The sequence below is a fragment of the Pteropus medius genome, unplaced genomic scaffold, assembly GCF_902729225.1.
Source record: "Pteropus medius unplaced genomic scaffold, Ma_sr-lr_union100, whole genome shotgun sequence".
NCBI lineage: Eukaryota > Metazoa > Chordata > Mammalia > Chiroptera > Pteropodidae > Pteropus > Pteropus medius.
Window position 1 is genome coordinate 9,967,483 of NW_024349796.1, and position 72,089 is coordinate 10,039,571.

At 32.6% G+C, this 72,089-nt stretch overlaps 1 pseudogene; it reads right to left on the reverse strand.

Annotated features, from left to right (window-relative positions):
- Positions 1 to 19,174: 19,174 nt before the first annotated feature.
- On the reverse strand, positions 19,175 to 19,293 carry LOC120619428 (uncharacterized; annotated as a pseudogene).
- Positions 19,294 to 72,089: the final 52,796 nt, after the last annotated feature.

Sequence of the window (72,089 nt, forward strand, 5' to 3'; positions counted from 1 at the left end):
TCAACCCTAACCAAAAAAAAAAAAAAAAATTAAGAAATAAATTAAAAATGGTCCTGAGGCAGGGAGGGCAGCATGGTTGAACACATTAGTCTCTGGAGCTTGATTCCATTTTACTGTATGTCACGCCCATTGTAAGGCAGGTATCTGAAGGAACACTTAATCAGTGCCACAGAAAAGACCCCACACCAGAGTGCCAGAGAGCATAATTTTATAGCCAAAAAGTAAATAAGTCACTACATACTCCTTACCAAGGACTCTAATTTTCAATACCATTGTCCTTGACCTAGAGGAACCTGTGCTAAAAATGTGTGAAAAGCTTTGCTCTAAGGTGGACCAGAGCAGGATAATGCTTCTCAAGTAATTTCCAAGTGAAAAGAAGAGAGCAGTAAGCACAGTGGTTGGTAGATTAGAGACGGTGGGAGTATTTGCGCAAAGGAAAAGCCTTTTTACTCAAATGAAGAGAAATGAGAGGACAGCGCTGCAGACAGACACGCCCTGGTGTAGCCAGATCTGTTTGGACTCAGCTGATTTTCCCCATCACTGAGAAGGGGCAACTGTGCCATCAATCATAGTCAGATCATTTTTTCTCCATTAAGTGGACAACTTGTCAGGTGGGTAACTAAATGTATGTTATGCTCTAACGATGTCACTTAGGAACAGAGTCAACACTCTGAGTGTGCTTTCACAGCACAGTATTTCATCACGAAGACTGCGGCGCTTCCAAATAAAGCTCCGAGGGCCATTTCCCAACAGCCCCTTGGCGAAGTCAATGTCTGTTGAACTTGAGCAGAATGGAAAACACTACTTCACAAATAAGTCAGCCTGACTGAAATAATTTGCCTAGTAGCATATTTATTCACACAGAATACTTAAGAGAGGACACTCTGCATTGTTTAGAGGATCAGAATTACATCCATACTTTAAAAACGTACAGCTAAGCTATTAAACAAGAAAGTTATATCTTAAAAGCAAATGGATTTTCAAATTAGTATTGAGCACAAACTGTCACACTGGCAACACATTTCCAGGAAGAGCTGTGTGTTAAAATAAATTTCTCTGCCTAGAAATGTCTTCAGAAATGGCAATTCGATTTATAACCAAATTCGAAAGTAGAGCATTTACAACCTTTCTTGAATTAACAGATAGTATCCTATAATATTTGGGTATTTTTTGAAATCTTTCAATCTGTAAATATTTCAAAGACTTCTTGATTTCTGTGGGGAAAATGACATTTCATAATTGACTATATTACCCAGATATATTTGCTTTTGGGAAAGATATGTGCAACAAGGTTAAAATCTCTGACGGAAACTACGTGGTGTATTTGAGGCATTTATCAAAGTTTCAAAAATGATGGATTGAAAGACCTACTGTGCCAGTTAATTGAATAATAATAATGACCTAAGGCACTCAGTACCTAGGTGCTCCATCAACTGGCATGGCCAATTGAATCTGACAGTATTATTCAAAATTGTTATCTTAGCATCTAAGCAACAGATTTGATTTTGACTGATAAGATTGAGCATAACATAAGGGACATCTTTAGATCTCTTGATCTTGAAATCAAATCTCTCTCTCTCTCCTACTCTCTCCAGAGAGAGCAACAGAAAAAGCAGGATTTTTTTTTTTTTTTAAGACTGTAATTAGTACACATGCTCTACAAGTATTATAGTGTTTGTTTTGCCTCTTTATTCATCCCTCGGTAACTGCTAGGGTGATGTGAGATCCAGTGTCGCCCCAGTGGTGTGGAGGAGGACAGTGGTGTTGTGTGTTGTTCCTCGATTCTTCCCTGCCGACCAACGCAGCAAAGTACAGGTTGGTGGGATTTAGAAAAAGTAAGATTTCTTGAAAGTATGTTTTAGGAAACTGGCCACACTAAGGAAGGCTGCAGCCCTGTGCAATTTGGGAGGTGAGGAGATAAGGCAGAGTACACCCCAAGGGAGGAGCAGGTTTTCAGCAAGGGGAGCTATAACAACCCAGAAGTGGGAAGGTCTTTATATTTGGACGGTGATGGGAGGTCCTAGATGATCCCATCTGTATGTGAGATTGCCTTGACTGACAGCTGCTATATAACACTTAGCCTTGTGCACTTGTGCTTACCCAGAATTCAGTCTGTTACAATTAGATGCCTGAACTTCCAGGCATGACATAGTATAATGACAATATGAGCATTAGACTGTGGGCAGATTAGGGTAGTACCTTCTGAGCAGGCCTCTGTGACTGATTAAACAAGCTATGGATTATGACTCTCCTGTCTTTTGTCTCTGGAGATGCAGGAGGGATTCTCTAACTACCAATAGGGTGTTCTTTGGAGGTCTCTGGGCTGGACCTCTATGCCTTTGTTCCCCTGTCCCTCATGTTTGACTAGCTACATAACACTTCTATTTACATATTATGTATTTGTCTATTTAAAACCATCTGTTTCCTTTCTCCTATTGTTTAATTGGTAAATAATTTTTCCAATTTATATATCAATTAAAAATATCTATTGTACTATTTTGGTTTATACCTACTGTTCTCCTACTCTTTTTTTCTCAATGGTGATATATCTTCAATGATGAAATAGACATATTTTACTTTATATAGAATTGTATTCTTTAATTTTTGTGAATATTGACTTTTGTTAATCAGATCATATTCTGAGGTCAATAAAATAGTTCTTTAAAAATAAAACCTGTATAATTTTAGTAAAGAGGAAAATTTTAATTTATATAATCAATCCATACTTACAAAAAATTAGAATATTTAAATTTTTGTTTTTAATCTAGTGGACTACTCAATTAACAATTACCAAGAAAATTATATATTGAACTTCTGCTAAAAAATGTATTGGATACTTGAGGGAAGCAAAATAAATACAAGAATATAAGATATGGATATTATCCTCATGGTTATAATCTAGCTATAAAGAAAAAATACACAAATATTAGCAAAAATTAATATTAAACCTATTATTCATTCATTTTTCATAACCATCTAGACTCCAATTCTTCATGGAATGCCATCATACATTCTTACTGCTAAGAACAAAACTGGCTATTGTCTAAAATAATCTCTAAGCTACTTAGCATGGATACAAAGCCTTTCATATGTTTTGTTTTCCTTAACTGTCCCCCTGAGAGTACTTTCAATTCCTATTCTCCTTTTTAAAAAGATAACTAAAGCAATTTTAATTCCTGCAAAATACTAGGGCTTTAAAGTGCCTTCAACTCTACATATCCATTTATGTACTTTTCCCACTTATCTATGTTAATGTCTTCTCAGGGACAGGCGTTCCCTGATACCTGGGGGCAAACCCAGAGGCTTCCCTTTGTGGTCTGTGTGCCTCTCATACACACTTAGCTCACTATAACATTACAGTATCATTTGCATCTTTAGCCAGTAGACTGGAAGTTTCCTGTAGGCAGAGACAATGTATAACCTGTTCATTGGTCTTAACATACATCTCATACATAGTAGACATTTGCATGTATTTGTTATTGAATAAATCACTAAATAAAAACATTGCAGGTTAGTAAAATGCCAATTAAAGGAAGAAATTAGAGTATTTCTGTATTTCAGTGACATTTTATGGCAATAAATATGGTGCAAAGCAAGGTTAGGAATACAGAGAACTGATACTGTGAAAAAGTTCAACTGACCGTTTTTAAAGAGTTTGTGCAGGGGCGCGACCTCATTACACCATCCCTAAGGCTCCATATGATTAAGAACAAGCGAGGACTTGTTTTTCAGAAGGGCTCGCACTTTGTGCAGACTCAAAATACTGATATCTAAAATTCTCGTATCAATTTATTCCTTTGTCTTGAGAAGTACTGTTGTTCTACAGACCAGAACACTAAGCAGCATGATTAGCACATTTTATTAAAGCCAGAAACTGTAGGAAGTCAAATAATAAGCTGGATGGGCATGGGGCCATCATAACATTTGATTGTTGAATTGTTTCAAGCTAAAATGAGATTACAATTCCCAAGTGTTGGCTGAGGCCGCTCCGACCCAGTCGTTGCCTGGATGGCCAATGTGTACTTTTGTTTCGCCATCTTCTCTTCTGATTAATCTTTTTTTTAAATCAAGTTTTAATTAAGTATCATTTACCTGAGGTTCAGATGGTTGCTAGCATCAATACAATGTACCCCACTATTCTCAAGGCATGGCAAGTCACCAAACCTGCCTTCACTCTATGTCTTTCCAGCTGTAAATAGTAATTTTAATTTCTTAAGAAAGGAGTTTATAATAAAGTAATATAGAAAGCAAGAAAAGTAGCAAATGCTGTATTGTATAGATATACTAAATGCATACATTTAAAATGCCACATTATATGTAATGTGCTTTCTTCCACAGGAATACTAGGAATTTTATAGGGAGCATGCTCGTGTTTAATAGTATATGCTGCAGTACATTATTAGCACACATGTGCCATTAACTAAATTTTCTCCTACTTCATATTTTATTGAAGAACATAGTATCCAGCTACTACTTCATAAATGACCTCAGACTCTAATATGCAAGTGATTTGACAAACCAAAATAGATGATAACAGTGTGGTAAATGAATTGTTAGCAGACAGAAGGAAGGAGAAACAGATGTTTAATGAGGAGTGGAACATGTGGGAAGGAAGATTTTCTGTTCTTCAAAAGCACTGTGGCACTTCAAAACTACAGTAATGGAAGAATGCTTTTTAATTTAGTACTTGAGTTTTAAAGTACAAAACGAAAATCTGTCCCTTAGAATGATGTAAGTAACGGGAAGCATATAAAGTAAATATTAATATTCTTCACTTCCTCCAAGCCTAATCCCATTTCAGTAAGCAATATCAATAGTTTGGCTTGTATATTTCTGTTATCATATATGTATGGCTATATTATGCATATGTATCCATGAGAGACAAAATAGGAAATGAGAATGTATAATATATGATATGTGCCATATGAAATATAAATGGCATAAAGTGTATAACATACAAGATATGATATACTTATTATATAGCACAAATAATATTAACTTTATATTCATTTTTTATTTGTATATATGTATGTACGTATATGGAGATATATAGTCTTCACTTATGTAAAATATTTTTGAAATATTTTACATGTTAACATAACTTATAAAATCATCATATAGAATATAAATTTTTCTTCACTTGAAAATGACCCCACTTATGTTGACATCAGCAATGGCAATATACTATATTCTCGTTACATTTTTAGCATATTATCATACATAAGAACTTTCCAAATGTAGATTTGAACTGTTTTTTTTTTTTTAAACAACTAATGCGTGATGTTTTTGCCAATTGCATGAGTTTTTTCTCAATATTTAAGGTGCAGGATGATTTCCAAAAACACTATTAAAAGATCTTGTGTAATACAGCTGCACATCAGTTACCAAAAATATAAAATATATCTATAAATGGCAATATATGTCATCTAGTTCTGATTATCAAATCATTTTTCAGTGTTATATAAATTTGACCATTAGTAAATCACACACTGAGTTATTTATTTTTTTTCAATTTTGCTATCACTCAGTGGTTATGGTAAAGTTTTAAACTTAATTCCTTCTTTCTCTAGTATTTCTTGTGTCATCTGCAACCTTATAAAGACTAAACTATTTGAAGCCTATATCACACATGAATAATAATCATTCAGAATAAGGAAAAAGATGTCCTCAGAACAATGGCTAATTACTGATTACTTATAACAAAAATTAATTGCTATGACCTATGATGTGACCATAGGATCCTAACATGTACCTTTAAAACAAACTTAATTTTTATTGTAAGATTTAAAGTAGAATGAATATTTATATATATACACACACGCACACATATGTATGTATGTGTGCGTGTGTGTATATATATGAAGGAAGGAAAGTAAAGGTTTAAAGTAGAAAAAATATGAAGAAAGGAATGTATATATGAAGAAAAGTAAAAAATACATATATATGATATTATAAAAACAATATATATTTATATATTACAAAAACAATATATTAAATATGATACAGAGTTTTAAAAAGAGTTTTTAACTAGATTCGGTGAGAATCTTTCCTGACATTTATAAAAATGGAGAAGAGAGAGATTTTTAACGACGTATGTATGTATTTGATTTTCTAATATCTGTTCAGAACCATAGAATGTTATCTTTACTTAGTTGCTAAAATATTTAGTACTCAAGCCTACCATTGGGGAAAAATAGAAACCATCTTCTGAAAGAGACAGACTGTGCCAAATTTGTGTGTGTGTGGATGGATGTGTGTGTTTCTTTGAAGGACAAACCAGAAACTTGAGTTTATCTATTTAGTACCCATGTAACAAGGAGTGTCAGGTATAGGTGTGGTTTAGGGCGCTGCTGTGATGTCCACCAATGCCACACACACAAAATGGTAACTTTGGGATGAAGGGATGATGTTTCCTCTGTGTTAGATAAAGCAAGAATAAAAGCATTTTAAATTTAATTTAATGACATTGATCTTTGGCATGCATTGTGATTCAAACACAGCTTTGTGACAGTCTCATGGTCTTCTCATCTAATCAGAGTGACGACACTTACCTCTCTCTGAAGAGAATCCCATAGGTGCCTCTCATGAGCAACCTGTTTTAACGCCAACATGTGTTGTCTAAGAACAGTACTTATGTGAAAAAGCCTTATTGATGTTGTTTTCATGTGGCACATTTTTATGGCTACTAGTGCTAATTTTAAAGAACAAAAATAAAGGGACTCCACAGAAAGTCTTCAACTATGTAAAATATTTCATTCTCTCATGAATGTTTTAAAGTTAGACTTATGAAATACAAAGTAGAGATAAGTTTAGCTTATGGAAGTTGGCAAAGCTTGGTTCAGTTCTTAATTAGAAAGTGAGAAAATCTAGTAGCGATAATACAGATCATGGCCTTACGATGAGCATAGAGTGATATTAAACTTAATCGAAGTCCTCTGTCAATAATAACTGGTGTTGATATATAATGTAGTAAATGAGTGATCTGTCATCTTTTTCCATCAAGTAGGAATCACAAAGTAATATTCTAAAATAGTATTTGGAGTCAGTGTTGTGAATATCACCTGTTCACCAGAAACTCTTTAAATTATTATTGAGTTTATTACTCTAACAAAAAACAGATTCTAGTAGCAACATGCGCTTGTGAGTTAAAGTAGTCTAATTATTATTTTAAATTCTTACTATAAATATTTAATCTCATATTCTCTCTAAAACACTCAGAGTGTTTTCGTTTAAATGTGTATTGCTTTATCTTTGTGCTTTTAAATATTCTAAGTGCTTTTATTTTTACTTTGTTCAACAACTATATTTTATATCTTTCAATTTTAGGTGTGTGATTTCAAATAAAATTTGCTGATGTGTGTATACCATTTCACAACTTTAATTTTCTGTGTAAGCTTTTCTTGGTTAATAGCAGTAATTCAGTAGTATTAGCACAGGGACCCTGAACAATTGCTATGGTGCAAAATAAGATCACAGGCAACAACTTCAGTTAAGTGAATTATCTTTATATTTCAAGAACATGATATATGTTTAAAGCAGCCAAAGAAATTGCTACAAATTCCCTACAGATCGCTCAAAATTTGCTTGCAATATTCCATCCCAATGATACTACTGTAAATATCTTTCAGAAAAAAAATTATCTTTGTTTGATATAGTTATACTTGAAAGTATTAATGATTTATTTAAAAAAAATAATGATTTACCTAGTCATAGAATTTGGTTAGATTTATCATAATTAATTCAATATATCCCATTCTTTTATGTTTTATATCAATGTGATCTAATTTATTATATTTTCTCAATTTGTGTAACTTTATATTAAAATTAATAACACAAATCTTTAAATGACTCTTCTATTGGTACACAAAAAAGTGTAAACACACAGAAGCCTAAGTAACACTTTTCAAAACAAAGTTAGTAATTGTGACTTTCTTACCAAAGAACAAACATTTTTTAAATAATTTGTTCAAATTAGATACATAATTTTATATTTCAAAAATACCTAACTTTAACAGCACACAGTGAAAATACTTTAGAAATATTTTCAGTTTAATCAATACTACCAATTCTAATGGATTTTCTTGAACTAATAAAAATATATTCACATGTTAATGGCTTAAGGTCACCGTTTAATACATGTAGGCTTTCAAAAAAAAAAAAAAGTATGTCTAAACAATAAGCATCCCACCGAAGTAGAAATGAATGTTGTAGGCTAAAAAGACTGCTAACCTCTGTGAAACTAGAGAACACGTTCAGACACACACCTCTGGCTTTCTAATTGAGACATAATCACCAGAAAAGATGAGCATTCTGATATCACATCTGCATCTCGAATCCTGCAGTCACAGTTGCAAAACTTCCTTACCAAAGTGAACACTGCTACATGAAGGTCCCATGACTGTCATATTTTTCATTTTCCATTAATTTTAAATTAGTCTTTCTCAAGAAATGAATGAGTTTATTAGACAATTTTTTATTTTAATGCAAAATTCTTACTTTTGTGTTAAGACTGGAGAAACCAATCTTCATGGAGCATTTGATTATTTTAAGCATTATTGTGCTAGAAAGGCTATCTTTCATCCAAGTTTTTGGTTTGGCTTTGCTTTATTTTGGTTAAGTGAATAAATGAGGTAGTCTAGACTGAGATCAGGTATGATGTGATATTGTCAGCTTCCACCTACAGCATGTTTCCTCAAGGACTTATGACCTCTGAGAACTTGTTAAGCATTTATTTCTCATTATGTTTTATTGAAGATTGTTGCTCATTTTTAATATTTTATTCAGCACTTGAGTGATTAGATGTCGTTTGTATGAGACATCAATCACAATGTTCTAATACTACTTTTAATGACTGGGATGGACAGAAATGTGCTCTATTCTTAGACTTTAACCTGGATCCTATTAGCTGCTATTATTTTAATAATAAGTTTATAGGTAAACTATATCAATTTAGAGAGAGTAGATTTATCGTCTGTCGAGAAAAGGAAACATGATATAAACAGAGAGAGTTGATTTCCTCTCACCTAAGCAACCCCTAGGAAGTGACTAGAAAGCTGCCTGAAAACTCTCTCCTAAAATGTAGATTTCCATATTTTGTACAAATACATCTGTGGTCAGAGATTTCCATTACACTTGCAGCGGCTGCATGATTCTGTAGAGCTCTGAGAGTGATCAGTCAATGGGAGAGAAAGGGTTTAACCTATTCATATATGATTTTTGGACATATTCAAAAATGTAATGAAATATCTTATGATCCGGTTATTTATGCATCATTTAAAAGGTCCAAATAGAAGCCGAATCAACATCTGAAGAGTTGGAAAGCATTTTTGGGTTTGTGGCAATTGGGCTAGTTACTGTGTACTGTACTCCTCCACCTCTAATACTGTAAAATGCTAGGATTATGCTGTAGTGCACTTAGTAAATTTAGTACATTTACTTTGTATTTTAAAACAGATAATTTCTCTAATGCAAATCGTGGGTTTTACAGGCAAGTAAATTGAGACATAAGAAGAGTTAAAGACTACAACTGACTGTCGACCCTGCTGAGAAGAAATTTACACTTACATCCCTTGATTGTTTATGAGGAGAAATAGTGACTGCTTACGTGCGAATTAACATATGTATGATTTTGCATAGAAAACAACTTTTTACGATGTTCAAATATCTCTTTTTCCATAGGAAATGACATGATTTTGAATGCTAAGTAATACTCTATTTTAGTAAGTAATGCAGTCTAGTTTTTAGAGATTGATAAAAATTTAACCTTGAGGACCAGGTTTTACAAGGTTCATGCTATCTGCATATGTGTAGTTCCTCAGAGCATTTTAGCATTCCACTGACAACATGCATATACAGAGATTATTTATCAGTATTTCATATCAGGGGGAAAAAAAGTTGTTCCCAAATGATCTTATAAACCACATAAATAAAAATCGACATTTGAGAAAGCATCAAGCTATCATTTACTAAATTCAGTGATTTTCTTTTCTCTCACAGCACCAAATTGTAAAGATTGTTTTTAGCAGTGACTTTGGTCTATGTGAATGTCCCTTCAGAATGTGCTGGTAATGGCCTGACAGTAGGACTTCTGCCACTGACTCATACTAATGTAAAGAATTCTAAAAAGTACGAATTTTCTGCGAGAGTCCTCTGTGGGAAGTAGGAGTAAACAAAGTGCCCACATGCAAATTTGCTTCATATTTTCACAAATGCAGCTGAACAGGGATTTCACTTTTCAAAGGAATCTTCTGTATTTACTACTCTACTTGTTAAAGGGCTCCCTGGGCCAAGATTTGTTAATGATCAGAATACTGTCACCACAGGGCTAATTCAGGCATGTCCCACCCTTTTACATTTGTACCTCTTTCAGCCTAATACTAAAACACTGTTTGGGAAATGGTATGGAAGAAACTATAAAATTCAGCTTTAAAATATTGCTAATGGCTTGCTATTATAAATAATAAGCAAACTCATTCTTAAGAAAGGTGCAAGCCCAGGATACATCCCCTCGCATGTCATCCTCTTCAACATCCACAGCTCAATTCTGTGTATTTGTAAAGATAAGTTAAAATAAATGTGGGAAGCAGTTTTCAATCTGAAAACAGTTTAAAAGGCAAATTCTTAATACTTCCAGCTAGTTCTCAGCTGCAGTGATGATTGGGGGCATAGATTGGTGCTACAATTAATAATAACCTGAGAGTTATTTCTTTTGAGCATCAGAAGCTGTAAATAATTTTATCTTCTGCTGGAACTATTCACCATATATTATGTTTATTAACTATACTTGATTAATGGATTTCTAAATATTTCTCAGAACCCCAAGGGTTTCATGGAATTATATCAGAAGCTTAAAGTGGATGAAAGAAAGGATTTTCTTCCCTTCCGACACAGTCCCCTTCTGTCACCAGAAGAAGGAATCTGCTTTGATCTAACTCTCAGTAGCTCCATATAAAAAGAATTATATAGTAAATATATATAAATATTATAAAGATTATGTGTATCTTTATATATGCATGCATATACCCACTACACACACACATACATACACACACTTCAATTATGTATGAGTTTGCCATTCATATACTAACTACAATATGTGCGTACCAGCCAATCATTTCGATATTGTATTTTAAACCTAGGAAGGTCTCTAATTATAGGGAGCAATGTATGTATATATTAATATTCATATTTGAGTGGCTATAAAGGTAGCGTAGGCATAGCTTTTTAATTATAGAGCTATAATTCCTTTTTTGTTGTAATGAATATGCTTCTGTTGCTTCCCATAGCTGGTGTCTGCTGCACATGATATGGGAAGCATTTTGAGAAGCAGACATAATCTGATACATGGTATAAAGGCCTCATTTTTGCCACTATTTTGTGGGAAAAAAATATATGTGTGTGTGTGTGTGTGTGTCAATAGTGGAAGGATGGAAAACCAGTGCCAAATTACTTTAGCAGTGCAGGCAGGAGATGACAATCTCGTAAAGAGTACAGCAGTATTGAGACTATGGACAGGAGATAGATTATGCATATATTTTGAAGGGAAAGTTGATTGGCTTCCCAAGAGGTCGAGTATGACATATGGGAGCTACGGAAATTGTGAGAGAGAAAATGGCATTGCCTGTATACCTGACATAGATCGACTAGCACTCGTAGGTCTGATAGGTGAGAAGCAAGAGAGTGAGTGCCAGTCAAGTCGTGGATGTCCCAGTGGATTACGACATTAACAGATATTGTGTAGACTGGGGAAATGTTTTAATGGAGAAGTTTGTCATTAAGTCTTTACCAAAAGTCTTAATTGATAAGTCTAACAAAGTTGCATCAGTTAGCTATTGTTGTTTAAAAAAAAAAAAAAGACATGTCCCCATGCATTTAAAATAACATTTAAAAAAATTACTATTGTAGTCTCTTAAGGTGGGAATCAAGTGCTTCTAGCTAGACACAGCTGATCTCAGCTGGGCGCAGTCTTCTATCTGTGGGTCATTGGGGGTACCTTTTGAAATTAGCTGCTCTCCTTGCCATTGTGGAATTGGTCCAAGGTAGAGAAACAGCAAATTTGACCAAGGAGATTACAATACGTAAAGAAAGAATAAAAGCTAGAGTGAGAATGTAAAACAGTATATGTTTTTTGCATATTTGCATATATGCCAGACTTAATTAAAATATGTGAGACTTTATTTTTAATAAAAATAGTATTACTTAAAGTTTATATACTTAACATTTAAGAGTAGCTCCCTTGTTTGAAGAGTAGCTTTTGGGAAATAAACTAACTACATAAAAATTATATTATTCGAAATCCCCATAAAACTGAGAAGATTTTGTCTAATTCCTTTTTCTATCCCATGGCCATATTTAATTAGAAAAAAATATCTTTCTTTAATAAGCTGTGCATTCTCAAAACACATACACACAGACATACACACACTTATAGTCTGAGGCCATCCCAAGATTTTCGGTCTTCTTACAGAGTTTATCAAAAAATACAACATATTATCAGAATTAAAAAATGGTAAAGATAAAGACTTTGAATTTATGTCCATTTCTTAAGGATACTTTTCACCATTTGTTAGAACAGTAAGGTACCCATGCTTTCCTCTTAAATACATCTTTTCTAATATCCTCCCCAAAACATAGTGACTTTGAACAAATATTTACTAAACTCATAATTTACAGATTTTTTTCCAGTTTTGTTGAGCAAGAATTGACATACAACATTATATCATCAATTGCTCTTTAAAATTAGATTTAAAATTAGGTGTTATAATGACTTTTCTATCCATTAACTGAAACATTATACTGAAATATATGAGAGGAATTTTCCGTGTTAAAGCGTGAGTCAGAAACTTTAAATTTCCTCATCTATTTCATGTTTTATTTTTATTTGAAATATTTATTTCTTGAAATATTCATATTTTCATTCAATCATTCTCATATATCTTTATTCAAGAATGCCATATACATAATAACAATCACTGATAGAATCCACTTACCAAATGTTTACCGAATGTTAAACACTGATGTAGGCAGCTAAATATAATCTGTCACCTTACTTGATATGGTTTATCCTTATTTTGCAAATCAAGAAACTGGTTACTTTAGTATCACAGCTGTGCCTCCAGTGAGACAAAAGACTAGACTAATATAATTCTAAATTAGTTTCTCTTTCCACTCTAGCATTATATACACTTGAGAATATAAACTGTGATTTATATATATATTAAATATGCTTTCTTTGGGATTTTTTTTTAGTAAGAGTTTACAATATTTAATAGGAGAAATAAAATCAAAGGGTATTAGGGAAATACATTATCCATAGAATTAATGTTATATTTACTAAAATCTTTTATCTCATCATTTATTGGTAGTGGTGAATAAAATATACACTGAGTAAATGAAGTGAGATTATGAGGGAATCTACTAACCTATTTATGAGATTTTTAAAATTAAGACTCTGGTTTATTTTTCTAGGGTACTTTATTAACATTCCGATAGACTGTGCATTGTTCTGTACAGTATGCTATGTGATTTTAAGTAAAATGGAAGTTTTATGGTTGTGGCTATTAGAATTAAACAAGAAAATATTTAATATTTATTTTCACATTAAAAGAAATCACAAAATCTAGAGTGCTGTGTTCTCATCAGAGATCCAGTCATCCTAGAATTCCACTCCACCGTCTGGGGTTTGACTTCATCCTGTGCTTCCTGGTGTCTGCCACTGCTCCTTTGAGCAAAGCCCTATCCCTGGTGGCTAGAGATGGAGAGAGCGAAGGGCCAACCCAGGGGGCTGTCTGAGTCTCTCTTCCCAAAGTCTTTCTCAGTGATGCTCTTGTTATATAGTGTTGGCCAAATCTATGTCACATAGTCATCTTCATCAGCGGGACAGGTAATCTAATTGTAAAATTTTGCCAGCACACATTGGAGTCCTAATAAAGTAAGAGTTCTGTTAAGAAAGAAGTGAATGTGGAGATAGGGTAGACAACTCAGAGCCTCTGCCCCAGATACTCTCTAGGGTTATGTCTTAGAATCATGGAAACACACAGCACCCAGTCATATATGATACATACCAAGTCTAAAGTCCATTCCAGAAAACTCAAGGTTAGAAGGTCAACAGCAGATGTATGAGAACACAGTCACTCATTCACTCTGAGGAAACACAAGGCGATCTATCCTGGTGAGATATTCAGCGCAGGAGTTTTAAGCTGCATGAATAAGGAATCAGTGGATAAGATATGATTATAACATAGGTGGCAAAACCATGGCTTCCAGGATCATTTTGTCCTCAATAATTCTTGTTGGGATTGCCTTTAGTCCTTCCTCTGGCATGATCGAGAGCTGGTGACTATGTGTCATGCATCAGACATAACAAGCTAATTGGAGGACTTTCCACACAGTATTTATGGTTGGAGAAGCACCAGACACATCCATGAATTATAGAGACCCTGGGATAGAGGACTTAAAGATGAAGAAGATTTATTATCTTAGGTATTGATCCATAGCAAGTTATCACTGAGCATTTCAGAAAGCTAGCCCCTTTTCTGGAACATTGAATGGCAAGAAATCAGTGTTAGACAAATTGATCATTATTTCTCAATCATGTGCCTGATTTCCAAGTGTGACCATTACGCATCTTCATGACATCTTCAGTGAACTGTACCATTTTGACCCACACAGAAGGTGAGGTCAGTCACTGTCATCATTATGGAAACACCACAGGATGGCTGAGATAGGGCACTAGATTCTTGTAATATCATCTGCAGAATAGCCTGGTGTTGATCCTTGGACTGTGAAGGGTATTCTAATGTCATTGAATGAGTTCTGGACATCCAGTCTAAATCACCAGATTACTCTGTGATTTCAGGGAAGTGTTCAACTGGCCACCTATACTGATAACCCTCTGTTATTCTGACCACATAAGCATAGGGTAAAATTTTGGAGTTTTTCTCCTCTTGCAGTTGACCTTTGGCACCTCCTGTGTTTTATTTTTTTATTTTTATTTATTTTTTTATTGTTACAATGTCAGAATGATGGGGCGAATCCTTCAGCTATGACAAGGGAGGGCACCCCACTCTCGGATTGATGAGACTATGACCTGCATGTTCAGAGAAGCACTAGCTCTTACCCTGGGTGCTAGCTTATCCTACTTGGCAGCTGATTAAAGGGTCTCCTTAAGTGTGACCATTGGGTGGGGGTAGAAGTTTTTCAATGGCAACTTTGCAGTATGGCTCACGACAGAAGTTTTTCATTCTGCAGTTCCTAGATACATCAGCTCTACCCCTCGGTGTCATCAGATGTTGGGGAGGTGATAGGAGCCACGCTTAGAAGTTGTCCAATCCTTGTTGCTGACCAGGAGTGAGCATTTGGAACTGTAGCCAATTCCCATTGAGCTTTAGAGAGTGTCAGTTCCTTTTCTAGGATGATAGGCATTTCTGAGTCTTAGAGATTCAACATTTACCTTGCATTAGGACTGTTATTTATGATCTTGGAAGACTGATTTTTCTCAGCTGCTTGTGATGATTACATACAGTAGGACACATAAAAAGGTCAGATAATATGCTTTACAATATGTTAGTGTATGTATTAATATATTACAATTATTATATTATATGTAAAATAATATGTACACATAGATTATTTTAAATAAACAAATGAGGAAAGTGCAGCTCCAAAAATATAAGTGAATTGAAAATTAATAATGACATAAATACTAAATCTCCAGTTTTCTAAATCTAAGATAGTTTTTTAACCCACATGCAAAATATATTTCGTATGTATGAAAAGTAACAGTTTTCAATATAAAGTGAACATATAGAATTTTTTATCTAATTGATGACCATTAAATTTCTTCAACATACGATGTATTTTTATAATAGTTTTGAGATTTTTTATAAAATATTTAAGTTTCTCAACAATTGGATTATGCTAAAATTTGGAAATAAATTCTTGAAAAATACAAGCTCAAGAAGAACAAGTTGATCAATGATGCTGAAAATACGATGTTTAATGCTATCATCTACATAAAGAAAAGGAACATTTCCTGCCTCAAGCAATGCTTGTTATTGTTCAGTTTTATTGGGTAATGAGCTAAATGTCACAGAAACCATAAATCATTATTTTTTACTATGTAGAAAAAAATATAGTAGTAGATGACATTGCTTACATATTTTTTAATAGGAATTATTATTATTTTTTATTTAATTGTGGGAAGTTGGGACTATAATAAATTCCAGGAAAAAAAGTCAACATTGTATCGTAATTAAATACACAGATTCTAGAGTTACATGGCTCAGGTAGAAATCCAGGCTCCAAAATGATGAAGAGTAGCATCTAGTAAATGTGTTTTTCATTATTTTACAAGCCTAATGTTTTTCATCTGTACAGCTGGAATGATAAGAACACATACTTCTAGGATCAGTGGTTTTTTATTTGAATAAAGCAATTCACATAAAGTTCTTAAAGAAAAATTTTGATATTATGTTCTTAAAATGTTAGCTGGCATAAAACTTGTTTTTCATGACAAAGATATCTAAATTATTTTTCAGTATTGCAAAATATGAATTCCCTTTTGTTTCACCACCAAAAACTGATAAAACTGAAGTGTTTTCAATTGCTTAATTTGATATTATATAACCTACTTTTTCCTTCCGTTAATTACTGACACTATTTTTAAATAAGAGTAAATATATACACATGTTTTATTTTTAGGTTGAATTTCAGATTCATAACCATTTCATGGCTATGGTGAAAGGAATTGGAGTAGGTATTTTAGAATTCTGCCTTGTGATTTCTGGATACAGTAAATTATACTATATTACTATAAGTTTACTCTCCACTTATGCTATTAGATAACTGATTATAAGAACTTTAAAAAACAATGACCATTATTCATTGACTTTGTAGATGAAAGTTTTGAAAACTTTATGCTGACTTATTTTTTGTATTATATTTATCAATGTTAAATAGGTATTATAATACAGTGAATATCAAAGTGAAACTTTTGAATAAAAATATATGTTCAATTATAGCATGTAACAATGTTTTAAAGTATACAAATTTTTATGGTTTAAAGAGTTGCCAAGAAGTTACTAAGCATATCATCATTACAACACCCAAGATAAAATTATAGATTATTCTTAACGACTTATATGTCATGCTTGCTCTCACAATTATTGAATCAAACATTTATCATAAATATGCTTAATCTTTTATCATATTTTATATAAATAAAAATACATTGGGTATTTTTATTAGAGTCTTCTCTTATTAGTATTTAGGAGATCCATTAATGATGTTTCAAATACAACCAAACATTCATTTTTTTTTTTTTTTTTGCTTTGTAGTTTCCCATTACATCAGTATTCCAAAGAATAATTATATTTTCTGTTGATGGACATTTGGGTTGTTCTAGTTCAAGGCTTTTAAGAATAATACTCTCAGAAAAATGTTTTACATGTATGTGTTTTGCACATACATATGGATTTATTTTAAGTGTAGAGCATAGACTGGAATATTTTGGTCTTAGGCTATACCTGTGTTCTGCTTTGATAGATTCAGCTACTCTGTTTTGCAAAAGGGTTTCAGCAATTCACACTGCCACTGATGGAGTGTAGATCTAATTTTTCCACATGTTCTCCAAGTCTTGGTATTTTCAGCTTTTAAACCTCATCACCATCATTGTCATTGCCATCATTATTGTTACTAGTGACTTAAAGCCAAATGAATCAAAGGCCACCAGGAAAAAGTCCCTTGCTGGCCAAGTCTGACTTATTGATGTGACACTGGAAGGAAGAGAAGTCCAAGGGGACCAGAAAATGCTGTCCCCAAGAGAGAAGAGGGAAACGTCCCTCCTAAGCTTCGGCTTCTCAGCAGTGATTTTTAGGAGAGTCTAAGGGAAGCAGAGGTCAGTTCTGGGTGGCTCCCACTCTCTGAGGTGGGTTTAGAAGCAGAGATTAACTAGAGTTTGGGTGACGTCATGAGACCAGGACAGTTAGTGACTAGGTATCACCAGTAACAGATGGGACTGCAAAGTGGCAGTAGGGTGTCTTTGGTAAGTAAGAAAGAGTCATTGAAAAAAAGAAGTCATTAGGGTATTTCACAGTTGCTGCATGACCTTGGGGAAAACGATGTTTCCAGTTAATTTTGCAGCTGGCTTTATCTGTGTCTGTTCTCTAGTGTGACGAATGGGGCAGGGCTGTTTTTTCTCTTTTTTACTCCAAGTTCATTTTCACTCTTTTAATCCCAGACAGGTTTTTATTATTTCATTATACATTCTGAATACAAGTCTTTGTTGTTTTATGCAGTGAGACTGTCATCTCCCATTCTCATGTTTTCCATTTTCTTCTCTTAATAATGTCTTCTGATGAACAGAGGTCTTTAATGTTAAGTGAAATTCATTAATTTTTACTTTGGGTTAGTGTTTGGTGTGTTCTTTTTAAGAAATACTTGCTTATGCAAAGTCATTAAGCTATTTTTCTATATAATCTTCTAGAAGTTTTGTTAAACTTGCACATCATCTACAATTCATCTGGAGTTGATTTCTGTGTACAGTGTAAGATAGGAATATAGATAATGAGATCTAGATTTTTTCCTCTTTGCATATAAATAGCCATATTTGCCAATAACTTTTATTGGAAAGATTATTATTCTTTGCTGTAATACCATGGCTTTTTCTTCACAAATCAGGTGGGTCTGTTTCTTTACTACATTCTTTTCTCTAGGTCTATTTAGCTATCATTCTACCAACATCATACCATTCTAATTACTGTAGCAATATAATTACTCTCAGGGTTGGCTAATGTAAGTCCTCTAATTTTGTTCTCATCTTAAATTTTATCTTCCATTTTCTTTGTTTGCTAGTTTGCAATAACACACACACACACACACACACACACATACATACATACATACATACATGTACATGCGTACACATTCACCACAAAAGATCTGATGGAGTGATGACTGGGAGTGCATTGAATATCTATGAAACTATATATATTTAAAGGATATTTGCCAATTTAAAAATATTCAGTCTTCTAAAGTTTGAACATGGTATATAGCTCTTTTTATTTGGGTTTATTTATTTTTTATTTTTTATTTTTTTTAGGTGAGGCAACCCTTGGTTGACCTCACAGGTTGCAAGGACCCTGTCAGCTTACAATCCCTTATTCTTTAGTTTTTACACCTACAGCACCTGGTCTTCCTAGGTGGTCTCCCATCCAAGTACTAACCAGGCTAGGCCCTGCTTAGCTTCCAAGATCAGATGGGATTGGGCTTGTTCAGGGTAGCATGGCTGTAGACTATTTGGGTTTATTTTTAATTTCTCTCAGTAGTACCTTGGAACTCTATGTAGAGATCTTACATATATTTTGTTATGTGGTAAATAATATAACATTTTCTAATTGTTGCTCTGACCAAAAATATATATATATATATATATCCTGTGTTCTGCCTATTTATCCTTCCCTCCCTCCTAGCCCCTGGCAACCACCGATCTTTTTATTGTCTCCATCATTTTGTCTTTCCCACAATATCATATTGGTAGAATCATACACAATATAGCCTTTTCAAATTGGCTCTTTCAATTACTAAAATACATTTAAGTTTCCTCCACATGTTTTCATGGCTTGACAGCTTATTTCTTTTTGGCATTGAGTAATATTCCATTGTCCAGGTGTACCACAGTTTATCCATTCACCTACTGAAGGACCTATCAGTCACTTCCAAGTTTTGGCAATTACAAATCTGCTAAAAATACCATGTGCAGGTTTTTGTGTGAAATTGTTTTCAAGTCCTTTGGTTAAATACCAAGGTGTGTGAGTACTAGATTGTATTGTAAACATATTTCATTTTGTAAGAACCTTCAAATTGTCTTCCAAAGTGGCTGTACCATTTTGCATTCCCACCAGCAGTGAATGACAGTTCCTCTTGCTCCACATCCCTGCCACCCTTTGGTGTTGTCAGTGTTCTGGATATTGGCCATTCTAGAAGGTGGTAGTAGTTTCCTCTTGTTTTAATTTGCATTTCCTTGATGACCTATGGTTGGAGAGTCTTCTCATATGCTTATTTTCCATCTGTATATCTTTTCTGGTGGGTTGTCCAATCTTGTGCCCACATTTTAATTGGATTTATTATTGAATATTAAATGTTCTTTGTATATTTTGGCTAACAGTCCTTAATTAGCTATGTTTCTGTAAATATTTTCTCCCAGTCTATGGCTTATCTTCTCCTTCTCTTGTCAGTGTTTCTTGAAGAGAAGTTTTTTCATTTTAATGAGCCCAGCTTATTAACTCTTTCTTTCATGTGTTGTATATAAAAAAATTATTGTTAAAACCAAAATCATCTAGGTTTTCTTCTATCTCTATAAGTTTTATAGTTATGCATTTTACATTTAGGTCTGTGATTGATTCTGAGTTAATTTTCTGTTAAGGATATAATAGGTCTGTGTTTAGACTTTTCTTTATTATTTTTTGGTGTGTATATGTCCACCTTCTTTGGCACCATGTATTGAAAAGACTGCTTTTGCTATACTGTGTTGCCTTTACTCCCTTTTCAAGGGTCAAACATTTATGTCGGTTTATTTCAGGGCTCTCTATTCTGTTTCACTGACTGTCCATTCTTTCACTAATGCCACACTGTCTTGATTATTGTTGTTTTACAGGAAGTCTCGAAGTCATAGTGTCAGCCCTTCAACTTTGATTTTTTTCCTTCAGTATTGTGTTAGCTATTCTGTATTTTTTTTTCTTCATATAAATTGTAGAATTGATTTGTCAGTATACACAAAATAACTTGCTGTATTTTTTATTGGTATTACATTGAATCTATAGGTCAGGTTAGGAAGAAATGACATCTTGACAATGTAGAGTCTTCCTATCCATGAACATGGGATTTGTCTTTGTTTATTTAGTTCTCCTTCACTTTCTTTTGATAATTTTATAGTTTTCTTCATATATATCTTATACATATTTTGTTAAATTTATACCTAAGTATTTTACATTAGAGAGTACTAATGTAATTGCATGACAAGGTTGGATGACAGTTTCTGTAACAATTCTTTTCTTTATTCGAACTTGTCATTCTCAGACCCTTAACTTGTCATTCTCAGACCCTTAACTTGTCATTCTTCTCAGACTCTTAACCTAGAATCATCAGTTTACATTACTTTTTTCTTTTGGTAATTTTATTTTAAGAGATTTGTTCCCTGCCTTTGAAAATGCCTGAGTGGAGACCATCTAGTTCTAATCCAACATTTAATCTCAGAACGCAGGATTTGGTATAATATATGTATATTTTTCCAGTCAAAATACCCTGGATTTTTCATGAAGATTAATCAGATCTCAGCCTTTAAATCTTTCCAAACTAGAGATTTCAGAGAGTAGCTATCTTTAGAGAGTCATATAAGAATTTACTTGCCATAGTTTCATTAGTATTTGCCTAAGCACTTTAAATTTGCCTAAAGGATTCATACAGGTCAGTTTCCTGTAATTAAAGTGAAGGAGAAACAAAAGCATGCAAGGAATTCAGACTATTTTTCTCTCCTATTATTTTTGGAACCTGTAATCCTGGATGTATGCTGCTCACTGGGCTTTCCAAAGTCATATACTACCATGTTGAATTCTCGAGTCTTAAATAAGAATAGACAGGAAGAGAATAAGCATTTCTGTTATTTTTCACACTGATTCATCTTTCTTTCCTGCCCTAAACCTCAGTCCAATGAATTCTGAACCAGAGTTTATTGCATCTCTGTCCTGTGGCTAGTGCTTCCTCTGGAACTAATTGCTGAATATTTCTCACCAATAAATTTAGCTGCAATTCCCAAAATGAAGATATGCATTCATAGTGCAATCATCATTTCTTAGTCAATTTTACCTTAACTGGGAATTAATAGGTGAAAAGGCTCAATTCTTTTCTTTTTAATTTTAATATGAAATTACATTATAGTTGAACCTAAACATTTTCTCATGCACCTTTATCATTTTTTTTATTAAAGCAATAACTATTTATTGAACATCTATTATTTTAGGATTTATCCTAGGTGCCAAAAATACAAAATCATATACGCTACTTCTGACAACTCATAGCTTTGTGAAAATAAATGTGTATTCAAATGGAGAATAAGTATACATTTGTATGAAAAAAATATTCTAAGCCTTTGTGCATTTATATATACCAGATTTTTATAATCTTTCATTAAAATAAATAGTAGTAACCACTAAGATTTAGGAACCATTCTGTAAATCAGGAATAATTTGCAATTAATAAGAAGTCTTGCAAAGAAAACTATTCACTTATTCTTTATGTTCTAATGGCTGAACATCTAATAACAAAATTATCATTAATTTTGGCCAAAAAAAATGAGTTAACATTAGTGCTTTAGAACCACTGACCTGGTTAATTCTACATAACCAAGTCAGTTAATTCATTAATTTACTATTATGTAAATAGAGTGTGAATTTTTAGAAGTATTTGTAGGCCTTTGTTCAAGTGTTATTTAATAATAAAGTCACAGAAAATTTATAAAAATAATTATTCAATCAGTTATGTTAATAAGATTCAAATGTATTTATCTAACCTATAAAAGGTAAAGCGAAGTTCATTCTGTATGTCATTTGTATGGCTCCGAAAATATTAGCCTATGGATTTATTTTAATTTGACTATGAACATGCTATATCTTTTTTATGTTAGAAAAAATAATAAATATATCACTTAAAAGTTTTTAATACTTGTTTTATAAATGTACTTTGAAACTTCTTTTCTCATTCTTTTAAAAGTGAAACACCAATAACACAGTTGTGTTAACATTTCAGGTCCACGGAGGCTCCTTTGCCTCTTTGCCGTAGAAAGCCAGTGGTGCTAGCAGGGTGACCCACACGTCCCGCTGCTGCTCTTGAGCCAATGGCAATTATTTTCATTCTAGGTTAATAGGGCACCAGCATCTCAGCATATATTTTGACAGCTGAAACTGCCATTTAAAGGTCAGACTCTCCTTTTCGAGAGGAAAACAGAGAAGCACTTCCATCTTATAAGACATTTTTTTAACTTCCCAAAATATGTGAGAATCTTATAAAATCATACAACCCTTCCATATAAGGTGTTATAATTTATTTGCTTGATTTTATTATGAATCTATAGTTAATCAGTGTCCATTGTGGATATATTTGAAAACTACTGCAATAATTTATTTATAGTCCTGACGAGACAGGTTGTACTCAGGATAATGTAGAGAAAAAGAGAAGAGCATAATCCAGAACCTCGCTTCGAACCCCTTTCAGCTGATGTTAGGCTTCCTCCTCGCCCTTTTCACCATGTTGACCCTTCGCCAAGCTTTCTCGGTCCCGAGAGGTTCCTGTTAATGTTTACTGCAGCTTTGGGTGCACGCAGTTCCTTCTCTTCTTGGTGGCGTTTCTTAAGTCTGAGTTTAGAAATGGCTGTCAGAGTTTCCTACTTATTAACTATCTTTTATGGAATCACACTTATTTTTCTATAAATACACAAAGGTAGTAGTATATAACAATTCCTTCTTTGTATTATAAATAAGAATTCATAAAGTGGATCTTCCCTGTTAGCTTTTCAACTTTTGATTTTTTAGATTTTCCTCTAATAGAGTAGATGTTCTTTGAGTATACATACCTTTATTAATAATATTGTCTTAGCATAAATATAGTAGATGTTCCAGCTGTGTTTCTTGAAAAATAGTTATATTTATGCAATGGCCAATTGGTTGTTTTCTAACCAAGGCTTAATAAATTATTTCTAATACATTGAGTAATTTAGAGCACCTAGAACTTTCCAAACCCAAAGCCTAGATCTTTTGCTGAAAACTTAAAGCAGTAAAAGATATTCATGACAAAGAGATGAATCTAGAAATATCAGGTGGTTATGATGTGTTCGAAGGATTTATTAATGCCTGTTCAACACTGTGAGTTTTTTTCTTTGAGGACTATCTTAGCTGCAAGGCATCGGTGTTAGTGATCATATTTGGAACATCATATGCATCTTTTCATTGTTCAACGATGTCTCAATAATGGGTGTTTCCAGATCACTTGTTTTACGTCTTAGTCTCCACTGTGATTAATTTTAGCATGTTCAATCTACAGCACAGTATTTCTTCAACTTATACAGTTGAAAGAAAATTCAAATGGGATTTTACGGTTTCATTTTGCGTTTAAAACAGGTTTCAATATTCAGTAAGAAGCATATTTAGTATTTTATTTCTCATATCTCATATCTTCAAGTTTTTGGTATTACATCCAAATTGTGACACCACTATGTAACCCAATTGCCAATTTGTCTGTTGCAAAGTTCATGAACTGAGTATTAGTAAAACATTTTTTTCTAGTACACACTCAAGAAGTCTCTAAGAAGTATTCCAAAAGTCTGCTTAGTAATAACATTTTATTGTCATTTTAATGCCAGTTCATGCACATTTTTTACTACAGTGCTAAATTATATATTCCAGTTCATTCAGAGGTTTAAACATTATATATTCCAGATTGTGATTCACACTGTGCTGCAAACAGCATTATGCCTAGTGCAGCTGTCATAATGGAAGTATTATAAAGTGTTGTACAGATATAAATATAAACTTGAACTCTGCAAAATTCACAGAAATTAAGGATGAGCAAGGAGAAAGTTAATATTAAAAGTTTTGCTATAAGACAGTCTTTCTACATATATACTAGATATACTAACATATATGTATAGAGATTTACATACATTCATCAGCCTGTTGCATGTTTCATTCATTCATGCATTGAATGCCAACTAGCAGTGGATAAAACAGATACCTCCCCACATGCTGCTTATATGCTACTGGAAGGAGATAGACCTTAAATAAATAAACATATAAACACATGAAATGTCAAATACTGATAAATACTAAGAAAGCTAGTAAAACAGCAAGGATGACAGAGATTTCTGGATATGGGATGGGAAGATTGTCTTATTTTGTACGATAGTAAGGAAGGGCTCTTATATAAGGACGTTTTTGGGCAGAGGCTTGATGAATTAATAGATATGAGTTAAGCAGATAGCTGTAGAGTATTCCATCTCAGCAAAGATATCAAAGGAATATATGTGTGTATATCGATCTGTATATATGAAAATAAATAGGCATATGTAACAACCTGTATCATGTTAAGCTAATTGTCTGATGTCTTCAACTATATCTGCCTCACGCATGTCTGCAACTCTCATCCATTAACAGAAGGATCATTCTAGCCTCCTGCCCTTGCTTTTATGTAAATTCCTTCCCCAATAGAGAGAAACCTGGTTCTTACCTAATTCACTATCCTTTTGCTTCATTTTTCGATTCCAGTACATACGTATAGAAGCATCAGAATTATTAACCAATATAATACCCTCATGGGAAGAACTTTATTAGCTAGCATTCAGAAGTTCCTTGGAAGTTCCTTTTGCCTTTATTCTTACAAGTGCTTCATTTCCAAATTTTTCTAGTTCAGCACTTCACTCTGCCAGCCTTCACTGAGGTTGGTTTATATGTTTATAAATGACAAATGATGTTTAGTATATTTTTATATGGTTTTTGCCATCTGTATATCTTCTTTTGGCGTGGTATGCCTTCAGATCTTTTGCACATTTTATCATTTGGTTGTTTATTTTTATATTGTTTTAAATGTTCTTTGTATATTTTGGATATAATCCTTTTTGAGATCAGTGTTATGCAAATATTTTCTCTGCTCCTTTGATTCTCTTAACTGTGTCTTTGATCAAATCCAATTTACTATTTTTTTTTAATAAACCATGTTTTTGGTGTTATTTCTAAAACGCATATCCGATTCCAAGGCCACAGCTTTTTTTCCTATGTTTTCTTGTAGAAAGTTTATCATTTTAATTTTACAATTAGACCTCTGATTCATTTTGAGTTAATTCTTGTATAAGGTACAGATGTTGTTTGGATTATTCATTTGTTTTTGTAAGTGGAAGTTCAATAGTTTTAGCACTGGTTTCCATTTAAAAAATCTTTATTAAATCACCTTTGCATCTATGTCAAAAAAGTGAACTCTATTTGTGTGAATCTAATTCTACCAATCTATTTTCTGTCCTTATGCTAACATCGCACTGTCATGATTATTTCAGTAAGTCGTGTTGCACAACTTTGTTCTTTTTTCTCAAAATTGTTGTAGGTGCCCTAGTTCCTTTGTATTTCAATATGAACCTTAAAATCAAGTTATTAATATCTATAAAAACGCTCGCTTGAATTTTGAAGTCGCATTGAAATTATATATTTATAATGTGAAAAATAAACATCTTAACATTAATTCTCTCAAACCAGTAATCAGTATGTCTCTCCGGTTATTTACATTCTTTAATTTTTTCACTGTTTTGTATTTTTCAGGATGTAGTTAGTTCCTTTACATATTTCACTGGGTTTTTACCAATGTACTTCAATTTTTCTGTCACTGTTTTGCTGTAAATAATATTTTCAAAGGTCAAATTCCAATTACTTATTGATGTATAAAGTAATACAAATGAGTTTTGTATAGTGACTTTTTTTAAACATAATTATTAGTTGTTTTTTGGGGGGTGGTTTTTTTGGGGGGGGGAATTTTTAGACATAAAGCCATGTTGTTTCTGAATAGAGACAGTTTATTTTCTTCTCTGTAATCTGCGTTGTTTTTATTTTACTTGCCTTATTGCACTGGCTAAGTCTCCAAGTACAATGATGAGTTGAAGCAGTCAGAGAGGACATCTTTGCCCTGTTACATATATTAGAAGGATCACTTTCAGTCTCTCACCATTAAGTATAATATCAGCAATATGTTTTCCACAGGTAGCATTTATTAAGTTAAAAAAGTCTCCTTATATTCCTAATATGCTGAGAAATTTTTATCAAATTATCATTGAATCTAGTTAAATATTTTTCTGCCTTTGTCAATATTAAATGATTATCAAAATCTAATATGGTTTTATGGTAAACCACTTTGATAAATTTTTGAATGTGAGCCAGCCTTATGGTCATGGGATGGACTCTATGTCATCATAATGTGTTTTCATTTTTCTCTTAGTAGTTCCATTTTGCTCATATTTTGCTGAGAATTTTGTGTCTTTGTTCAGGAGAGGTATAAATCTGTAGTTTTCTTTTACATATACATATCTTTGTTAGGTTTTGTTATTATGCTAACACTGAATTCAGAAAATGAGTCAGAAAACATTTCCCTTTATCTTCAACATAGATTATGTATAATTGGCATAATTTTCTCCTTAAATATTTGGTGGAATACACAAGTGAAATCATCTAGATGTGTTTCTTTTCAAAACTTGAACTAACAGGGTTTGGCTGTTAAAACCTTGCCACACCAAGGATGGCAAGTACTCCAATATTGAGAAAGGAAGGCTTCTTATCTATCCAGTGGATTTCATAAGTGATTGGTGACTTCACTATGTGTCCCCGCCTCCCTTTTCACAATTGAGTCATTATTGCAGTTACCCTATACTTCAGGGGGAAGGTGGTAGTTAGGGGCGAATATCTTCTCCTGTTGATGTATGTCAAAAAGAGATCAACATGATTAAAGTGGAGTCAAATTTCGTAGAGAGTGATAAGATACCAATTATAATGCCATATGTGATGCCAGTTGCCTCACTCTCAGCTGATATAGGATGCACACATGCATGGCATAGCCATTCTGAAAAAGCTGGGGAGAAATCAATTATTAAAGTATTGAAAACTCCATAATTCTGTTAAAAATGTTCGGGTGTTTACAGTCAATACCAATCTTGCTATGCCAGTTATGGCTACTTTAAACTGAATATAGGTAGTTTCCACTTTTATAGCTGTTTTAATGCAGTAGATACTTTTAAGTTCTATGTCTGTGTACAATGAGGTGTAGAGTTTGAAGACCAGGACTCAAGTCTCAGTTTTGTTACTAATGCACAAATAAACTTGGGCAAGCTAATCTAAATTAAATTACTTTATCAAAAACAATTAGATAATACTACCTAACTTCTTAGATTTTATTTTAAGGATTAGTCCATCTAAAATCTTTTCCAGATCTTTGCTATAAAAAACATGAGTTGCTGGAGACCCCCTTTGGAAAAGGATGAAGCATTGCATATTCTTGGTCTCACTTGGTCCCACAGTGGACACTTGCCAGAAAAAAGGCTTTGACAATCCCTACCCCAAATAAGCATGTTTGAACTTATTAACAACATTTTTTTTTTAAGTGAGAATACATGAGCCCTTAAGGTAAATTTGTTGAAGCCATGAATGAGTCAATGCTTTCTTTCCATGGAACTCATTAAGACCTCTACTGATTGCTGATCCATAAACACCATCCAAACAACCTGTTGACAAAGTTGAGTTTATTGCTTGCTACAAAGGGACACCATCACTCTGACAGAATCTTAGTACCCCAGAGGAGGGGGCCAAGAAGAGCTAAACAGTACACACACAGGCTCAGTATGATAAACTAATATCTCATCTTTCCATTGCTGTCATGCTGTGTATAAATATACTTTGTATTATAAAATAGTTGTAAAGTGAATGACCTAGCTCTTGACTTTCTATTATGCTAACTTTTACAACTCTCCATTCTAGGGAATATATGCATGATGGGAAAAAAATTGATTCAATTGTTCAACAATAACACATTCAGTCCATTACTTTCTTATTTTTCAATCCATTATAATTTCAAAGACTTTTTACAATTAAAAATAAAGCATTGATGTAAAATTCGAAGGTTATATTTTGTAGCAAATTTATTATAGAACTCAAGAAAATAAGTTTGGTACTTTACCTATCAATTTCCTCAAGGCCTGGCTAATTTATATTCTTGAAAAAAGTATAAATGCAATATCCCTATTACTGACTGAAGAACATAATAGTAATTTTAAATTTTGCAGCACCGTAATGTTGGTCACACATTTAGCTTTATGTTTCTGGAGGCAGAGGGTTTTGCTGCTTTGGATGGTACACTTTCGGCTCTGGTGGCTCATCCTCCCTACACTGAGTTTCCTGAGGATGAGGTTCTGAACCATCATGTCAGTCATCTCCCAGTGGGTTTTCTCCACTCTCACATGTCCAATTTTCTTTATGAGTTCATTGTGAAAGGCCTTTTATCTCACCTGTTTCAGAAAATGCTTCTAGAACACCTATCAGAATTTTCAATGCATTTATTACTTTCCATTAAGTCACTTTATATCCACATGAATGATGGTGAAGTGGCTAACGTCTTCTCTTACTGTCGAAATTGGAAATGCTAAAGTGAAGGGAAGCTCTACTTAGGCCAAAATGTATTGGCACTTGTTGTCATTCTCCAGCATGTTTCTTTCCAATAGGTTGGCAGGGTGTTACTGGAGAATTCTCTTCATAGAGTTCCACAGAAACTGAGCTTTATCATTAGCTGGGGTATACTGAATTTGCAGAACAAAATCAGTACCTGGGCTTAAAATGTCTCAGTGATTGTGACTGCTACAAGGCTTGGATTTTGTGCACTTATATCAAGATGTGTTTACTTTGCTCTCTATAAAAGAATTATTATTTTATATTCTCAAGCAAAATTGTAGTAAAAAATTTTACTTTTTTATTGCAGGTAAATTAATATTCCAAGATTGGAAAAATATCACATTCCATTATTTAAAGAATAATTATCTAAGCCACCTGTAACACTGAAGCAGAATTTCGGTTCCATCTTTTGAAAAAATCCTGTATGCTTTAAAATCTACAATGGATTTTATAAAAATATCACAGCATGGAAGTATCATGGTTACTTTATTAAAGCTAACAATTCATTGATTATTGGATAATAAATGGTAATATTTATTAAATAGAAAGAAAATGATAAACACCACTAAACATGATTTGAAATTTTAAAATTCTTAAATTAAAAAAAATATTATTTATTTTTTTACACTGGAGATTCAAGGCACACGAGTTCCAAATTGATTGTAAACATCTGAGATTTAAGAAATTCTATGGTACTGCAAAATATAATAACGAATAAATTAATGGTTGTAACATTTAGCTATGGTTTATCAAATACAGAGTAGAATAAATTCAAATTGAATCTAAAATATGATAGAAATAAGATTGTTTTAAGATTCCTTAATGACATATAATGCATTGAGATATGATAATGAGATTCTTTAAATGAAAATAATTGAATCTCTAAGGTTGCATAACTTGTTTTAGGATATAAAATCATCAGTGAAGGATGCAGTTTGAAATGATTATTGATCAGATCACCAGATACAAAGCATAATGAAGCATTTCACAGGCATTCAGGAAGAAAAACCACAGAAATGAGAGAAAAAAAATAATCTAAACACACAACTGTGCAAATAGGCTGCCCACCAAACTTAACAATGCCAGATTTAGAGAACTGATATTTCAGGGCAAAGAGTGTGAAGGTAAAATCCTTTTTGAAGATAAATTGCCTCTGATTAGAAAGACAAAGGATACAAAAACTATCAGGGACCTGGATGCATTTTATCTATGAACTCCTCCCATCCCCTTCCAAACTGTGCAAGTGTACAACACACACTAAAAATTCCCAGCACAGAAGGAATGGTTCAACATAAAGAACTAAGGAATTGAGAAGTTCTTGTAAGCCAAATTTGTGCTTGCTTATTATGCATTATAAAATAGAAATATGCATTGTGTATTATAAGTGTTTTTAAAATAATATTTTAATCATTTTACCACAATATCCTTATACTAGATTATCTTCAGTTCCTGAAGAATTAATTTATTATTTTTTTTAGTGCTCAAAATAGATGACCCAGCTCCCATTCCACAAACTATGACATATCTACACCACTACTGTCAAGGTTCTCAAAATTTGCTGCTGGAGGGGAAGATAATACAACAAATTATTACATAAAAGAATTCTCAGAGTCATGATTTTTCTAAATACTAGGAAGAGAGGCTCTTATCACAGGGAAAAAAATGGAGTCAACACTTTTTGTTGGCGTATGGAAAAGGGGCAATATTTCAAGTTTGGCTAAGGAAGAGAGATCATCTTTCTAATGTAAGTTAAAATAGAGGGACCTAAAGAACCCCTTGAGGCTGTTAGGTGGCTCTATTTTATTTGCTGTTAGGGATTTGAAAGCAATTCTAGTTATACAATTTTTTTTCCATTGATGCCTCTCCTATTTATTTCTCTGATTTATGTAGGAGAACCTGTGCCTGTAGGTATAAATTCAAATTCTGACTCTTTACTCAGGACAACTTAAATAAGTGCTCAACAAATTGCTTTGAAATTAATTAATATTGCAAGTGAATATCCCCCTGTATGCCATATTTATATAAAAAATTAGAAACTTTTAAAATCTGTATTATCCTATCTAATGTATACTTTAGATACTAAAAAAAAAAAATCCATTTTATATAAATGCAATTAATTTTTTAAATTCTATTGAAATATGATACAAACCTAGAAATAAATTAAATGAGACTCGATCCTCAAAGCATATCAAACTTATCTGGGTCAGCAAATTTTGTTAGGCTTCTCCAGAGAAACAAAACCAGTAGGAGATCCATTTTTGAAGACCCGGAAGCCAAGGTTATTGGTCAGTCCGAACCCCAAGGCTTGAGAACCAATGGGCTCTCAAAAGCCTGAGAAGAGGGGCGGGTGGTGCTGCTGGTGTAAGTCCCAGAGCCCAGAGGTCCAGGAACCAGGAGCTCTGATGTCCAAAGGAAGGAGGAGATGGACATTCCAGCTCAAGATTTGTATTAGAGTCTTCACTCTCGTGAGTTCATTTAACCATAGATATAGGAATTAGATTCTTCCAATGACAGTATCTTTGTTTAATTTCCTTATGACACATGAGGAAACCAGGTAAAATGAATTGTCCAAAACAAATTCTCGGCCAATGCCAGGTGCCAGGTTTTCTACCTGTTCCAAATCTTGCTCCGTCAAATCACTCTTAGTTTCTTGCTTTGGATTCCAGTGTCAAGGAAATCGAATCCTACGAAAGTGGTGAGATAACCAGACCTCCCCACCTGCATGTATCCAGACCAGCAAAAGAGGCACAGGGGTAAAAGTCTTTCTCTTCTTATTTTTTTAAACGAAGAGCATTTATTACCACCCGAATCCCACACTTATCTCTGACCTTACATCATTGGCTAGAACATGCTTAACTAGATATTCTTAGATGCAAGGAAGGCTTGGCAACTTATGGGTTAGACACATGGGATGAAAATGTCATGAGTGGCTTAAAAAAATTGTGATTCAGGCCTAGGGCTGTGCACTAAGCGAAGTCAAAGTTTTGACAGCAAAGAGGGAAATAGAAAGGACTTGCAGAAACAGCAAAGAACATCCATATACTTATTTTTCTTAAAATCTCAGCGCTAAGTATTAGATCCATTTATACAAGCTTTGTTTGCCAAGTGAAGTATCTGGACCTGTTTCTGTAAATCATATGTTTAAATTACATCCAAAAATGTTTTAAATATTACCTAAGTAATGTTTATTGCTATTATTATCTTGTTAAATATAATTCACATAAATATAATTTTCATAAGCTACGGAGACTATGGCTAGTGGAAAATTTGTTGAGTCAAAGTAATGTTTTACTTGTGAGGATGGCCAGTGATTTCTGGGATGGGTATTTTCGCCTTCGCCTTTTGCAGAATCAGGTATACATTGCATAGCAAATTTGATGAACAAATCCTTTAGTAATATCCAAATAAACTGCAAATACATACACGGCTAATACTGATATGGCAGTTTAATTCAATGCTAATTAGATTTATCTGTTTACTATACGGCTCACAAACATACCTTTTTGCCACTAGGAAAAAAATAAGAATCATGCCAAAATAACAATTATAATACTGAATAAGAAAAACCTGAAAATGGTTGTATGCTTTAAAAAAATTAGTCTTCCTTTAAGTGCTTCTGGTGCTTATGATGTGCATTTAAAAAGATAATTATTAGCATCATAAATTTATAAGATGTATTTCTAAGTAAGCATTTAATTACATCAGTTCAAGGACAATTTTAGGTTCCATATAATTGCGTATTATAGAGGTAAAAAATAGATTGCCTGCACAGATGAGGTGACATTTGAGCCAATGAGGGGACGGATGCTGAGTAGCGTGACATTTCTGCCTTCTGTTAAGATCAAAGTGACAACTATGTCCTTTCATCTGGATTTACAGGCTCTAGGTAGGTGAAGATCCTTAACATCTATGCATTATTTACACTGAAAAAAACCAAAGTGCCCATAAATAGATGATGAGATGACTCTGCCTGTTGATAAATGTTGCTGCACCCAAATTTGCTTTAAATGTCTTTAAAGTAAATTTACATTTGATTATTTCAAATTAATTTGTAATCAGAGAAAATGCACAGTCATTCCAAGTAACAGATCACCTTTCACAGTCTTATAGCACATTTATTGTTCATCACATGGCCCATATAGTTATTCAACAGATTCAGAGAAACTGGATATGAATCCACACACTAGAATTTCAGAGCTCTGTAAGCTTGAGAAGTTTATTTAACCTCTCGTAAACTCCCTTAAAAAAACTGGGTAAGGAACATAATATAAAATTTATTAAAACCACTGTAAGTGTACAGTATATCTCAGTGGCATTAAGTGCATTCACATTGCTGAACAATGATCACCAGCGTGCATCTCCAGACTTTTTGTGTAACTGAATTTTTACACCTGTTGAACAACAGCTTCCTATTTCTTCACCATCTCCCCTACCCCCAAAAAACCCTCTGGCAACCACTTTTCTTCTCCATCTCTATGAGTCTGACTATTTTAGAAACCTCATGTAAGTGGAATGACTCAGTATTTGTCTTTCTGTGACTGGAGTATGTTCCTTACTTAGCACAATGCTCTAGTTTTACCCACTGGAAAGGAAATTCTAAATAGGAATGAAATGTGTTTTAGAAAAAATAAAATGCCATGTATCTCCCATAGCTGATTTGTGGACTGAGAGTTGTGTGACTCTAAGTTCAGGGTGTGAATAATAGCTTGCATTTGTATAGGTACAAGAGGTGAAGAAGCATACACATGATGAATTTCTCTAAATGAATGTGTTACTTAAGCTATTTTAATGTATCACTTTATAGCAATTTTAAAATGAATTATGATTTCTGATTTGGTTCCTTGAAAGAGCTATTGCAGCTAGAAAAAAAGTCTCATAGGAAGTCAGTTGTGTGTGTGCCAACCAGCTTCCTATATTAAAACTTCAAAATCAAATGAATGATTTATGGCCTCTGGAAAAATGCCATTTTTAGGTTTCAGATGTCACTTACGCTTTTCTGTCCATTCAATTTGTTTCGTTCTTTTGTACTTAAATACATTATTCATCTTACCTCAACCTCTCATAAATATCATGGTTTTAAATCACTATTCCAAGTAGTTTCAGGACACCATGGAAATACCTTATAAGAAACTGATTTAAGGAAACTACTGAATTTGCTTAAAATTTTTATTGAAGAAATGATCTAGCAATAGATCTATTGGAGTTTTTGTCAGCACAGAGGCTTTAATAGGGAAAGGCATTGTTGATCAATCTAGGTTTATATGTATTTTACAAAAAAGCTAGAAGACTTTTTCCATTTTATTGCTTTAAAATATACTCACTTTTTCTACATGAAAGTAACTATTTTTATCAAAGTGAAGTCATCAGGGCTGTAAGTCCTCTTGGATATGGCTTCTTCGCTTCTCATAACCACTGCCTGTCATAATCATCCAGGCTTCTTCGATATCGGTATCTGCCTTCTTGCAGGCCAACCTTGTTCCCATCTGAAAGCCTTTGTTCGAGCTACTTCTTTAGCATCCAACACTTTGTCCCAGCTTTTGTATGAGTTATTTCTTCCTGCCAGTCAGGCTTCAGGTTAAAAGTATTTCTGTAGAGGCTTTCTCTGACAACCAGTCTAACACAGATTCTTCTGTTGCATGGTATATAAACTTCGTAGGGCTGTAAGCTTTGTGTGGTCAAATCTTTATATATCTCTTGAGTAAATAACTTGGAGTTGAATCACTGATTGTTTATGTGCATTTTTAACTTTATAAAAAACTTTCAAGCAGTATTTCCCAATTAATTGTACCATATTCATACCAACAGTGAATAAGAGGTCAAGTGTTCTGCTTTCTCAATAACACTTAATAAATTTCTTAAGTTTAGTGGGTATGCTTTATGTGGTGTGTGTGTGTGTGTGTGTGTGTGTATGTTAAGTGCTGCTAAAAGCTTTGTACATTTTTTTAAAGTCAGGTTGTTTATCTTATAATTGAACTCCAAGAATTATTTCTTTGTTTAAGATACAAGACCTTTGTTTGATGTGTATTTGGACAAATATTTTCTTGCATTCTGTCTCCTGCCTTTCCTTTTTGGTTTCACTGACTTTGGAGAGTAGACATTTGGTTAACTTTTGACTATGTCAAGTTTATCAGTCCTTTCATTGCTTGTGCTTTTGGCCTATTTTAGTTTTATTTAGATCTCTGATCTAGTTAGAGTTTTTCTCGTGTGTGTGTGTGTGTGTGTGTGTGTGTGTGCGCGCGCGCGGGCGCGCGTGAATAGTAAGAGAGAAGGATTTTGATACACTTTTTTATGTCTTTTTTTTTTAGCACTATTTGTGCATATTTGAGGGGCTTTTAAAAATAACTTCCTTTTCTGCTTAAAATAATTTGAATGAAATCTCCTGTCTTCAATAAGAACACAGCTCAATACATATGATTTATTAAAAAAAGAGTAAAGAGGCAGAAGGGGAAGACAAAGCAGTCAGGTCAGTCTTTACTTGGATGCTTTAAGTTTATCCTGAAAGACAGCGAGCCAGTGAAGAATTTTAAGGCAAGTGACATGGTCATAGTCACACTTGAAAGCACACACTGGCATCAGTGAGCAGTTATGATACATATGACTTGCTGTTATCTCATTTATAGCACTAAATATTTATTTGTTCCACAGTCTCAACCAAGAAATATTAAAAGCATTTAAAGAGCAGTTGAGGAACTGATGGGTATAAATGCATCCACTTATTCTGAGCATTCGTCATTGTCATGTTACTATGCTAAATACTCAGTAACTTAATTTAATGTACTCAAGTTATGAATATCCTAGGAGGTAAAACTGAGGGGAATAAATGCAGACATCTTTACTAAGAAAGTAAAAGTTAACCTTTTATATTTGTGATTGGTAAAATTTTGCTTTAATAACGAATAAACTATTAAGTATAGATCACGTACTATATACATTCATGTGAGTAAGTAAATACTCATGAGCAAGCCTGTGGTGTATGCACACACATACTCTTTGGAATCAGAGCTAGAAAGTGAACAATTGCTTTTGTTACATGCAGACAGATCATCTCACATTTCTATGGATAGTAATGAACTTATTACCTAGAAATCAATTGAGGTCTTGGCCGAGAGAGAGAGATAGAGTGGTGACCCTTGGTAGGAAGTTAATTGTGTGAGCATGTCCAAAGGGAAAACCAAATTTTTAAAAAAGTGTACTGAATGTTCCCAATTTACATTTTGATATTATTCTCCAATTCAGTTTTATCAGGAAAAAAATCTCTGATATTTCTTAACTGACTCTATAGTAATTTATTAGTTGGTTAAATACTTGGAGTTGAAAGTGATATTAATTAGTGCTCACAAATCAGTTACATTTGTAATTATAGGAATCACATGCTTCTTCCTATAGTTAATTTTTCTATCTTATGTTTATTTTCAATAGCACCTAATATACTGTCTTATCCATGCATCTAGTACATATAATAATACAATATGATATAATATAAACACAATATATGTTTTGTGTTTATATATCTTTTATTATATTCAGCTGATATAATTGAATAAACCACATTGTGTTTTCCTTCTGTAGAGATTAAAGTCTTCCAAGAGATCTATTTCATTGGTTGAATACTTTGATACCTCACTTGAGAATCATAGCTAATTAGCAAGAAATGTTAACTGAGCTACTTTTATAGTAAGTGAAGTTCAACTAATGGTTAGTTTTAATTTTACTGACAAGCAAGAAAATACCTATTTAATATCCTTTTTCCTATGTCACCTATTAGGCTTTATTTATTCAATAAAATGCATTCTGATTAAGAAAACAGATAGTCCCCTGCCAAAGAAGAGAACACTTATATCCTTGGCACAAATATAAATTTACCCTCTCTCTGATTTATCTTCCTCAACCAGCATTAGTCTTCAGAAATCTTTTATGTTTCTATCCGATTGAAAAGCACTGCTGGCCAACCCACTCCGAAATAAATGGCATGTTCAGATCTCTTCCATTGATCAAGAGTTAAGGCTCCTCTCAAGATAACCTTTCTTTAATAATTTTAAAATTGAAGCAGCGGAATCTCTGAGAACTAGTGCGTATTCTCCAGGTGAAACAATAAAACATTTAGGAAGGGATTTCCTTTCAATCCTTTTATTACCTTGCATTCTATCTAGTGTCTTGAGAGTTTATGTGGCTTGAAGAGACAAGAGAAATAAAGGAATGGTGATATTTCTTCCTTAACATTCTGGAACAACAGTGACTAAAGAGTTCTTCTTCTTCTTCTTTTTTTTTTAAGAACTCTAGTTACTCCGTTGATCTAAAAAATAATAATAATAATAATAATAAGGTGTTGGTGGGAAAGCAGGACTTCCTGGACAGACAAATTTGTGAAATTCAACCAAATTAATTCCTCTCTTGTAGCTTCACAACATGAATTAATGTGAAATGATATGAGAAATTTTGCAACAAATTAGATAGATTAATTCAGACTTATCAAAATTTTGTGACCATAGAAGTTGTTTCCAACATAAAATGTTTTAGTGATTCTAGAGCTAGAATATAGTTTTTCAAGATTTATTACCTTTGGATTTAGGAAGCATGGTCGACTTGTTAAAATCTTATTCTCAACAGTGTTTAAGTGGCAGTGTTTGATATTTTTATTATTGTTTTAATCTACTTAAATTTCTTCGTGGCTTTTTATGTTGCTGTCACTTCAGTTTAGTTTTGTGAATTCTTGTTAACTAACTATTTGTTGAATCGTCACTTAATTTTTTTACTATATGTTTTCCAAAATAACTTACTGAAACTATCTAGTTAGATCAAGAGAGAGCACTCTAAAAAACTTGCAGAATAGACGTCATTGGTTTGGAGGAAGAACCAGGAGACAGTAGTGGAACCCTTCAAGACAAGTTGGATAACTGGCATTATAACTGTGTAAAACCCACCAAGTTTTTGTAGATGGTGTGATTGTTACTAAAACTGAACTAACTCTCTGTGTCTCCCCTGAAACACATGTGGCAAGAACACTGAAAAGTTATATGTATGTGAAATATAAACATTTTTAGATTAAACATGATTGATGCAGAAGTCATTTCTCATCTATAAAATATCTAAACTCGTTTTATTTAAACATATACATATTTTTGCATATATATGTAAAAACTAAGAATAATAGTTGTTCACTTTGTACATCACATAAAAATTGTTACAACTTTTTTTTCCAAACAGCTTTTGATTATGGCCATGCTTATGCTCAAGGCCCAAGACAAAAAGGTAGATTCAAAGTGCTGAGAGAGGAGTTGTGTACTACTTAATTGGATTGTCAGAGGTGGCACCACTGAGTAGATGTTTGAGCAGGCTTGTAGAGAAATGAAGGTGCTAGTCATTTAAAATAATACTCCAGGCAGTAGAGCAGCAGGATGAAAAAAATATTTGACATGCGTGAGAGACAGCAAGGAGCCCTGTGATGCCGGAGTCGGGTGAGAGAGGGAGAGACTAGGGGGAAGTGACCTGGGAGACGTACAGGGATCAGATGCTCCGGAGTAAGTAGCCGTCTCACTTCGTCTGCTGTCGTTGCTGTCTTGGCCCTGGAAACCCTCCCTCTTCTTGTACCCCTCAATCCATGGTAATCCTAGACATTCGGTCAACCTGAAGGGATTTGCAGGCTAATTAACAATTATAAATAGAGGAGGCAGTGACAACTCCTATGTGTTTGGCCTAAGCACTGTACAGGATGGATCTACCATCAACTAAGATGAACTACAAGTGGGATAAGTTTGAAGAAACAGTTCTATTTCAGGCATGTTAAATTCGAAGTTTCTGTAGGTGGTTGGGCATGCAAGTTCAGAATTCACAAGGGCCATGTTGAGAATGTTAGCCTCCATATGGTGTGCAAGGTGTGAAACTAGATAACTAAGGAGTAAGTGCAGATCTAAAGGAAGAGAGAGACAAACATTGAGTCACAGTGTACACACTGAAGACCACTGATGAACTTACAACACTTTTATTGGAGTTGAAGGGAAAGGTTGTTTATACCAAGTTGATGAAAGAATGGGGAATGGAGAGAGAAATCAGCAACAATAAAGATAAGGTATTTTAAAGGCTTTTGCTGTAAATGGAAGATAAATATGGCTAGTAACCAGTTTGGGAAATGAGAACAAGATTACGTATGCATGCATGCACGCATGTATGTATAGAGAGATAAAATATATATAATAAGTATATTGCATATATTATATATACATATATATACACCTTTCATTTGGCAAGAGGAGGTATATTATTTTAGGTAGAAATATATTAGCTTACCCTTTGGAAAGGGATATAAGGAAGAAGATATAGATACAGATTCTAGAAGATCTGGGTAGATGCATGACGACTATCTGGGAAGATTCTATTATGATTGCTTCAAGTTTTTCAGTAAAAAGAGAAGCAAGGCCATCATCTGACAGTGAGGACAAGAAAGTATTGAAAGGCTGAAGAGAGAATAGGAAAGATGGATTCGTTTTCTTGAAGAAAGAGCAAGACTCAGCTGGAGAAACAAGCTGTGGCTTCTGAGCAGAGCTCCAGGCACATTGAGGTCATGGTCACAGACTGGAAGTGAGACAGTCATTGTGATTCGGTGTTTTTCTCCAGTCCCTTGCAGCCATATTATGCAAGCAAAGTAGACAAATGTTTGATTTTGGCAATGCTATAATTTGGCAAGAGAGTACAGCTATGTGAGAGAAAGGAATGATGATTGAGAATATATAAGTGAGGTTATAATGGTTGACCATGAAATGTAAAGTTGATAAGAATGGAAGAGAAGACATGAGGGTTAGTTAAAGCTTGAAGAATAAATAGATTATGGTCCCTAGTAGTTTCGAAGGATTGTTGGAATTCTAAAAGTTGTCACTGGGAAAGTAGTTGATGATAATCAGATAAAATAAAGTAATAAAATGAGATATGTTTGCATAATTATATTGTATATATCTACGATATGACCCAGAGGCTAGGTGAATGATTGAGGCAGAGATGGTAACAAAATCATAGGTGGAGAAAAATTCATGGGACTTAGAGATTGTGGTGTAAGATTTCTATATGTATATCTAAATTGTCAAAATAAAAAAAAAAGGATATGAGAATAATATGAAGACAGAAACAAAAATGATGGTCTTTTGCTGTTAGTAAATGACAGAAACAATGAGGTGCAATGAGTGATATAGTCTGATGACGTGTGATTCAAGCCTGGAGGGTTTTAAAGAGGAGGAAGAAAAAATTATCTGAAATGAATGATGAGCAAAGAAGATACATGCTCTTTGCAATCACGTTGATCTGGAGGCTGTTGGAAGAGGATAAAGCTCCCCTTTAAAAGAGGTTGAAGCATCAATGTCTTTTGTTCAAAGTCAAGCAAAAATTGTGAGAAAAGCTTTCAGAGAAGAGGTTGGGGATATATAATGTTTGGGTTCTGATGGACAGTGGAAGTGTTTTTAGATTAGTGGAAAAGAGAGAGAAGGGATAAAAGATGCTGTGAAGACAGTATGGAGTATAGAGAATGGAGATGATGAAGGATAAACAAGTGAGCTGAGAGTTATTTCCCATTGAGAGCCAAGGAGGAAACAATCTCACAACCGCAAGAAGCTGAATCGTGCTGAGACCGTGAATGAGCTTAGAAGCAGATCTTTCTTTAGAGGCTGCCTCAACTCCACTCCCCGTTACTTGTTACGTGCCTCCTATAGTCCATTCCCAACTCAAATGTTGCTTCCTCAGGCAGGAGCACTTCTGACACTTTATCTCCTTTAAAAGCTTCCTTTAAAACTGACCCAAGATCATCTTCATTCTCATTACTCAAAGCCTACTGGTCCGTTACTCAACCTCATTGTATTCACAGGTAATGCCCGCATTCACGGGTAGGCGATCATACGGGAAATTTATACAAGGGAGCTGTGATCTTACAGGTCATCTTAGAATCCTGCCTACTGCGTCTATCCTAAAAGTCCTCATCTTGTTAGTGAAAACTGAGAAGAACGCTATTAGTAACATCAATGTAAGATATGAGCCCATGGGTCATGATGTGTTTCTTCATTTTATTTAATGCATCTACAGTATTTCTGGTGGTACTAACCAATGTTTCAATAAATATATTTAGTTATAAGATTTAGTAAAATAGGTACTTATTAGAAATCAAAGAAACACTTGACATTTGTATAATTTCCATTGTAGAATAGCAGTAAGCAACATTTAGTATATAATGCATCACTGGTTCAAACTTTTGTTTGAAAGAAGGTTAAAAAGAGGAAATTTCTTTATTGAAATTCAACATGTCCTTACATTTTTCATATAACCCGAGATTAATGAGCATATGTGATTTTTATAAATGGCCTATTAAAACAGAACAAAAATACATAGAGAGAATGAAAGACAGCCATTACTGTGAACAAGCAGATGTTTTCTCTTCATGTCCTACTGCGGGCTTTCATTAGACATTCCAAATTACAGTCTGTACACTGGTATTCTTGCAATTCAATCCATTAACCTTCATCTGAAGCACTAGTGTCTGCATAAGGTACATTGTCATTGCAGTGCTCTTTCTTTGTGAAAGTGTATGCTTGCTTGCAGAATGAAGAGAGTATTGAATGAACTTAAGGTTTGTTTTCTGTTTCAATGCAAAAAAAAAATTTTTTTTTAAATAAAATCTCTTATGTCTCCTTCCCAACAGTGCAGAATGAGGCGTTAACTATTTAGCCATTTTCAAGAAGAAACAAAAATATTTTAATTAAAGAATCAGTAAGAATGTATTGGTGAAAAAATAGTTTGGCTAAAAATGAAGAGACACACAAAGAGAGAATTACAAGAATAATTTAGCAGTTTCAAAAGGAATAATGTGCAATTATAATGTACAATTAAATTCAAGGCTATTCTTCACAAAGAGAAAAGGGAAAATGGCATGCCCAAATAACAGATGCTTTCTTTAAAGTGTAGTTTGGGCCTTCTTAATTACTAGTTAAGATTCAGATTCTCCTTTTAGGCTTCTAAGTGCAAATAATCAGTAGTTCCTCTCATTTCTATAACATAAGCTTAATAAGATGGTAGAATATTGCATGTGATAGTTTAAGCCTACTAGATGAGTCTAAAAGCTTGAGCACAAAAAATGACCTGATGCATATTTACTCTCAATTAACCCTTTAAATGCTATAAGGAAGAAATGGTGACAATGGGGCCAAAGCATATTTAGATTATTTTCTTACTAAAAAAAAAATATATATATATATATGTATCTGTTATGATGATATCCATACAGAAAAAATAATTTTAGTGTACATAAATGACAAAATATCTTCTATATGATGGATTTGGTATAATCTATGTTGTATATTTCCCAAAAGTGGAAACAATTTTATTTTTAATAGATTTCTTTATATGTATTCCAGATGAAATGCTTTCAGAAACCTCCAAAACATTAACCAATTCTTCAGGTAATAAAGTATATTTGGAAACTATAAAGTAGAATCTTAGAGCTGAAAGGGACCTCAAAAATCAGCTAGGACCATTCTTTCATTTCAATTATGAGATTAATTAGTACCTAAATATATTAAGTGATTTGTTGTAACACTTATCAAATAAATAAAATAAACTGAGTTAAGTTTTTACTTAGTGAACAATTAGAGATCTCAAAATAACGATCTCTGGACATCAATTCAACATTGTCAATATTAAATAGTTAAATCTCATTAAGAACTGACCCCATAACCACTTTCTATAAAGCTTTACATGTATTACTTATAAAATGCATTTTTAATGTGAGATTTCAGGAGGTTTTGTTTGTTTTGTTTTGTGTTTGTGGTCAAAGTTTAAAATTGATCATTTCTAAGTTGTATTTAAAAATTTGGGGCCCTAATTTCACTGGTGTTGTCAAGAGGCCACAGCTACCTGACATTGGAATAAATAATCTCAATACTCCTGCTATAAAATTACTTGTAAGTTACCTCTAATTCTTTTTCTCCATATCCTAACTCATGAGTTTGAGTTTGATTAGATTACACGTGAAAGAAATTTTAAATAGCTGTCTCACACTTAGAGTAACTCATACACAAGCTTGTAGTATTTAAGAAATAATTAGTTTTGTCTATTAGGGAAGTAAATAATTGTTATTCTTTCTGACCTCACAGTATTTAATATGTGACTCTAAACTTCAAATTATAACCTATTCTTTTAAATACTTAATAATTTTATTTAAATCTCATCCTTGAATTTACCATTTCTATTTAGTAGCTCATATTTGCTGACCATTAATTTGGTGTTAGCACCAGGTAGAGCAAATAGAGATGACAGAACAGTATTAAATTAAGATCTTATTTCTCAACTACTTTATATGATAGCCAGGGGATATATGGAAAAAGAAACATATACAGTAAAGTAATACAATTTTAGTTTTTTACATTGAAGCAATAATGGCGTTTCCCTCAAAGATTGCTATCAATATTTAGTGAATTAATACATGAAAAGAACTTAGCTTAATGCTTTGCATATATCAATCAATTATATAATCTATTATAGCTATTAAGTTTGATAATATGGAAAGTGAAAATGAATGGAATATTTAGTTCTCCAAGTCTTTTACTTCATGAGTGCATTTATTAGTCCATCAATCTTGAAAACTAATTTTTTAGGTGCAAAAAGCCAGATTTGTTTAATTGACCTTATATAAGTAAATTTAGTTTATTTTTTAAGTCAAAGACTAACTATTGTCAATAAATCCTGTCACCTTAAAGCAATGTGTCAGTGAATACTGAATGCCAGTGTTTTAAGATAAATGAAGCAAAAATTCAATTTCTTCAGAGAGATGAAATTTTCTCACTCTATGAGTCATGGATATGTCACAGATCTTATACCGTATTGAGTAACTTTTGAATCACAATCCATGAGTCATAGAATCCTCTCATACAACTCATTTCAGTGTATGTATCAGCAGTATCACTAGCATAATACCTGGATTTAATTATGTTAAGACTATGCATAAATGAATTATAAATGAGTGTAAGTATGCAAATTAAAAATTAAATGTTGCATGTCATAACACTGAAATGTGATAGGTTGAATGAAAAGAATAAGCATTTTAAGGTAATGAAACAAACAGACTGGTGATTTCAACAAGTTGGAAAGTCTAAATTCTGTAGACAATGAACTGACAGATTACAGAGCAGGCAGGGCACTACAGTGTCATAACATGCTTCCATGCCATCCTGTCCCCCACACCTACAATAAGAGTGAACACTTACATAGATGTTGCTCTGGTGTTTTGCTTTTATTAATTTAGTTCATGCTATAACAGCCTATGAGCAGGTAGGTACTCTTAACAGTGCTCCATTTTATAGATGAGATGTTAGATAACTTACCTAAAGCCACAGAGCTGGAGGAGTTAGCAGAACAAGATTTAAACTTGAGCAATCTGTATCACACCTTGAGCTCATAATAACTGTAATCTTCTTTCTCTCTACTATCTCTTTGTTCTCTATCTGAATCTGTTCATTTTACAAGATCCTGCACATTAAATCTTCTCAAAGCCAGTATATGAATGCGAGACCCAAATCCACACTGAGTTACATGATTTCGTTTTTGGTTTTTATTCATTTGTTAACATTCCCTCATATACTTATCTCCATCATCCATCCATCCATCCATCCATCCTTCTTTCTATCTGTCTGTCTCTCTGTCTGTCTCTCTGTCTGTCTGTCTATCTATCTATCATCTATCAATCATCTGTCTAACTCTATTATTATTATCATTTTTGGTTACTTCTTCAACTATCTTGGAAGGTCATTGAGGGAAAAATCTGCCTAAAATTTAATTTCATATCCTTTTTTTTCCCCTGGCACTTATATCATAGTGCCATGATATAGTAGAATGAATGAAAAGAATAAAGCATTTTCTAATAAATGCTTTCTAATAAAGCTTTATCTCACTTTAAGCTTTTAATTTAATATTATTCAATTTGATGAAAACATTAAGTAATTACTAAGCTTAAGTTAGAAATGCTGCAAAAAATGTAATTTAATATCAGAATCAACCTAATATACATCGATAACCTTTTGTGAAGACTTCTCATATAGAAATAGTGCAAAATTAGGAATGAATAGAAAGTAGTTAAAGTGAATCTCCTATTACAGTTTATTTCAAGTCTTTTGACCAAATTAAATAATAATTATTATATATTACATCATATTATTTTATAGTGATAACTTTTACATTATTTTATTATTAAATAAATCTCGAATTACTTATCAGAATCTTTTATATACTTAAAAACAATGGAATGTGTCTATAAAAATCCATTTCATTTCTGAGAAGACAACTATTAAGTTGAAGTATAATTGGAATTGGAATTTTAATTTTCTCTCTTAATTATGAAAACTACATCTTTTCTTCAAAACTGTTTATATTACTTATAATGCAAAAAAATCAAAAGAATATACATAAATCTGACATACATCAAGAGAACACAGTTATGTTTTATTTCTGTCTGTTATATCAGTTTGAACTTATGGTTTGTGCTGACCAAAATGTTGGACTATTTGCAATTATATAGATGTCCTTCCATTTTTGCAGTCTTTTCTCCCCATTCTTAGTGCTCCATTATCCCATCCAGAAGCAAGAATTGGCTTCCATTCCCCTAAGGTGTTATTTGCAGGTAGATGTCAGTCAATTCCCTTAAAATTCTAGATAAATTTGTCCTAAAATCTAACTCTCTGTACTGATATTTTCAATTTAATATTGCTCCTGAAACTTATACAGTATAGACCCAACAGAAGGAATATTTGCTCTCAAATCTTTAAAATTTCTAATATGCAGATATGAAATATATACATAACATAAAGATGCTTTAGATGGAGATTTCTGCCATTCTGGAATTATGTATCATAAGCGATGATTTGCCCCATCTACTCGTAATATTGATATTGTAGGAAAAATTAAAACAACACCACCAACAAAACACATTTGAAATAACCAGATTTTAAAAAGCAACTTGTAAGATCAAGAATATATACCACGCATTGCTGTGCACCAATTTAAAGTAAGTTAGAGAAATTAATAAGACAAATAATTGAGGTAAAAGAAATGTTTTCTAATGGTTTTATTTTTTATTGAGATTCTAGTTATCTTTTATTTTTCTAATGGTAAATACTTTTTTTTCCTTTTCACCATGGGTCTTTGCTTCAAAAAAGCAAAGCAAAACAAATCAAAATATCCCTACGACAAAATATTTTAAGTGATGGATATGCCTTCTTAGAAGGAATCATGAAGAATGGATATTTTTCCCAGGTGAATCTCTTGCCTGGGGTTTCTTCTCCAACCGCAAAATATTTTTAAATCTTCAAGTGCTTTAGGGAAGAAAAGCAGGACAGGAGACCTGGGGCGAGCACTAACAAGCTGTATGCTGCTCTGGTCTGAGGGAGGCGCAGGTGGAGTGAAGGGAAGGAGACCATTTGGGGAATAGAGTTTCAAAGGAATACAAGCAATGGCTATTCCCTAAAACAAATAATGCCCCTTTTGAAATCCACAAGTGGAAATGCATGGAGATCAGGGTTGAATATTATGAACAAAATAAATAGAACTTTTTTGGGAAAGAAAAGATTTATTGCATTTTATTTATTTGAAAATCTTCAATCCACTTTTTGAAATGAAAAACTTAAAAGTAACTCTTTTGATGGCTAAGTGGTGAAAACATGCAAATATCAGAAAATAAAAGTTACTTGTTAGAAGAGGTTAGAATAAACAAACTTCAAATTTTAATATGCTGTTTATAAACATTGACTACCCTATTTTTGTGTACATTAAAACATACAGACTAGAAAAAAATGTTATTTTGGTTTATTTCTGGAAAAAAAAAGGCTGACTTGGGAAAAAATAATGAGTAAAACTTATATACCTGGAATTTAATGTTTTACGTATTTAAAAAGAAATTAATGTCTTTCTATACAACATAATCTGCAAGTCCAGGCATTATATTTTTATTGTTGCTTTTATGTGTACAATAGAGTTACTTCCTAAATGTTTTTCTCAAATTGATGCAATTCACGAAATAATCAAAATATGTCACATTTCTTTTCAAATTCTGTAGGAAACTGTCTTATAAGGAAAATATAAGGTGTATCTATATGTGTTATCTGTGTGAATTAGTACATAAAAATTTGGTAACTGACAGGGCGTTTTTAAGAGAAATTGAAGTCCCAACTATAGGTATTTAAGATTGTCTCTATTTAGGAGTTTGTGCTCCTAAACCTAAGTCTTTATACAGAGCTCAAAACAAACAAAAAAACTTGCAAAAATGTCAGTGCTATTTGTTGGGGTTAGTAAGAAGAAAGTATGAAGTTATTCTAATTTACCTATTTTTTTCTGTTCTTTCTAAAACTACACAACAATAACAAAAAAGAGCAAAAAAATGATGAAAATAAACAAATTCTCCTTGTAGAAAACTGTGATGGAAAGTTTTCAAGTCAGCTTTTAGCCACTGTCTTCAGAATTTCATGGTGCGATGGAACAAAAGCACTCTTACTTTGGTTCTGATTTTTCTTGCAACAGTATGTTGTTCTCTCAAGGCATTGAAATGTTGTATATCATGATTTATTTTTCAGAAACCCCAGAAGTGGAAACTTAGTTGAAATACACTTTAGAGCCTCCAAACTTCGTTTGGGCACAGTAAGTTGACTGTTTTTACGTGGGTTCAATTTATTCTTCACTATGCTACTCAAGTCGAGAGTATAAATGAGGTATCATTGCAAAATCACAACAGAAAAGGGAAGTTTTTCTGTTTATAATGAGTATAGGTTGCAAAAAACTCAAAATGTGAATAATTATTTAAATGAATAAAAGTAATTCTGGGATTTTTTTTCTAAAAATCTAGATAATTCCTAATAGACCCTCCCAGATAGTGAATAGGAACATGAACTTTAGCAATTTGGTAAGAATCAGTACTATTACAGCCAGAAGAAATAAATCAGGAACTGATTTCTTCATCAACAAATTACTTATAAGTTCTCTGTAAAGCTCCAGGTTGTAATAACATACTACTCTATTAAGTATTTCATTTAAGCAGTTCAAGTAAAGCTTCATTAAGTTTAATACTGTCATTTATTACTCTGTGTGGTTTCTTCATCTTTTCTTTTCCAAATACGAATGTCTGCTTTTTTTTTCTCTAGTGTACCAAATCATTTTTTTTACCCATCATTTTTATTTAATGTGTTTAAAGTGAATTCATTATTTAGCCTTAGAATTCTCACCCTGACCCAACACAACAGAGAGGCATGTAAAATACTCCGGGATCCAGAATTTGGATCTGGACTCAGTAGGTGGATGCAATCTTTTATTGCACCCTTTGATGAAAAGACACTATATCATGTGCATGATGTCACTCAATATATATTTCCATCCCCTGTAGACTTTCCTCTATATTATTGTTTTCTTAAGCAGTTTTTCTTGAGTTTTCTGACATTTAGAATTTTTAAAAGGTCTCAGCTAGTCAGGAAAGATAGAGTGTATGCCCAGTGTTTCTCCCTTCTCGAGACTACACACCTTCCTTCTGACCACATGGTACACACTGGGTTGCTATGTGCATGTAAACAACATTGACTTGTCCAGAGATAGGGGCGTTTCTGGCTCAGTTAAGAAGCCTTTCCCAAAGTCTTCTAAATTCTAGCAAAGGAAGCCAAGTCTCACTGGTGGGGGGAATCATACATTTTAAGTTGTGAAAGCTGTAAACAGTTGTGTTTCCCAAGTCATTTTGGGAGCCAGTGCTCAATGAGATTAGGATCCCAGCTTCTAAACAATGGAATTATGAATGTTAAATAACCTAGTAATGGTACCTGGATATGACTTTGATATATGATATTCAGAAAGGGAAGTGAATGTATAGATGTTCAAAGATCAGATAAATTAATAGGAATTCAAAACCTAGGGAAACACCCAAGAATAAGTAGATGAAACCATTAAAATGAAATTTTAGAATGAGTCAATGCACATTAGGACTTGGGATGTAATTTCAGATACTGAACACTGAAGTATTTAGTTAGAGCAAAAGAAATGTATAATTTACATGAAAATTACATGGAATTTCATGTGAGGCATGTACACATAATTGATAGCATCTAGAGATGAAAATAGTGAACAGTGTAACAAGAACAGAGACGTCTCATTGATTTCCACAGAAAATGGAAACAGATTGGTGATTTTGGTATGAAAGGGTAAATTTTACTTTTCTATCCCAGTTTGCTTTCTTTTTTCTGGTGTATAATAAGAACAGAATCACCTGTTGGTTTTCTTGTCTGGAAAAAGTTATGGCCATATAAAAGAAGAAATCAAGTTTGCAGGAAGAAAATGTAATGCATGTTGTACTGTATCACAACATTTACTCAGGCATTTACCTCATATTTCAAAGTTGTAAAACATAACATGTATTGCCGACAGCCATTGGAAAAATCAAGACATTCTTCTTAGTGCAGTGATTCAAAAAGCAAGAGAAACATGTAGAGTGCTTAATGGATAAGCAATCAGAAATAATATTTGAAAGATTTCAGATTCTTTAGTCAAATTTTTCCTCATGCCTAATTTCCCAAAGTGTCAAGGTGTTAATAGACACTTGTAATTAAAAAATATATTACGAGGATATTTGTAATTATTATAGTAAAAATCCCATGACATGTAGTTAATTCTGTAACGTTGATCCAAGGGAAATAGCATCAATCACTGTGGTAAGCTGGCCCCATTATTATGGGATATCATCACGTGGAGAAACATATTGCTATCACTCTGTTTTTCTCATTTTTTTAAAACTCTTCATTGGAAAATTTATAAAGAGAAAAATAACTCCTTTTAACTCTGCATGTTTCTACCAGAGGCTGAGAGCAGAGATTTTGGAGACAGATTGTCTTTGCCACTTTTTAAAAACTGACCTTGGGCAATTTAACCTCTGTAAGCCTAATTTTCTTGCTCTGATACTTGGCATACCAGTTGCTTTCTCTCTGTAGACAGAATGGAGGTCAGTACCTCACAGAACCCGTATCTAAAAAAATAAACTTTGGGTTCATATTTTTAAATTAAAAAAACTATATATATATGTATGTGTATATATATATATATATATTTGCATTCTATATTGCCTTATCATTTATCAATAGGATACGGTATTAACTTGGGTTAATTCTGAAGTTTCTTTTTAAGGTATTGATTTTAATTATATACGATTTTCAATTTAAAAAATTCCTATTAGAAGAGGTGTTTTTTTTCCTTTTCTTTCTTTCTCCGTAGTTAGCATGTGCATAACTAAGTTCAAGGAAACAAAGACAGTGGTTTAATTTCTTCAGTATAAGTCTGAGTGCCTTAGTCTTAAGAAAAGTTTTATATTCATACTATTACCTCAGATTGATTCCCTTTCTTGGTAGGAGTAGTCTGGACGAGACTTTTAAACAATTCTTTGTTCTTATTTTCTATAGTAAATATAGTAAATTTAGAGAGATGATTTAAAATATCCCTTGAAGACCTGGTGAATAAAAAAAAGCTATGGTTTCACATATTTATTAGAATAGGAGGCTTAATAACTTTAAAAATTAATGCATATATATCTCCAATAAATTATTTTTTTGTTCGGAAGTTTTATTTTCTTGTTTTCAGCTGAATCAATTTTTTATTCCAAAATGAAAATAAGATTCATAGTAATCCTATTTTAAAAACAAAATGAGCTACACAGATAAACATATTGTTAAGAAATTTATCTCTCTTCCTAGGTGAACAGAAAACATGAGAAACTAGAATGCTGAGACGTATGTTTCTCAGCATGTATATATATTTTTTTCCTATTTAGGACAATCAGTAAAAATTTCAGACTCAGATTTGAGAACTCAGAATCAATCTTAGGGAAATTAGGAGAAAAGTTTATCATCGGGCTCAATTTTTTCAAACAATGGAATTTTTGCCTTTAGCCCGGGTGTTATAATCAAGTTTATCATGTTGTCCTAGCAACAAGAATAAAGCAATTCATAGACTCTTTTCCAAAGAGGTTCCAGAGCTAGCTGAACAGCTCTTCCTATTGACACTTCAACCTCTTCCTCCTATTTGATAATGTGACAGTTGACAATGTGTCTGTCAGAAGGCGAGCATTGTTGGGGGAAAAGAAAGAGCACTGCATGAAACGTGAAAGTTTTATTCTACAGGTGCTGTCAGCATAATTGAAAATAGTCTTACATTAGCCCATGAGATAGGCTCTCAATTAAAATTATGTTGGGAGTTACGTGGAATTCTCCTTTAAAACAAAATACTTGTGCTTTTTTGTTCAGATGCGTTAGAGTAAACTTTATGAGTAAACATAATTTCTCTTTTCCTCCTTTTCCTTCTTCCTTCCCTCTCTTTTCATGTGGATTTTGGCATATAATTAACATATATTTGATTTAATCAACAAATTATATCACTTAGGTACATGCTGTTTGGTTTATACATTTCAAAGATAGTCTTCCTACTTTTGGGTTGATTTAACAGAAGTGTCTAATTGTCTAGCATCTGTATTATTTTCATATTTATATGTGTTCTGCCTTGGCTTTTCTTGTGAAAATTTAAACAATGTTGATAATATAATCAAACTGTAATGTGTGTACACATATGAAACTGTTACCTGATTTATACTAATGTCTTGCCTGAAGGGTATGAAAAGATTGCACTAAAATAGACCATTAAAAAAATAGAACTCCATCTTAATATTTGCTGAAAGAATGGTGAGACTCTGCCAGTCCTCTGTAATGTCAAACTTATAATTATCACTCACAAAAGGTAAATTTATAGCACTTAAAGTCAGTAGGATATTTTTAACTTAAATATATCACTGTAGTGCATTGACGTTGAGTATCGTAATTGAAGACTTAAAAATACCCTGCACGATTTAAAGCAGGATATGTCACCTCAGCACTTTATATTGATGGATCAAAATTTTACCAACTGGAAGTTGAAGCATTTCATCAGACCGTCCCAACCATGCAAACTCAATAGACTCATCTGGACTCTAATGATAATAAAGTGGCATTTCACCACCTCCACTGTGATGAGAATAATAAATGGAGAGGACTGCCCAGCTTCTAAAGCTTTTTTCTTAAAATGACAAGAATTAATTATATTAAGGAGGAAAATTGAAAAATCTCAACCCCTAAAGTAAATAAGGATCACAGCAATAGTTGATCAAAACATACTAAAGATAAATGTTTTTAAATAATAAAAGGGTAATACTCCACGTTCTAGAATTTAACCAAGTATAAAATGTTCCAATCCTGCTGGAAAGATCTATTCCCAAGATGAGGACATTATTTCACCTGCATGAAGTTTATAAGCTAAGTAACTTAAAAAAAAATCTTTGATTTTATTTTAAAATGCAATGTCTAATGAGCATTATTTCCACATTTCTGATGCAATGGCTCTAGTATTTATAATACTGAAGTTTGGTAAAAAGGCTGTGAAAAGAAATAAAACACTAAGAATAGGGTGCTTCATTTATTGCACCCCCTTGTGTAGTAGCAAGAAATAAGAGGAAAACACTAACCAGGAAATATCTATAAACCGATTTTTAAAATTGAATTGATACAGACTTTCCAATGGGAATAATTATTGAAGTCCTAATTTTATACTGTAAATATTTAGAAGATTTGATTCAAGTTAATAGCGCATCCAGGTAGCGTTTTGGCAATGCTTGTGCCTGCTTTTCTCCATCAGTCACTGTTCTAACGTCAGGCCTCCGTCCTCTCGTCATACCCTCCTAATCAAACTCCCCACTCCTCCTCTTCCTGAGGAGAATCGTGAGCACATTTTTTTTTTTTTCCTAATGTGATTTGGACCACTTCCTACTTAAAGCCATATAGAGATTTCCACTGATGATAAAATCTGAATTCTCTTTTTGAACTGCATTACTCCTAAACGTTTCCCTCACTTCACTCAGCTTTTCTTTCTGTAGTTTACAACACTCCACTTCTCTTGTCCTTTGTCTTCAAACTCACCACACCCTTGCTGGCCCCACCGCTTCATGCCTGTCCCCAAGCCTGATGGAACACACTCGCTCTCAGCCTCTGTGACCAGAGCTCAGGTCTATCACTGACCAGGGGTAGCCTCATGAGACATTGACTGTAAAGTGCTGTTCTGTGTTAGTCTCCATACCATATAATTACTTATTCTTTCTTCAGTTTACACAACTAGCAGTTATTTTTCATTCTTAGTGCACTTAAACTCTTTGTTTCTGGACCTCTGACTATAAATCACCGAGGCCCAGAAACAAGCCTGTCTCCTTCGCCATTGTGTTCATGTCAGCCAGCTTCATGGCTTACATTTGGTAGATGCTCAGTGACCACTTGTTGAGTCTAGAAGGGATTAGTCATTCAATCCAGTGCAGTAAGTACACCAGGTAGGACAAAGTTTATGAATTTTCATGCACAAATATGTACTCTCCAATTCAAGTGGTATTATAAACTGTGACTTAGATTGCTCATCGTCAAAGGTGATGCATTTTACAATCTCTGTAGATGTGATTTAAAGCCTTCTGCCTTGTCACATTGTGAAAATAGGAAGCTCATATTTATTGTTTTTTAGATATTCTTATAGTTTTTATTAGGTTACTCACCAAGGAAATCAGTCAGAAAGTTATGGATATAATAAAAATAATAGATCACTGTGGCTTTAAAATGACGTGACATCTTAAGATTCAAGCTACATTTCGTAAATTAAAATTTCCAGTTTCATTATTGACACATTAAAAATATAATCTCATCTACCTTCACACATACCATGAGCCATCAATTTCAAAGGTTTAATAAACATTATTATGAGAATTGAGTTTCCTTTCAACTATTTTCATTGCTTAGCAGCTTAGGAAAATCCATATAAAAGATCAAATTATATCATTTTATACATAAGGTCTGTGTAAATGGATATATACATAGATACATGGTACTAAAATAAAATTTTGTGACATATTTGATCTTATGAAAATATGGCAAAAGATGTTTAGAAAGGTAAGGAAAATGGACTCCTTAATAGACTATTTTCCCAAACCTATATACATGCTGTACATACCAATATTAAATTCTATTACTGCGAATTTAACATCAACGTACATTTAATTTATATCTTAGATTCTCCAACTAACCCTACAAATTGGAGAAATATTAACTTAAATGACTTTTCTTGTTTTCTAACACAGACATTGTTTAAATGTCGTCTCCTCCTATAATTGATTCCAATCTCACTGGTCTACGAAACATGAATTTTTATCCCAGTTATAACATCTAATATTAACCAATTTAATCACAATAAACATCTAATAGAATTACATGAGATAAAGCATATAAAAAGAAAGGGCTTGGAGCATACTATTTTAATCATAATATTGACATTAATCATCAAAGCAAGTAATGTACAATTGGCAATTATGAGTAGAACAATAAGGGGAAAATAGAAAATGACTCATTTACTAGCGAGTAATATGTAGAATAATAAATAATTAAGTAGTGAATAATGTGGAGAAAAACATCTTAGAGATCAAGGGTTGACTGTAAGCATTTTGGTCTTTTGGAACTGGAGAAGTAGGGCTCTGATGGTTAATTTTATGTGTCAACTTGGCTGAGTCACAGAGTGCCTGGATTGTTGAAAAGTCCAGGCGTGTCTGTGAGGGTGAATCTGGATAAGATTAGCATTTGAATTAGTAGGCCCAGTAGGCAGAATACCCTCCGTGGTATGCATTGGTCTCATCCAATCTGTTAAGGGCCTGAACAAAAAGAGTGGGACATTCATCTCCTCTCTTGGACGGGGACTTACACCAAGAGCTCTCCTGTGTCTTAGGTCCTGAATCGCAGACAAATGACTCCATCAGCATTTCTTAGTCTCCAGCTTGCAAATGGCGGATCCTGGTATTTCACAGCCTTGATAATTACATGAGCTAATTCTTTATAATACATCTCTTGATTGATAGATAGATAGATAATAGATAGATAGATAAATGATAGATGATTGATAGATAAGATACATAGAATATATATGTATATTATTATATGATATAAAAATTCTAGAAAATCTGAAGAGTAATATAAAATTATAATCATATGTAGTAGATCATCCATACATATGTAATCAAACAAGTATGCAATTAATATATGAACATGTATGTCTGTATTTTCTCAAATTGTACACATATGAATACATATATATTTCGAGAAGTTCTTCTCCAGAAGAGTTATAAAATATTTCAATAAAAAATTCTTGATACAATAAACTAACAATAGCAATAGGTGTTTCTGGGCTTCATGCCAGAAAAGTATGATAATGCTGATTTGAAACATGAAGCCCTCTTGTGGAAAGTTAGCTATATGCTCATATATTTCCCAAAGCCGCATAGAGAGGAAAAACACCCTAAACATATTACTGTACTCATTAAATACTGTGAAAATATGAGGGCAAATCATCATTCACATGGTACCTCACTTTGTTTAGCTTTTTTGTAAAATCTATTTAGAAACACTTGGAGGAAACATTTTCCAAATTTTTAATCACTTATCAAATTTCTAGTAAGTAGAGTGTTTTCAAACACTAACAATCTGTAACACAGTTATAAATTCAAACAAAATGATATAGAATCAGATTGACAACTGGATAAGCACTTCAGCTGCATTTGCTGGAATTAGTCCCTTCCTCAAATGCTTTCAGCTAAAAAAGAAAAAAAAAGATTTATTCTCTCTCTCTCTCTCCTCTCCCCCTTCCTCCCTCCCCCACCCCTCTTTCTTTCTCTCCTTCTCCCCACCCGCTTTGAGCTACTGAGCTAGAAAGAGGAGTGAAATTAAACACAATCTTTGAGACTGAATAATGATGATAAAATTATACAGAATATGGAATTTCTAACAATGTGTTTTATGAATCAATTGCCAGAGAAACAATATCATTAGAAGGAACATGTGAAAAACTGAAATTTGAACATTGTAAAGAACATACAGTTATGCACTCGCTATAAAGTCAGCGCTTACTTATAATATTCTACATTTTATATATGTGTAAATATATGTGTAAGGGAATTTTACATTCTTTTCTATTTTGCATGATTATGTGTTTATGACCTATTTCTCTCATTTTCCTAAAGATTTTGAATTTTACACTATTGAGTTAACTGTATTTCACTGTATGTTCCAGATCATTTAATCAGAATAATTTTAAATATACATAGCAATAAATGGTATGATAGTATTTCATAAAGAAGAGCTAATTATCATTAAAGGAGAATTACAGGACCATTCTCTTTGTAAAGTTAGAAAATTCTAGGTATGAATGACATTCCTAAAAATATAGTCTCTTATTAAAATGGAAACATGTTATAGAGAGCAATGATCCCAATTTTGATTGATATTACTTAAGAACTTAATAAAGATTAAACATGTAATCAAATACCGTAAAAGTAGGTATAAAAATAAACATTTAAATCATATTTAATGTAGTTTCAGAAATCTTCAAAAACGTGGAACATTATAAATTTATTTATATATTATATAAAATATATATATATTTATATATATTTAAATATAAATATATATAAATATATATATATTTATATATATTTATTTATATGTACATATACATATTTATGTATATTTGAGGATTTAATTAAATGTATGCAAATTTATTATATATATATATATATATATATATAAAATATGAACAAACTTAAGCAACAAAAATTTTTCGATCGAACATCTATTGTAGCCAAGGTCTGGGGAACCTCTGAATTCAGGATTTGAAACACCACAATCCAACTATATTTTTAACAATGGTATTTTAATGCCTGTTTCACTTATGTCCTTTAATAACTAAAAACATTACAGATTTAGGCTAAGATACAAAGAGACAAATCTCAATCAGAGCTGAATTGGAATGCACTTGGGGCTCAAGAGATAGTGAACAAAAATCTCTTTCCTCTTTCATCCAGGTCAGATTTAGTTTAGGTCAAGCTCGAGACCCCTTCATATAGGCATCCAAAACCCTTTTTATTCCTTCAGATTCTTGCATTCCTCCTGTTCCCCACTTTTTGGCATTTAAACAGATAGGCTCAGTTTCATGCTGATGTCTCTTAAGCACGAACCAATAAGTCTCTGAAAATCTGAACAAAATAAACAATTAGCTCAGTCAAATACTATTAAAATATGTCTAAGATAATTACATTCATCTTTCAAATTCAACATATAACATGCTCTCTAATGATGAACATAAGATTAAGCATGATATTTATATTGTTGGCAATGTATAAATGAGATAAATTTGTATGTAAAGAAATATCTTCCTAAAGACCTATAAAATAGTCCTCAAATTGACATTTCTGATGAATATATAGTTTTATTTTGCAGATAAGGCTCGCAAAACTTTCAAGATAAAGCTTTTATATTTTACCTCTCTAAATTTTACTGAAATTTTTATTGACATCATGATTTAGAATTGAGTGCTATGAATATTTTGACATAACGTGGAATAGTATTTGTAGATATTATGTAAAAATACAGTATCTAAATAGATGTTTCCACAGATCTTAACTTTCCTACCATGTGCTTCAATCTTCCTAGTTTTGGCAACCTTAGGAGTTTCAAAGGGATTAAAGGGAGGGGCATGTCGTTTCTTGAAATGTGATGAGGACACAGGTTGTCACAGGGCCACAGAAAACTGTTGATATCACCACAGGGAGTGCTTCACCTACACTAACAAAATGTGACCTGTGTAGCATGCTAGGTACGACTGAAATGGTTTAGTTTTCCAAAATGAACAGATGGGTGAATTTAAAAAAAAAAAAAGTAGTAGCAGAAGGGTAAAACACATGCTCCCAACTTGGGGCAAATACTAAAATTGTGATTATAAAAGAGATTTATAATGTTTTTACCTTTTATTTTAGTCTCATGATTAGGATATTATAGTAAAATACTTGAATTGGCCCAAAGAACCTGTTTGCAAAATGTTCTCTCAAATCTAGATTTTCCTACCGATATGAAATAATTCCTTTTATTAAATCCACAGATTGTTCTTCTGCCTAGCGATTATCCTGCTAGAGTACAATGGAAACCTTTCTGTCTCTGCTTTGACTACTGCCTATGACAGTTGCTCTATTAAGCTATCACATCTTGGGACATTGCTAAAGATGCAACAGTCATTGGGAGATACATTCAAATGCAAACCAGGATATGATTTATCTGTATCACAGTTTAGAAACAAGTGAAAAAAAAAATGCCATATTGAAAACAGCCAGACTTGTTAGGTGACACTAGAAATTAGATTTAGGTGATGTTGCACTAAGTTATTAGGCTTTCCATAGGCTTTGGGGATTCTCAAGTAGTCATTGTTTTCAAACTGGGTGGTATAATTAGCTCCTGGTTGGATGATACATAATTACATTTCGCAACCAATCCTGACATTTATTATCCTATGCCCAGAACTGACATGCTATTAGTAGCTTTGGGAATTGCTGAAATCATCTTATCTATGGATTTATGTAAGCGGTATTGGCAAATAGCCTTGCACGAAAATTCAGCCAAAATGAAATTTGTGTATTGGATGTGATGCACATGCTCTATAGTATCCTTTAGACCAAAAGATTCATCTTGTTGGGTTTTTTAAGGCAAGTTAATGATCTAGATGGACTTTAAATGTCCTCTTAATTTATTAGTGAGGATTATTTTTAGTTAACACTACATAAAATACAGAAACAGCTGATGTTAGTGCCAGCAAAATTCACAAAGTTAATGTATAGTTATTTTTGATAAAGTCTAACCCAACCTTTTAAAATGATAAAACCTAAAATTCAAGGTGGAGATTTTCTTGTTTAAAAAATCATCTATTAGAAATAAAAAAGTAAGTGATACTAAGTTTTTGGTAAATTCATAGAATAATGCAGTTTTGTTCTTCTCTCAATTTGTTCTAAAACTAATAAAATATAGAGGTTTCAGATTTTCTCATTAAAATTAATAATTATTGGCAATTTTGAAAATCCACACTTTTTCCAGACTTTTCACTGAGATATCCAAAATACTTGCTACTATATGATTTTATTTTATGATTTTATTTTATAATTTTATGAGTTAAAAAATATAGTTTAAAAAGACCCTTATAATGAATATTTATAAAAATATATATGCGACATCAATATATATATATTTTTTATTTTCTGTGGGGAAATAAATTTTGTATAATGCCTCATAGGTTATTAACATATTCTACAGTAGATTATTTCTGGGAAAGATCATCAAAATCTAACTGTAGCAAATGAGGTATAGACATTTAAAAGAAAGTGAGAGTACAAGTGATGGAATTTTTTTTTTTTTTCTGAAATAAAATGTTACATATTTCTCAAGGATTAAAAAATAGAGTTCAGGGTAAGCAAATGTCATCACCAAAAATTACTAAACAATTTAAAAAGCTACATAATATATAATACATGTCGTGTATGCCAGTATATTATTTTAAATATAGTATAATACTGTATTTAAAGTATTTCTATTTTCCAAATAAGATATAATTTCTTTATGAGAGCAATTTCTGATTCTCTTTTGAAGCAATTATGGTAAAATCTAGAACCGATTGTCAACTATTGTTAAAAAGACTTGAAAGTCTTTTGTAGCTATATAGTTAATGACCAGAGCTGATAGAACTATCTTCTACATATTTTTCTCATATTTTTAACTAAAGTGTTATATTACTTCATTTTTATTTTTTAGAGAATATAACAAAGTTTGAAATTCTTTTCAATTTTTTATTTATTTTTAATCAATTGTGAAAGAGAATGAGAAGTCATCAATGGGGCTGTTAGGCGCGTTTCTTCATTGCGTGTGGAGTTACACCGAAGGGATTTCTGCATTTAGCTGTCACAGTCTAAGAAGAACAAGTAGAATATTTGTCACTGTGGGAGGCTGAAGTCACCAACAACTGAGAAAAATAACCAAAGGCAATTTCACAATAAGCAGTTGGATAGTCTCAAGGGAGAGAAAAAAAAGTAAACAATTTCTAATGGCAAATTAATAAGCGGCAAATTATAGAAAGTGGTTCTGTCTGGGGTGGAGGATGTGGGATGTGGATTAGGAGACCCAGAAAAGGCTTTGATAAAGTACAGCAGTTACTAATTGATGCTTAAATATTCATTATGAATTACTTTAACAATAATTTTTAATCTGGGAAACTCTCTTTCTTCCTTCTTTTCTTCTTCTTTTCTTCTGTAGCTTCCTTTAAAACAACAACAACAAGAAAAAAAAAAAAAAGAATCTTTCAGAAAGCTTTCCAAAGCCTCCTTTCAGATCAGGGTAAAATCTATCGGTATAAAGTGCATTTTAAACTGTTTTAAGCTTATGCTGTCTTGAAGCGGTCTATACTGTTTGCAAAAATGAACTATTAGTGAACAACAATCTTAAAAAGTTAAATCTGTGAATAGGAACATAAAATATTTCAAAAATTATAAAGATTGATTCTTAGATATTTAGTATTCAAATTAGTTTTTTAAATTTTATTCAATATATTTGAGTCTATTTTTTATTATCCTTTTGAGATATAATTGTTAGAAATGTATATGAAAGAGCCCTCACAAATAGAAAGGCATTTATTCACTATTCAATCAATTAATTTTTTAATCATTTAATGTTTGGCTACATTAGCCACAGATTTGTAACCAAAAATCAACATTGTCTTTCCTGCTTATAAAATGTTTACCCCTTGCTTAGGAGACAGAGAAATAAGCCACAAATTACAGCCTAATGTGAAAAATGAAAAATATGAAGACAGTAGAATACATGAGGTTCAAGGAGAGGGCAGGAGAAGGACATTTGAATCTTCCCATGTGACAAACTGAGCAGCATTAACATGTGTCAGTTAAAATATTTTCTACCTTCAAAATGTTTTACAATGTCAATTAGTATTTTTTTACATGCGCTATATGCAGAAATGCAATACAAATAGTATTGTGACCGTCAATAAAACATTAAAAAATTGTGAAAATTCAAAACAGAGGTATATGCTTTAATAAATAACAAAGAAAAGTTTTACAAAAATGTTTAAGAAAGTAATTGTAATGGTGTTTAAACTAGTGGCCATTAGCATCATTATGTTCTAAATATTTTAAATACTAAATACTATAAAGTTTTATATATATATAATACTAAAAGAATTTTGCATGCAAGTCAAACGTTTACACTGCGAATAAACCTATGGTTCAGGAATACTATTAATTAAATGGAGTGATTTAAACTCTGTCTTCAGAAAGACTGGCAGGTCTTTATAAAGAGTTAGAGTACTCATAAAGGAGAATTAGGGCACTTATAAAGGACTAGTTGAAGACAAAGATGATGTGGTCTAGAATGTAAGTAACCTCCGTTCCAAATTATGGCTTACACACTTCACGTGGAATGCTGTTTGAATCATCTGAAAGTCTTTTACCAGGGTCAAGTCAGACCCTTCACTGTGCTGAGAATCGCGGGCTGTCGAGGTGTTATTACGACATTCTAAGCCGAGTTTCAGAAGAAGCTGGATGGGGCCCACATTTGTTCCTGTATCACACACTCTGGAGGTCATTTGTAATTTAATCAATACTTAAAATATGGGCAATTTCACACACAAAGTCCCACTTTTAGGTTTCTTAGGAAATACCTAAAATTCCATTCTTACTAGGCCCACACGCTAACATGTCCACTGCCTTGATCATGTTTTATTAGCACTGTGAGCCAGAGTCATAATCAGTGTCATTTTCTGTGCTGGGTATCAATTTGTAGTCTCTCAGCTCCAAATTCACCCTTTTGGATTGCTCTGTAAAAATGGACCCGGGGACTTTTAAATATTTTCTCCTTTACCAGCTGGAACTGAAGCTTTGTCAGTAGAGGGTACTGAAGAGACATTGAAGAGGAAAGGCTCTGTTCCCTGGTTCCAGCACGTTCTCTGGCTGCCTCCTGCAGGCGCAGGGCTTCCTCAGCACCTGGCTGCTGCAGCGCCGTGCAGGTTGGCTAGTAGCACCCAGCGGCTGAGAGGTCCCAGGACTACCTCCTACCCAGCATCTGCCAGCCTTGCCAGGAAATGCCCAGCCTCCTAGCCCACCACACCCCATTTCTGCCTGGCCTCCCTAACATTTTGTCAAAACTCACTCTTCTCCAAAATTCCTCGAGAACAGGGCCCCACTGCTTAAGATGCCCTGTACACCCCCATCCATAGATTGTTTTCCCATTAATAAAGGACATCAGACTCGTTACTAAATTGTTTTGTCATTTGACAGTGTCTATTTTATAGGTGAGGGAAGTATGTATGGAAACATAATTATGGTTTGTGAGCTTATGTAGCTAGTGAGATGCACAGATGGGGTTATAACTGTGTTTACCCATTCTGATCTGTAGCATACAAATTGACCTCAATATTTTAATTGGGCAAAGGACTTTTGGGTGTAAACCATAAAGCGAGCATCAATTACACACCTGTGTTCCTAGCAGTCATAGTTCCTGGTACTTACTGGATTTTAGCAGTCACGATTAAATTATAAATGAAAGTATATGCACACAATTCACTATCTATATAGTTGCTCTTATCATGTAAAATTATGACACTATAAACTACCATAGAAAAGATTTCAATAAAAACATCTTCAAAATATATGCACTCACATTATAGATCAAATAGGTTAAATCGTAATCTCTCTGGGAATTGTTAGAGATAGTAAAGGAAAATGTTTTGGTGTTTTTCTTTTATGTATCTCAAGAAAACTGTAGCCCTCAAGGGGAATACATTAAATCGTTTTTATATTACCTGACAATGTATCTCTCTCATACATCATTAGTTTAGCTTTTTCCATTTCCATTTAAACAATTTTTTTAAAAACCGCGTTAAAAGATTATTTCAAAAATCGAGCTTTTATTTTTGCAATAAGGACTTCTGATCATGCTAAGTAAAATAATGTAATAAAATTGCTTTGTTTCTAAGGTTGAAGAAACACAAATATCTATTTAAAATGGAAAATTCTGTTTCTAAACAAAATACAGTCTTCATTCTTTTTCTTTTTTCAATTTAAACTGTTTTTTATGTTTAATACTTAAAAAAAAAAAAATCAAAGCATAGCACAAGTAAAGGGACAATGAATACTTGCTTTAAAAAGACCTCCAGAGCAGCAAGATACCTTATGTATTCATGTTATTATGTTTAAAACCTGACTCTTTTATCTAATCACATTTAAGATGTCAGAGAAATGTCGGCAAACAACTCTTGAAACAGCTCCTTAATCGTATTCTTGCAGTGGTGTGCAAAGTGCTGGAAATAATTGGAAACAAATTCTATCTGAGCAAAAGAAACAATCTGCACGCACTTCATATATAGTAATTGAAGACGATTTATATTCATCAGAAACACTTAAATGTATGTGGATGTTATAGACTATGAATTTGGCCAGTTCACATGAAATAAATGATATTTTATAGCCACCAAAAAAAGGCAAAACTTTATGTATAAAACTTTCACTTACATTTATCGGAAAATAAAATGTTATTTTCCTACACACAAAGAATTCAAGAAAGTAATTAATCATAGTGTTCTCTAAGCCTCTTGCTAGGAGTCAGGAAAGGATGCAAACTAACTTTAAGTGTGTTTTCAGCAGTAAGTTTACATTTATCTGTATTTGATTTCCCACTTAAGTTTCCCCTACCTGTTTCCCATTGAGTTAACCAGCCTTAACGGATAGCGATAGTTCACACCTACTGAGCGTTGATGTGGGACCAGGAGCCTAAGGGGCCTTTCTATGTGGCACTTTATATGCATTAACTCAATTCTCACAACAACCCTTTAAAATAATATTATTCTTCCAATTGTACAGGTGAAGAAACTGGGGACCAAGGATATAATTTTTCAAAGTCACATAGGTGGTTGGTTTCAGATCTAAGATTTAAAGTCTGGTAGTTTCTAGAATCTACATTTATTGTCTCTCCACATGGCATCACAAAGCACATGAAACAATGCTAGAATATAGAAATTTCCCAAATCAGAAACTTCTGTCCCATTACTGACCTTATGCAAAAGTAAGATTGACAAATTTTGGAAAAACAGAGTCTCTTAAGAATTTTTTTTTTAATGGTTGTTGTTTTATGCCACTAAATTTGGAGGGACTTGTTAAATAGTAAAGATAACGGTAATGAAAGGCTTTTTGAAGAATTGCGTTTTAAAAAATTGTCTATTCTCATCGTATCCTCAAACAATATAAGTTGGTTTTACTGTTCTGAAAATGCCACATATTTTTAATTTCTGTTGTTGAGAAGAGTAGGTGATTGAGACAGGGCAAGTAACTTAGGCACAACTTCCTTATACTAGCAGACAACAAAAGCGACAATCATTATAATTAATCATAAATGCAGTGGTGTTTTTTGAGAGCTTCCTTTGTGTTAGATATTGTACTAACTGCATTATATGGTTATTAATTTATTTTTTAACCTCCACCTCATTCCTTTAAGGTAAGAACTATCCTTATGTTTTTCATATGAAAAAATGACGTTTAAATCTACGTAGTAATTGGCCCAAAGACATTCATTCTTTCTATTCAGAGAGAGCTAGGGAGTAAATCTAGTAGTTCATGTTGACACCAAAATCCATAGTTTGGACTGCAAAAAAAAGAAAATAGAGCTTTTATTGTTGACATAAGTTCCCAAGAAATTATATACTTTTGTTTCCCAAGAAACAAATCTTTCTTTTATATTTTTATTCTCAATATCAGCAGAGAGAATTTCACCTATGTGCATAAGTTAGGATGGTAACACATTAAATAGATGCATCTTGAACTTTCAAAACTGCTCCATGACCAATAACATACGTATATTTATACCAACAAAATTTAGCATATGGAATGACTTTCCTTAATTATTTTATTTTCTTATTTTCTTTTATTGCCAGTAGGAAACCAATTGTTTACAAAGTTGTAGAGCAAGCTGGTTGTACAAATAATAGAGACATAAGTGGTGGGGATCAGGGGCTGGGGAAGGAGGAAAAGAAGAAGAAAAAGATAAAAAGAAAAAAAAAAACCTCTTGATTTTAGCTTTCCTAGTATCCAATTCAGATTCTGTCAGAAAAGTGATAAATATTTCTCGTAGAAAAATAATTTGATATAATATTTTCAACATTTATTGGAAAATCCATTATATAGCTGCTGTCTCCTACTTTGGGGTGGCCTCTAAACACACAGCAGTGCCCCCTTCTCTACAGTTTCACTTTCCACAGTTTCAATTGCCCGCAGTCGTCTGCGGTTTGAAAAAATATATGAAGTGGAAATTCCAGAAAAAAAACAGTTCATAAGTTTTACATTGTGCGCCTTCTTGCTGTGTCCTGTCCAGGACGTGCGTCATCCTTCTGTCCAGTGTCTCCACACTGCAGACCTGCTCTTGACCTGTTAGTCCCTCAGGAGCCATCTGGGTTATCAGGTTGACTGTCATAGGCCAAAGAGAATCCGTAAAGTGCTTCCCTTAAGTGAAAGGTAAAATTTCTCCACTTTATTAGGAAAGAAAATAAAAATCATATGCTGTGGTCGCTAAGATCTACAGTAAGAATGAATCTTCCAACCATGAATTTCCCTAATTTATAAATTAAACTTTATCATAGGAATGTATGTACAGAAAAAAAAAATAGTGTATGTAGGGTTTGGTACTATCTGTTGTTTCAGACATCTACCAGGGTCCTGGAATGTATCCCACTCAGATATGGGGAGATAACTGTATAACATATTCAATAAAGAGGTATCTTTTTTCCCAGTTTTGAAGAGATTGCATTGTGATGTGCTTATAGGCTGTGCTGGAGAGTCTGCCTTGCATGGAAGTTATTTAAAATCCCCAAGCTGTAATTTTTTCTACTATAAAATAGGCACAACAATAGTGTCTGCATGAGACCTCACCTTGTAAGCTCTGAGAGAATATTATTCACTTCATTATGAAATTGATATTTTATAATGTTAAAAAAATTTAAAGCTATTGAAGTCATCTCACTTCCAAAATGCACAATAGTAATAAAATGAGTATTTTGCTGCAATTGTATCTAACCCTTCAAACGAATTGTTTTGTAAGGGGATAGCAACTAACTTCAATGGTAATGAGAGCCATTCAAATAAATATCATTATGAGACTTTAAAAGAAATGACAGATTAAAATGATTTGGTCTGTATAATCAAAAGACACTAAAATATACATCAGGACTCAGGTCGATAAACCATATATAGATCACTAGCAGAAGAATTACTTCCATGATAAATTAGTTATATGATCGTGGCTAGTGATAAAAGACAGTTATTTCATACAAATCTTATTAAGTGTACACCTTTTAAAAAATTAGATTGAAAGATTTATCTTTTATGAAAACCTTTAACATACAATGAACTAGTAATAAATTCCATAAAATAATTAGAAACAAAGAATAAAGCTAATAAGTACTGTTATGCAGATATTTATAAATAATAATTCAACATTAATAGTAAAACTTTTTGATTTATTGAAATCAGATACTGAACTGTGGTTTGCAAGATTGTTTCCTTGAATTTTAATACCCATTAAGATTTTAGCTATGTTCTTACAGTTTATAAAGTCGGTATAAACTACAGACTAAATTTTAACCTTCTGTTTTCTTTGGCAATATTAAATATTCCACATATGAATAGATAAACCTATGGACATAAATTACAGTTTTAAAGCTTGTTCATATGCAAATAGATGTAAATTTATGGAGAAACAACTAAAATTACCAAAATTAAAAATCTTTCATTTGAAAACTTTGTCACAAGGTTTTACCGTTCAATATAGTTTGAATCAAGAACAATGATATATTATTATGGTCTTCTCACATTTGAAAAGCATGATGTTGAAGCAATCTTCAGTCAATTAGATCTCATTCAGCTTTCAAGCCGTTAGACAAAAAGACAACTTGTAACTATAGCATAGAAAAGAAATCTGCAATTTATTAAAGGGTGATTAAGTTTTACATCAGTCCAGCTTCATTTATCACTGTCTTTGGAATATTACCATTTTCTTAAATGTAGACAGTTGAATGTAATTTTTAAAATTAGTACTTTGCTCTGGTGAAATTGATCTAATTTTGACCTGTATTGCCTAAAGAATGAACTATAATGGAGAAAGTCCATTAAACTACCCAGTCTTTCCCAATTTTACTTAGTGAAATCTACCATAGGAGATCTTCTTTTGTCAATTTTTAAAAACTTTTATGATTCTAGTTTAACCATATATGAATATACCATCATCCGTGCCTTTATTCAAAATATATTTAAACTACTGTTTTCGCAGTCTCAGTATAATAAGGTGCAATATTTAAAGGTAGATAACCAAAAATAAAAAAAAAATGATATGCACCAGCAACAAACAAGAAAATAAAACATAAAGAGAATAATGAAATTTTTAACAGCCTAGTGCCTAGAGAGATATCAAAATATAAAGTACCTAGAGATAATGGGATACAATTTCACAATATCTCCAAATTGTTAAAAAAGAAAAAAAGTTTAACATGCCAGCAAGATATAGAAAAACCTTATTTCCACATTACTGGAAAAAAATCGATATTGCCTACTAAAGATAAAGATGTGAATACGTGAAGTAGAAATTCCACACCTGGATATAAAACCTAGAAAAACTCCTTTACGTGTGCACTAGGAAATATATGCAAGAATCCCAGTAGCTTTTCTAATCCTAGTAAGTACAAATAAATATAAAATTATGGTGGAAGAATATTTTGTGGTATATCCTTATTGTATTTTCTGTGATACATATTAGATGCCCTGATACCCAAGTGAAAATGAATAAACAGTTAAGTGTCTCAGAAATGTTTCGATATAATAATTACAGAAGAATACAGAAAGTGTAATTCTCTTCACATGTCAAAAACAAGAACACTAGAAAACTAAACAATATGCAATATATAATGATACAAACGTGAGATAAACATATATTTTAAAAAACAGGAGAATCATAATTAGAAAACTCAGCAAAGTGCTTTTATATGAAAAGGAAAAGCTGTAATTTAAAGAAAAGAAAAACTGAACTTTTAAAATAATAGTGTTTGTTCATGTTTCTATCATAGATATTCTTTTGTATCTATGCAATATTTAATAATATTTTTTAAATTTAAGTGACTGTACCACAGAGAGAAAGAAATAATTCTCTAGATTTTATAAAGAGGGATTAAGGCAAATCTTTGGTATGAAAATTTATTGAGCTTAAAAGTCATGCTTCTAAAACCACTTACAGGAATTTCTGAAACACATATACATATAAAAGAATTACCAAGGATGAAAGTGATAACAGGAAACAATATTTTTCGACAGAAAGTTTAAATACAAGTTTCAGATAGTTTTGTTAGTATAACAGGATTATGATAACATGCTGGCTTTTAAATATGGATTTTAAATTAAGTAATGTAAAATTATTTTAGTGGCATCAATTAGCACTGAAAAGTGTCATGCTTTTCATGCAAACAAAAAATAATTTTACCCTTTCATTTTTCCAAAAGGAATTATCTGCAATTCACAGCCAAGAGTATAGAGTATTGAACTATATGATGTTGAAATATTTAGTGTTTTCCAAGTCAATTTTTATATTGATTGTAGTGGTATAGAAATCTCATTGAACATACAAGTTCCTAGAGTCAAATCTCTAGTTTTTCCTTCTTCAATGAACCAAGATTGGGCTAAGAAGTATATGTATTTTGGGTGGATATGAAAGAGATTCCTGATAGGAGTGAGCAGTAAAGCACATTTTGAGAAATGCTTTTTAAAAGGCAATTAAAGATTTTTGGTTAAAAAAAAAAAGAATTTATATTTAAAATTCCTGAACGTAGATTTTAATTAAAACAACACATATGAATAATGGTAACTGTCAGGAGATGGATATATGTCAGTCTTATTGTGGTAATCATTTCACAGTATATACACATCACGTTGCGCATCTTAAATTCACACATTATTTACCACTTATATCCCAGTAAGCTGGAAAAACAAAAAGAGCCAGTGGTAAAGGAGAGTATTTACAGACCACTTGTTAAAAACGCAAAGTTTTCTCAGTTTTGTCTTGTTCCTCATAGTTTACTAAAAATAGACAAAAAATTTGTACTTACATTTGAGGTCGCAAACCTCAAAATAAAAATTACTTTTGTAGTTGTAATCTCTGTGGCAAATCTTGTAAGTACATTTCTAGACTTTGCAGAAGAAAAATAACTAATCCGATCCTGTCTAACAACAGCAATGATACAGTTTTTATAGTCTTTTATATGAGACCTACTTTTTTGAGAAATCTGCATTTAAACTCTGTAATTAATACAGATTAGTAACAGAATTTAAGATACTAGTTTTTAGATCACTAAACTTTAATCTTTTTATGGAAAACATAGCCCACATGTTGAAAATTAAAATATTGTTATTGAGATCTAAAGTTTCTAACTAGAAAAGAAATAAATCAATATCATTCTATTTGCCTGAAAAATAAAAATTTTATATTTAAGCTAATTTTGAAATAAAATTGTTTCCAGCATGACATTTTTTTCTCCTCTTTATTAGCTTCTGATAGGGAAAAGTGAGAAGTATGTAGTTTTGGTTGAAGCAGCCTTAATGTGTTGCTGAGTTACATGAATGACAAAAATGACCACTCTTCAAACAAATGAACTGATTACCATTTTTTCTTTAAGGTGTCTCTGTCAGGAAATAAAAAATAGTTGAAAATTCTCTTATCCTTAAAAGTAGAAGATTCATTTAAATATTTATAAATAATAATTGTTAATATATTGGACAATGTGCCTTAGTAATAAAAGAAGGAGGCAAAAGAGATGATTGGAATAAGAGGAAAAAGAAAAATGATTATTAATATATTGCAAAGTAGTATGGTAATAGATTCAACAAAATGGACTTTAATCTAAATTTATTTAACATTCTAAAAGGAAATGAAACTGAGAAGTTGATTTGTTATAAAATTGGACTAAAGAAGACCATCAATATTTTTGATGTAATAGTTACCACAACGAAAGGCAGGGGGAAAAGTATGATAATTAAAATTATGAAAAGACAAAGTCAGAAAGACAAAATAAGCAAAACTGTATACATTTTTATTTCTTTGAAAATTAGATGTTAGCATTTCCTAAAAACACATCTAAGGATATTTAAATGTAAACAGAAGTTTGCAAATAATTTGTTATTTTTTTGGTTAAGTGAAAAACATCCATAAGTAGATGTCTATGAAACTTAGAATATGTTTCATAGGATATGAATTTATAAGATTATTTCACATAAATGTTTTGCATTTTTGTTTTTAAAGATTTAAAAGTTTCTTGAATTATTAATATTAACATTCATCTTGTTATACCTTTATGTGAATTAGAACATATTACATATTTTCTGATGCTTGTACGTGAATTTTGGACTTCAATTAATAAAATGTTGAGATAAAAATGTTCTAAAATAGCCAGAAAAGCTAAAACATTTTATACCAGATAGTCTAGAAATAACTGATAATTTTAAAACTTTAATTACTTGTATCTATCTGAAATCTGGTTTCCTAGAAGGTAAAATATCTATATCTATCTGTCCGTCTGTCTGTCTGTCTTTCTATCTATCTATCTATCTATCTATCTATCTATCTATCTATCTATCTATCTATCTATCTATCTATCTATAAAATGGTCTTCAAATACAAGCAGACTTTTAGTGCTTCTATTATTTCATTGAAATATTAGATCTGTTCTCTGGCTCAAGAAGTAAACTAGACCTTTTTTGGATAATTGTCATCAGGTGAAACATTTCCTAGACCTATGTCCTCTGAGCCAAATTCCAAAATGTGGAGTCTAGAAGGGAAAATTTGAAGCTACTTTGTTGTAACATGAGTGTTCAAACCAGATACTTTCTATTTGTTAACATCTTGACTCTTGACTCCAGAAGTTAGTAAAGTATGTAATTTTCATAGTTTCTTATAATATACATAAAAGATCTTATAAGGTTTAAAACTGTAGGTTTAAAAGCTTTAAAATTTTGTAATTTAAGCACTTATTTTGAATTAATATAAAGTTATGTTTAGTCAGTAATAAGATAGGCTGTTGGTTTAGAATGTTTAGAGCAACATTATGAAAGTGATATGATATCTGGTTGCTTAGCAAAGATAAAAGTATGGTAAAAACTTTATTTCAGGGCTTAGTAAAGTTATATTTAAGAGCTTTGTAAGCATTATAGTAACACAAAATTGATAACTGTGTCCCATTATAATGAAGAGTTATATACACAATCGTATATTGTTATATATCAATTAGATTTATAGTACTTATTAGATTTCTAGACTCATGACTGCCTTGATAAGCTGCATAACATATTAGAAATTAAATAGGCATTAAAATCTAGTATTGAAGAAAAAGAAAAATATCTTTCTAGCTCTATCTATTATAGTGGCTGGGACATACTGCCACCCAGTTACACCAATATTTATCCCTACAATTTAGATTTTTATATCTAATAATATTTCCTCTAAAAGAAACTCAGACTCCTCAGAAAATCACTAATTACTATCTGGATCAGTATTCAAAGTATACAGCCCAGTAAAAATGAACAAAACATATGGACAAAAAACAAACAAACAACAAGAAAACATTTATACATAATAAAAAAAATAAATGAGATGCCTAAACTCATAAGGAACCTGGGAATTACTAATTAAATTCACAATTAGATACCCTTTTTCACCTTTAAGTGGGTGAAAATTAAAATGCTTCACATAAAGAAGAGTATGCAAGGATATGGAGCAACTAGAAATTTTATACACTGCTAATAGTTGATGGAATTTGAAGGTGTCAGAAAAATGCTGCCTGTCCCTAAGTAATTTGAAGGAGTGTATTAAG